The 72,089-nt window shown below is 35.8% G+C and overlaps 1 pseudogene; it reads left to right on the forward strand.

Annotated features, from left to right (window-relative positions):
* Window positions 1-22,542: 22,542 nt before the first annotated feature.
* On the forward strand, window positions 22,543-55,143 carry LOC140514662 (THO complex subunit 3 pseudogene; annotated as a pseudogene).
* Window positions 55,144-72,089: the final 16,946 nt, after the last annotated feature.

The following is a 72,089-nucleotide window of genomic DNA, read 5'->3' on the forward strand; positions in this document are numbered from 1 at the left end:
CAAAACTCAAGTTACGTGCCATTGGCTTAATAAAATCTCTGTGTCTCCCAGTCTCTGTCTCTCTGTCTCTGTCTCTGTCTCTCTGTCTCTCTGTCTGTCTCTCTGTCTCTCTGTCTCTGTCTCTCTGTCTGTCTGTCTCTCTGTCTCTCTGTCTCTGTCTCTCTGTCTCTGTCTCTCTGTCTCTGTCTCTCTGTCTCTGTCTCTCTGTCTCTGTTTCTCTCTCTCTCTCTCTCTCTCTCTCTCTCTCTCTCTCTCTCTCTCTCTCTCTCTCTCTCTCTCTCTCCTTGACTTTTGGGGATGAAACAGTAATCTCATGGAAGGAGAGGGCAAGACTTTCACCTCACATGGACTGCTGCTGTCCAGACCTGGATAACCCTCATTGTGAAGGATAGTGAAAGGCACTGGGAGTGTCCATTGAGTACAACTGTCAATGGATCTGATTTGATATCCCGTATCCTAATCTTCTGTGACTCTCAGTAAAGGTAAAATCGCCATTATTGTCTCTGAGAGTATTCATTTGAAACTGAATCTTGAATCTGAAGCCAATCAAGGCTAATTTCTACTCCAACTACTACTCAAATGTTAAATTTATTTTTATCTATTTATATATGTAATATAATATAAATTTATGTATTTAATTTGATTCAATTCAGAAAATATTTTAAGCACACGCTATGCACAAGGCATATTAAGCACCTACAACATGCCAGTCACTACATGTACAGAGTTGTATATTACATATATTTTGCTCTCACTGAATTTCTAATATAAAAGACAGTAAGAGTTGACCGGCAATTCATGAAGCTGTCAAATAATTAGCACAGTCCACGACACATAGAAGATTGTTGTATTTTTTTAATCTTTGCTGCATTTCAATTAAATTATCATTATTTGGTTACATGACTGAGTAAGCTGACCTAGCAATGGAGTTGGAAGAAAAAAGTTCAGGAAACATGAATTTATTCTTGTAAATAATAAAATTTAAAACAAAACAAACAAACCTCCTAGTGTATTTATATCTGATCCTCAACCTAAGGAAACCTAATGATACAGGTAGAAAAGGTTAAGGTGGGTAGTTTAAAAATGGTCAGAGAGAGATAAAGTGGAATCCGTCAGAGGAAGGACTTTAAAAAAGATTCCTTCAGGCAATAAAACATAATAGATTTTAGAATTGGGTGGAAACTTAGAGTTGATTTATTCTGTCCTCATTTTAAGAATAAAAAAAATGGAATCATTTCATTTCCTAGAAAATGCAGTCTAACCATCAAAGCTAGGATACTGATGGACCATTGATCTGCCACAGCATGGCATTTCTTTTATATTCTAAGTAGAAGATTGAGTTAACGCCTCCATGACTGCTTTCTTCCATCACTTATAAAGATCTATGAGGGTAAGGGTGGCTGGACTCCTCTAGATGTGGAGAATTCAGAGCCAGCAGGAAAACAGGAATAATTATTCTTTGCTGAGCAAAAAAAAAAAACATAATAGTCAATCATTTGAATGGGATAATAATAATTACCATCATATTAACGTCTATAAATCACTTTACATGAATTATCTCATTTGCTCCTCATAATAACTCTTAGGTAGGTGAATTATTATCTGATTTTTGTATGCAAGGAAACTAAGGTAGAAAGGGACTAAATGACTTTCCCATTGTCATATAGTAGATATCCAATGCAGGATTTGAATTCAAGTCTTTCAGGATTCATCAAGTTCCCTGTCAAATGTGAATCTGGGTTCTTTACCTAAGTACCAAAATATTGTAATCTGATACCTTAATTTCAATTATTGGTTTCTGGTGTGATTCCAGGTTTTAATTATGCCTCCTCTTTAGACTCATTTAACTACTTACAACAGACCAACATTCATGGCGAATGATTTTGGCTTTTTTTTAATAACAATGTTGTCCTTCTTCCCCATGGTTTCTTAAAAGATAAATAGATATAATGATACACATATATGTGTATATGTGTGTGTGTATTTATGTGTGCATATATATATGACTTAGCCCTGATATCTATGTATTAAAGTGAGAAAATATTGTCTAGACCTATTACATATGTATATACGGTCATAATAGATATAATTATGAACACGGATACATGTCTTGCTGCTTTTTTTTGTTTTTAATAAATAAATAACAGAGGTAGAGACAAATGATGGCTCAGGTTCATAGTGCAGCAGGTACACCAAGCTATGGGCTTTGGGGATGGCCAAAGCAGTGACAGCAGCTTCAGGAACTTCCACATTAAAGGATCAGAGTGTGGAATATGATAATCTGGGAGTCAAAGGAGGTAGGATTTCAACAAACAGTAACCTAGCCAAAAAAACTGAGTATAATCCTTCCAGGGAGAAAATGGATATTCAATGAAATAGAGGACTTCCAAGTATTCCTAATGAAAAACACAGAGTTGAATAGAAAATCTGACATTCAGACAGAATACTCAAGAGAACTATAAAAAGTCAAACATGAGAAAATAATTATGAGAGACTCAATGGAGTTCAACTGTTTACATTACCATATGGGAAGATTTATCACTATTAAGGCAATTAGAGGGAGTCTGTATCAACAGAGTCTGTGAATCAATTATGTTGGAATGATCTCCAAAACAAAAGAAATGTAGAGATGATAAAGGACATGCACAGGGAGAAAGTGTAAGGGAAGGGTAGAATGGGGTGAATTTTCTCACAAAAAGGAGGTTCACAAGGAAGAACTTTTATAGAGGAGAAGCAAATTAAGGACCTTACTCTCATTAGAATTGGTTCAAAGAGGGAAGAATATGTGTGTGTGTGTGTGTGTGTGTGTGTGTCTGTATACACACACATATACACACTCAGATGGTTACAGATATCTATCTTACTCAAGAGGGAGATAGCAGTCAAAGGGAATAAGAAGTATGGGAGGGTAAAGGGGAGGGTGGACTGGAGGAGGCAGTAGTTGGAAGCAAGCCAAACTTTTGAGGAAAGACAGGATAAAAAGAGAGAGATAAAGAGGAAAATAGGATGGAGAGAAATGCACAGTTAGTCATCATAACTATGAATGTAAATGGGATATGCTAAACCATAGAACAGAAGGGGATAGTAAAATGGATTGGACCAGATTCAAAGAATGTGCTGTGTTCAAGACATACACTTGAGTCAGAAAGTCATAAGTAGAGTTGAAATGAAGGTTTGGAGTAGTCTGTTATGCTTCAGTTGAAGGGAAGAGGGCAGGGGTACCAATCATGATTCCAGACAAAGCAAAAGCAAAAATAGATCTAATTATAAGAGACAATCAGGAAAGATACCATAGACAATGAAGTAATATCAAAAACTTTTACAGCAAGTTTCTCTGATAAAGGCCTCATTTTTCATATTAGGTAACTGAATCAAATTTATTAACTTAAGAGCCATTCCCTAATTGACAAATGGTCAAAAATATGAGCAGGCAACTTTCAGAATAAGAAATCAAAGTCATATGAAAAAAAGTCATATAAAAATGCACTAAATCACTATTGATTAGAGAAAGGCAAATTAACACAATTCAGAGGTATCACCTCATACCTAGAAGAAATGACAAATGTTGGAGGGGATAAGGAAAAACTTGGTCTAGTAGTGAAATGGTCCAACCATTCTGGAGAACAATCTGGAACTATATCCAAAGGGCTATAAAACTGATCCAGCAATACAACTACTAGGTCTACACCCCCAAAGAAGTTCTAAAAGGGGGAAATGGACCCATATATACAAAAATATTAACAGTACCTCTTTTTTATGGTGACAAAGAATTAGAAATTGAGGGATGCCCATAAATTGGGGAATAGCTGAACAAGTTGTGGCATATGATTGTGATGAAATACTATGATAAATGACAAGGTAGGAGGGTGGCTCAGAAAATAACTGGTAAAATCTATATGAACTAAAACACAGTGAAGTGAAAAGAACAAAGAGATCATTGTGCACGAAGAAAAGCAATGTTGTAATGAAGATCAACTGTGCAAGACTTTACTACTCTGATCAATACAGTGATCCAAAGCAATTTCAAAGGATTCATGATGAAAAAACTGGTATCCACCTCCTGAGAGAACTGATGAATTCTGAGTGCAAATTGTATCATATTTTTCTTGCTTACTTTACTTCCTTTTTATAATATGGCTAATACAGAAATATGTTTTATATGATTTCACATGCATAATTGATATTGTTTGCCTTCTCAGTAGATGGGGGGGGGTGAGAGAGGGAGAGAAACTGGACCTCAAAATTTTTAAAAAGAATGTTAATAATAATTTTAAGTGAAAAATAAATAAATAGCACAAGCCATTTAAAATATTCATCCACAATGAATCACTATGCATCCTAAACAAGAGGAGAATAACAAGAATACTGTCAACCAATTTCCTATTTTGATGCAATCAATATCCCATAAACCACGCAGATTCAATTCAACTCAAGTACGTATTTGAGAAAAACCAACTAAATGTTTGCTGTGATTATTGGTGATGATGGGATTAGAGGTTATTGGTGATGGAAGGGAATAAGCATTTATTAAGCACCTACTATTATCCTCACACTAGGCTAGGTGTTTGACATATATTATCCCATTTGATCCTAACAACAAGACTAGGAGGTAGAAATTATCCCCATTTTACAGTTGAAAAGACTGAGACAGACAGAGCTTTACCTATGGTCACACAGCTAGTAAGTAGATAAGGATAAATTTGAACTCAGGTTGAAATACTAACTTTGGGCCCAGTGTTCTATCTACTGCACCCTAAGTTGTCTCAAATGTCATGTGTGTGTGCGCATGTGTGTGTGTGTGTGTGTGTGTGTGTGTGTGTGCGCACGCATAAGAATGAAGGTGGGAATGAAAGGGTTCCACTATCCCCTATGTTTTCAGGTGATGCACTGTCTGATCTGGATCTCTGGCTACCTCCCTGTCATAGAAAATAGTTTCTTCTTCATCATCATCACCATCATCACCACATCTAACATTTAGATAATGTTTTAAAGACCATCAGGGGCCAGGTTGGTGGCTCAGTAGATTGAGTGCCAGCCCTGGAGTCAGAATGACCTGAGTTCAAATCCATCCTCAAACACTTGACATTTACTAGCTGTGTGACCCTGGGCATGTCACTTAACATCAATTGTCTCACAAAAAATAAAGACAATCAAATGCTCAGTGAATTCAATCAAATATTACATAGAATTTATTCAAGGAATTATGAAATTTCATACATGTGTGCATATATGCATATTTATTTATCTGTTGTTTTATGTGTATTATCTCATTTTAGATTTTACACTAATCCTGTTAGGCCTTCTTAGCTCCATTTTACAGATGAGGAAATTGAGGATTAGAAAGGTTAAGTGAATTGTCCAGAGCTAGGAAATGTCTAAGATAAGTCCAACCCTTATCCACTGTGCCTTCTAGCTGCCTGAATTTAGTGGTCATTTAGTCTAACTCCCTCATTGTAGTTGAGGAAAAGGAGACCAAGTGAAATTAAGGTCATGCAGGTAGTAAGTAGTGTGTGTGTTTGTCCTTCATTGCCAAAGAAGACCATGCCACCAGAGAAATGAAGACATGACTTTCACTTGACTTTGTTTTGAGTGAGGGAGGGCTGTGCTGGTCACCAGCCTCACTTCTCCTCCAGAGCCATCTGAATCCAGTGACCAGATATTCATCAGGATGACTGGAGATGACCCAGGATGAGGCAATTGGGATTAGGTGACTTGCCCAAGGTCACACAGCTAGTGAGTGTCAAGTGTCTGAGGTGAGATTTGAACTCAGGTCCTCCTGACCCCTGCACTGGTGCTCTATCCACTGCACCACCTAGCTGCCCTTAGTAAGTAGTAAAGTTATGACTGAAAACCATGTCTAATGATCTCAAATTGAGCATTGTTTTCACTAACATAGACTAGGTCAAGTCAAGGTCAAGCGAAAAGATCTAAAAGATCTATCAGACTGACAACCTGGAAAAAAATCTGAGATCTCTAAGCAAAAAACAATGTGATGTTTAGAGGGCCAGTTTCTGAAAGGAAGGCTCCATCATAGATAAGGCTAGGAGAGGTTCTGGTTCTTTGATTACTGGTAGAATTGGCACATCCTCAAGCTACAGAGTGGCCTGCTAAACACCAAAAGGATTGACAGCTTTGTAGATATCTTTCTGACAGTCTTCTCATGGTTGTTCCCTGATTCTGAATTCTCTGCTGCAGGGCCTGTGACATGATATTGATAGGATGAGATAGACAACAGTAGAGAATTTCAGCCTGTAAAATAAATAGATAAAAGTATATGTGCTCTATGGTCTCTTCGAATTCTATGTTTTTCCATAATATATGATATTTGTAATTGATTTCCTCGGTATGCTATCCAAATTATTTTAAATTTGATTTCTTAGAGGATCACCTATAGTAGAGTGGTTTGTTGAATGTAAGAGTCATAAAACATTGCTGATAATACCATATCACCTCATTATATGCATTCAATTATAAACCATTTAAAATATTTATTAAGCATCTACAATACTAAGTGTTAGGAAAATACACCAGTCACTTTTAGTACAAATACTTTAACACCAAGATCCAACCTTTCTTTTTTTAACCAAAACGGTAGAAAAATCAATTATAGTAATTTGGTCCATAAAAATACTTAAATATTCCCAGAAATTTGTATACAATGTACATCCTGCCCTGTAGTTTCAACAATTGATCTTAGGATATTTTAAGACTTTTAATACCCAGATACTGATTATTGCAAACTATTTTGAGAGGAGGGATTAATATTTAATAACATCATTGGATTCATAGCCTTCGTCAGTACTTTCTAAAAAGGTACAGATGATGACTTATCTATGAAGAATTATGTGGCAAAAAATCAACAACATAATATTGAATTTCCATCTCAAAATTGACTGTAGTGTGTGGGCCCTGTGGATGTTTTATGATAAATTCTATAGGGAGGAGGATATCATCAAATGAGTGTGGTATTTGTCAGGGGAAGCAGGTGTTAATTTTAATTCAATGACATTCCATGCTTCTCAGATAGGCCATTCTACTGGTTATTGAGTCCCATTTCCCATGCTCTCCAAATAAATGTCTTTTTTAGTGTGAGAAGATGGAGATGAAGTCAGTGGAGGAGAAATTTTTTTGAAAGTATTCTAAGAGATGACTGCAAGAAGCAACTTGGAAAGATCACACTAAGCTTGATTTCTTGGTGGACCACTGAAACAGAGAGGTTTATTGGATGTAAGAGGCATAAAAAATTTCAGAGTAACTCCGCATCACCTTATTATAGATTCAGTTATAAACCATTTAACAGTGTTACTCTGAACCAAAGACCAAAGCATTGTTTTCTTCTGTCACTTTGCATGAGTTTTCAAACAGAAGTTGATATGACTCATGAAGGGAATCATTTGGTAGAAAGATGGAAAGGGTTGTATTTCTGCTTTCCCCGACATTTGGGCATTAAGAGCTATTACTTTGTGGCACAGAAAGGGAGAAAGGGGCTCACTAAGCATTGAGTGTGGATCTTGACCCTTTCTTGTCTCTACAATGACCAGCAAATAAACTGGTTCTCCAAGCTGTCGAGCACCTAAAAAACCTACACAGGAGATGCCAAGTAAATTTTTGTCTTACTGATTCCAAATAATAAAAATATGCATACTTCAATTTGAAAATTAAAAAGGAATTTGAAAGACCACTCTACCCTTAGAGCAGCTGTAAATTACCAGCTTAATAAATTACAAAGAATGTGTACAGCTATTTATTCTTCCGTTCAATAAAAAAATATAGTTACTATGGCAACTACCAAATCGTACCCTGTGTATGCTACCTCTGAGATACAAACCACTTTCTATAAGAAAAGACATTTAGTAATATGTCATATGAGCTGAACATTTGTAAATGTTTTGAGATGCGTTTTTTTTTTTTTTTAAAGCAACTGATATACATATGTACCATGTCTTGCTCTCTCAGCTTCCTTAGAAGAATCTTAGCATAGTAGATAAAAGACACCTCGGTTGAGATCTTGTTTTTTGGTACTAAATTGCCTTGTGACCATAAGCCAGTCACTTAACTTTTCTAATGTTCAGTTTCCTTCTGTGTAAAGTGAGGCTCCTAGTATACCTGTAGTGCTCACCTCACAAATTATCCTGAGACACAGATAAGATATGGATAGTACGAAGGAAGTTTTAAAGTGATATACAGCATGGCTCAACACTCTTAATGAAAGTTTAAGCTACTACTACTACTACTACTACTACTACTACTACTACTACTACTACTACTACTACTACTACACACACACACACACACACACACACACACACACATTATTATAGTTATTTTTTTATTATTATTACTAAGGACCAAGTAAGATAGTCTATATAAAGTGCTCTAAAAACCTCAAAGTAATATGTAAAATAAGTATAATTATTGTTAACTTTTAAAATGTTTTTATTTCTGAGAGAAAATAGCCTTAAAGTAATAAAAAAAATCATGTATTAGTGAATGGATCCTATCCCTAATGATTTTAGGAGAAGTCCCAAGGTCCAGTTTTTCAATGTCTTGAATGTATTTCATATGATTAAAATGTATAAAAGTTAACTTGATATGGGATTCCAACAGTTTTAAAAGTATGCTAAGAGTGGACTTAAAGAAAAAAAGTGATACTTGCCACATTTTCCCAAACTCTAGTGTTGTTCAGTACTCAGCCAAGACATTGTGTTTCTAGTGCCCAATGTTCCTGCTACGTTCAGTTCAGACTCTGCCCACAGGACATGAAATGGTACATAGACAAGCAATGCTCACTTGGACTTCTGTTCAGACAAAATGTTATGAACCCCTCAGGTGCACATATGCTTTGGAAAGACTGGGGAACATGGCTCCACACCCAGCCAGCTGATTTAGCTGAAGGTTAGATCAAGCATTGAGACGTGTTTTGTCATGTCTCCTTGGCTTCCTGTGGAAAGACTCAAAGGGTGGTTATTCTCTCAGAATATGTCCTCACTAGGTAAATAAGAGAACTTGGACCACCAGGGTGACTGATGTGGTCCCTTTAATGAAAACTTGAATCATTTCATATAAATTTTGCCAAGTTTCATCCACACTAAATCTCACTTGCTCCTTCACTATATCTATATATGAAATTAGGATTTAAAGAATGGCAGGATCACAGACGTCAAGTGAGAAGGAAACTTGAAAGACATTCCTCATTTTATGGAGGAGGGAACTAAGACTCTAAGATGGAAGTGACTTGTTCAAGGTCACATTGTTAGTCAATAGCAGAGGTGGCTTTGAACAGAAGTAGTCTGACTCCAAATTCAACAAACATTCTTTTATATATTTTTTCAATTAATTTTTCTCCCTTCAACTCCTGCCCATCAGACAAAAAAGAAAAAATATAAAACTCTTGTAAAAAAAAAAAAGTACATAGTTCAGCAAACAAATTCCCACTTTGACTAATTCCTAAAAATGTTTCAGTTTGTATTGTGAGTCCATCAGGAAATAGATACCATGCATCATTATGGTTTCTTTGAAATAAAAGTTGGTTATTTCATTGATCACAGTTCTGAAGTCTTTCAGAATTGTTTGTCTTTGCGACTTGTTATTATTTTATAAATTGTTTTCAACATTCTGTTTACTTGACCCTGCATCAGTTTATACATCTTCCCAAGTTTCTCTGAAGCTGTCACATTCATCATTTCTTACAACACAGTAGTATTCCATTATGTTGATTTACCATAATTTGTTGAATCATTCCGTTATTTTTGAACACTCCTCTTAGTTCTTAGTTTCTTCATAATAAAGAAGAAATGGCTTAAATATTTTGTATATATGGATACTTTCTTCTTTCTTTAATCTCTTTGGGGTGTAGGCCTAGTTAGTGGTAATACCAGATAAAAAGGTGCGGTGTTCTTTCTGTCACACAGCATTACCTCTTGATTTTCTAGTGACTTCAGCAATATCAAAACAGCGACTCCTAAAGCTTTCGTACATGAGAAATCCTTGTGTTGGATTAGTTGGCTTTCCTCTTTCCTTTCTGCACCTAGCCTATGTAAAGAGGTCCTAGAAGCCATATATCTTCTTTAAATGGAAAGAAGGTAATTAGAATAATGTTCTGATAATTTACTGGTACACTTTGTAACATTGGGATGTGTCCTCCCATGTAACAAAATCAAACTCAGGATTCATTTTTCTTATTAAATTAGTTTTTTTCACCTCAATTTAAAAACATTTTCTCTCTTTCCCAAATATCCCTCCATTGGAAAAAGAAAAAAAATCTTTCTCTCAAATATGTTTTGTTGGTATTATCCAGAAATGTCTGTTGGATGATGGAAATTTGGATTTCAGGCTCACACCTCCATTAATTTTTTTTTCAAAAACTAGTGAATTATTTTGCTTGTTTGCTTTTGGTCAGTCAATCCACAAGTGTTCATTATCATCTAATATATCTCAGACACTTTGGAGATAAAAAGAAGCACATACTCTAATGGGGAAGACAGAAAGCAAGCAACTTCTGTATGCAATCAAGCTATATACAGGATTAATGAGACAATTTCTGAAGGAAAGCAGTAGAGAAATGGGAGCAGGGTGAGGCAGGAAAGGCCTCTTGTCAAAGGTGGGATTTTAACTGGATCTTGAAGGAAGCTAGGGAAGCCATGAGGCAAAATTATTATAAGTATTGGAAACAACCAGGGAAAATGTAGAGTCAAGAAAAGGACAGTGTGCAAATAATAGCAGAAAGACCAGTGTCAATGTGTCATATACTGGGTAGAAGGGGTATTGAGGTGGTCACATATGTGCTTTAGGAAGATCACTTTGGTAGCTTAGTGGAAGACCGATGGGAGTTGGGAGATACTTGAGGAAGGGAGACCAGTTAGAAGGGTACAGGAATAATCTAGGCAATGGGTAATAAGGGCCTGCATCCAAGTATTGGCTATAGCAGAGGATATAGAATAGGGCCAATGTAAGTTATATTATGAAAGTCTAAATAACAGGTTTTATCACAATGTGAAATAAAGAATGTCACCTAGACTAAGAGCCTCGGGAAGTTTAAAAGAGGTGAGAGTTTTAGTAAAAAGACAATAAGTTCTATTTTGGACATGTGTTTAAAAAGCCTATGGGGCAGTCCATTCAAGAGGTCCAGTTAGCAGTTGGTGATGTGACTGGATTTCAGAAAGGAGGTTAAGGCTAGATAAACCTAAGAACAATCTGCATAAAAATAAGCAAACCCAGGGAAGCTTATGAGATCAAGCAAAATATTAGAGAGAGAAAAGAAGGACCATGAACTCATATGGGTTGCCTAGTGCTAGGGAGTGACCTGGATGAAAATCAGGCAAAAGATACTGAATGAAAACAGTCAGGAGGAAAAACAGCAGCAAATAGTGTCACAAAAGCCTACGGAGAAGAGAATATTGAGAAGATAAGTGTGTTCAACAGTGTCAAAAGCTGCAGAAAGATAAAAAATGATGAGGATTGACAAAAAGGTCATTAGATTTGTTGACTAATAAATCATTGATGCTATCAGATGAATGAGGAGATTGGAAAGAACACAGTGCTTAGAAGACAGTGAGAGGAGATGAAGTCAGGACACCTATTGTGAATGGTTTTATCAAGGAATTTAGCCATGAAAGGAAAGAGAGACATAGCTAATGAGGATGGTTGGTTCAAGAAAGGACTTTTTAAGGATAAAGGGGACAGGAGCATGTTTGTAGGCAGGGTAGAAGTAGTAATCAGAGATTGAAGATTAGTGAGAGAGTGGAGAAGAGGGAGGGAAAAATCTGTTTGAGAAAATGGGATAGAAGGTAAACAAGGATACATGTAGGAGGAATTTTTACATGAATTTCATATATGTACACATGCATTTACTATAATCACTCACTTTCACTTTTGTGTATATATATATATGTGTGGGTGCATATTTATATATATGTATATCGAATATATATTCACATCACATGTATTCAAAACTATTTTCTTGTCCCAATAGGCCACAGAAATTAAAGATAAGGATATTGTCTTTCAATTTTGAACTTGCTTTTTGAAGATGGTATTTCCTAAACTTCCAAAAGTTTAGCAATGAAAAGCATGCTTTGTAATAAAATACAAAGACAGGGTCACTAAATTCTATATTTGGAACATTGGGAAAAGAAAGGAATAAGCATTTATAGTGTTCTGCTATGTGCTAGACACTGTGCTGAGTACTTTTGCAAATATCTCATTTGATCAATTAAAAATACTTGATAAGTAGACATAAAAATAATAGAAGGGAACTGTACATCATTGACATTTTTAGCATAATTAATTGAAAATATAGACCTGGTTGGATTTGAGAAGCAGCCTTGATTTCAAAATGGAGATAGAAATTGTACCTGTGATTTCATTAGTGTAGGAGACTCTCAGATGTCAAAACTTCTATTAGTGGAGGCTGGAACTTTCTCTACAACAGTCTTAGAGAGTTGCCCAGGGCACTGAGAGATTAAGTGACTTGCCTAGGTTCAGGCTGTCAGGATGCTTCCAATTCAGGACTTAAACCCAGACCTCCTTCTCCCTCTCCTCCTCTCTAAAGGAAGGTAAATTTTGATGACTGGAAGTTGCCCAGTTAACTAGGGTTTTAGTTCCTTCCTTCCTTCCTTCCTCCCTTCCTTCCCTTCTGCCTCTTTTCTCAATGATCAAACTTTAAGCCCACTTCACTCTAGAACTCATAGACTGGAGCACTGTAGGTCCCTACCCAAGCACCACTTAATGGCTATATTTTGGGCCCTCCTGGCTCAGAGTGAGTATCAATAGTGGCTGTTTCTCTTTTAATCAACAACCCTGAGTTTCTTCCCCTCCCAAACTGATTATTTTTTAAATTTAAAAGTGCCATCCATTGATTCACTTCTTAAAGAGGCCTATTCACTGAATGGACATTACTCCAGTCAAAGTGAGAACCTGAAAAGACCTTAGCCTAAAAGGACCAGGGTCTCCCACTGCATCCTGGACCATCTCCAGTTGACCTGATCCATATCTGGCCACTGGACCCAGGTGGTTCTGGATGACTGGTGACCTCATTCAAATCAAAGTCAACTGAAAGTCATGTTATCATCTCCCTAATGTCATCCTCTTCAAGAATGAAGGACAAACACAATTCAGGACTTAAACTCAGAGCGCCTTGGCTTTGTGATAAGCATATTCTTCACTATGCAATACTGCCCCTGCAATTTGGTAAAACGATCACAATAACTTTGTTGGCAAGAAAGAGAGATGGAGGGGGAATCTGGATCATCGGAATAACTTACTGCTTCCTTCCCTAGCTTCCAGTCTTTGATCTCCAGTTCATTCTCTACATAGCTGCTAAATTTATATTCCTCAAATATAGATTTGACAATTTCTCCCTCCTACTCTAAGATCTTCAGTGACTCACTATTACCCCCAAGATAAAAATATAAAATCATCTAACATTTAAAACCCATTATAACCTTGCTTCCACTACCTTCATCATCTTATTTAGTATTACCTTCCTTCATAATTCTCTCTTCAACTAAGTTGACCTAATAACTGATTCCCATACAAAATATTTTATCACCTACTTCTGTTTCCTTGTACATGAGGTGTCCCATGCCTGGAATGCATTCTCTCCTAGCTAATGCCTTTTAAAATTCCTAGATTCCTTCATTTTTCAGTAAACTATTCATTTTCTAATTCACCAGGTGTTAGCTCTCTTGCCTTCCCAGAATTATCTGTCTACATCTTGTATGCACCCTAGTCCAGTAAAATGAAAGCTACATGAGGGCATAGGCTATTTTATTTTTGCTTTAATATGTGCAATACCTAGTACAGCACTTGAACAAAGAAGAAAATTACCAGATATTTGTAGAATGAAATTAAATGATAAGTCTGTAACGCTAATTTTGTACTTCTAGTTCCACCCCTTGGGGGAAAAGTAGAACAATTCAAATCATTTTCCTATATGACAGCCCTTCTTGAAGACAGTCATCAAATTTCCTCTAAAATTTACTTTCTCTGAGCTAAAAATCTCAAGGTCCTTCATCAAGCCTTCTAATTGCATCAATGCCTTCTGTCCTGGCAATTGCTTTATGGGTTCCATCAGTGTTCTTCTGAAAATATGCTTAGAACTGGATGCAATATTCCATATGTGATCTCATCCTGGCAACAAGACATTAATCTCCTGGTTTGGAACAACATTTCTCTCTTAGTGTAGCCTAAGATAGTATTGGATTTTTAAACTACATTGTTACACTATGGAGTCATCCTGGTATTGAAGGCCACCAAAATTCCTCCTTCATTTTCACATGAACTTTGGTCTTAGTGGTGCCTCCCCAATTCTGTTATTATATATTTGCATTCAGGAAATCAAATGTCACTTTTCAAATTTATTCCTATAAATTCTATCTTATTATTATCAACTCATTATTTAACCCTGACTTTGTCATCCAACATATCAGGTATACTTCTTAGCTGAATGATCTGTAAAAATTGATAAGCACATCCACTATGACTGTTACCAAGTCATTGGTATAAATGTGAACACTACAGTGCCCGTGCCAAATCTCTGGGCCTCTTCCAGAAGATATTGATCCATTAATGATTATTTCACTTTGGGTCTAGTGATTTGATCAGTTTCAAACCACCCATACTATCTAACTTACAACATCCAATTTCTCTGTAAGGATAAGGAGATATTTTTTTTATTTTACCAAAATATAGGTAACTATAGTCTATAATATTCTCATATTTCTACTGTTTAGTGGCCATATCAAAAAAGAAAGAGTTTAGTTTGGCAATATTTGCTCTTGATGAAGCCATTCAGGTTTTTAGTGGTGACCACTTCCTTTATGTAGTCTCATAAACTATTCTTTTAATATATTCTAGTGTTATGTCAGGATTTGAAGGCAAGGTCATTGGCTCATTTTCTGGTTCTTCTTTCTTGCCTTTATTTGTTTGTTTTTTTAAACAGGACATTTGATACTATTTTTGATGATTTTTCAAAGGTCACTGACAACTGTCAGCACTCATACCCACCTTTTTTTTCAGTACACTGAGATGCAGTTCATTGCTGATGACTTCAACTCATTTAGGGCATCTATGAATTCTCAGCATCTCCTCACTTAACTTTAATCTACCTATTATTCATTATTTTTTATCTCTTCTTCCTATCATTCTGATCACTCACCTTGGAAGTGGAAACCTAAGCAAAATAAATGTAATACTTTTGCTTAATCCATTTTCATCATCTTGTCTAACAAGTTTTTCCTATACTTTCTTTCATATTTCCCTCTACCCCTTCCCCGTAGCTAAAAAGCCCTTTCGACTGCCCTTGGCAGTCATCACATGCCTCAGCCCAATCTGAGCTGTAACAATCTTGGGAGTATTCTTGAATGACAGTGACACTCTTTTGTATTCATTTTGTGTTATGTGCCCTGGTGTACATCCTTAATGTGTGTCTTTTAAGAAATCTAAATTTGGCAATGAATTTCCTGTGCATTTACTTCAGCCTCTTTAAATAGGTCTTCTTTCTCTTTCTCTACAATCATTTGTGGGTTTTGTCCTTTTATCTATCATTAAGAGCTTCCTATCCCTTGTGAATACCTTTCTCTGAATAATTTTCATTTATTGAGTCCCGCTTATCCATTCTTCAGACCATTTGAAATTCACCTTCCCCAATGATAGGGTACCTTTTACGCCATTCCTACATTTCCTTCTGCTATCATGAATTTGGGACAGAGCTCGTTCCCATATGCCCATTATTTCTTCTAAGCAGTGAGTTCTTCTTTATCAGCCTGTGATGGCAAGCCAAATAGGATCTTTCGATGTTTTAGTTTTAGTATAATCAAGTACCTCTGATTGAATCTTGCCTTTATCAACCAAGAGTCTTTACTAGGAGTAAAGTACAAAAACAAGAGTTTCTTTAACTCTCAAAACAGTATATGTATTTGTATTGTTAATTATTTAAATATGATTAAAGATCATCCCCACCCATTAATGGACCTAGGAAGATTTGTAGGAGGGTCTACACTTTTTGTTAATGAGGCACTGGTTCTCAAGGGTTGTGATGCCCTCTGGCTCTAAAAGATGTATAAATACTCTGACAGTGAGGTTTTATTTTGGGGCTTACTGACTGGAAAAGTTTGTTTGGCCAGATGAGACTCTGGGAAGCTGCTAAGGAATCCCCTGGCTTTGAAAATCCAAATGTTGGTGCTTCCCTCTCTGGTAACTATGGTCAGTTGGATCTTTCTGTTGATCTGTCAGACATTTGGAAGCATGTCTGTTGATCTTTGATTTCTCTGTATTTTCTCTGAATTTCATGGTGCTGACTTTTCCCCCTGAATTAAGTGATTGGTACATGCACTTGATTGTTGACTTCTCATAAGTTACCTTTCCTTTTATAAGTGCAGATCTAAGAAACTGTGATAGCAGGCCCCTGTATATTTTGGGGTATTTGCTCTTATATGGTCAGAGACAGATCTAGACTTTTCAGTTCGTCAACTTTTTGAAGAATAAAACTATATTGAGACAAGTCAAACATTTATGAGCTGTTCTTTTTTGAGGAGACAGAGAGAGAAAGAGAGAGAGAGGGGGAAGGAGAGACATCCAGCTAACTGAAAGTCTTCATCAGTAATATTTCATGCCTTTATGGCAGATTTGGGCTGTATATATCAACTTTCTTGTCTGTAGGCAGCTAAGTGGTGTTGAGAACAGGAAGTCCTGAGTTCAAATGCTGCCTCAGATATTTACTTGGTCACTATGCGATACTGGACAAATCACTTAACTTCTGTGTGCCTCAGTTTCCCCATGTGTAAAATGGGAATACTAGTGGGGCTATTGTGAAGATAAAAATCAGATAATGCTTGTAAAGTGTTTTACAGACATTGAAGTGCTAAATGAATACTAGTTATTCTCATTGTAATTAATTTCTATTTTCTAATCATTTTATCATGAGCTTCTATATCATCTTTTGCAAAGCCACCTCTTTCAATCAGCATCAACAATTAAAATACCTGTATCCCTAAGGTCTTCAGTTCCTTGTCTTGATTTTAATAATTCCTGGTCATAATTTCTAGATTTCTTTAACAATGCTCACATGAATCACCAAAACTGTCAGCTTTCATATTTGAGTGGTCTAGAGAGTTGATATTCTTAGCCTGCAGCTCACAGACCCCCCAAAGCATTGCTGGATAGACTTCAGAGTGTCCCTGGCATTTTATAATAAAAAAAATAAAATTTGTATCCATCAAGTGTTAAGGGTTTTACTCCTCATGGCTAGGAATTTCTATGCTCTGAGTCCATGTGAAAGCCACATGAAGATATTAATGGCACAGGGCTCAAGTTTTAGCTCCATAAACTTAAAAGTCTTAGGGACAGATTCCTTTGCTTTTAGGAAGCAAACTAGTATAACTAACATAGGGAAGAGGGTGGGAGAAGTGTCCTGCTATATACTGATCTTATAGCAATTTCACCGACATTAACGTACTATAGAAATGTATGATTGTCATTGTTATTTTTTAGTGAAACCACTGCCTATTTAATGACAGTCACCTGAATTATAAATATGGTGTCTCAGATGATACGAACTGTCTCATATCTGCTAAACTTCACAATTCAAACATAATACCATGACAAATTGTAATATGCCTCAATAGTTCATAAGCTTGATTTGTAGAGGAGTAAGTAATAGTGTATTATAACTATGCCTAGACAGAAGCATAGTATAAAAAAAATTGCTTCCTCAAGAATGTCCTAATTATCCATTTTTCAGACCATTTGAAATTTGCCTCCCCCAAAGGTAGGGTATCTTAAAGAAAGCATACATGGAAGTCGGTGACCTTGGTTTCTCTCAAGCATACCACTCAGGACTTTGAGAAACTCCTATTGTAATAGAATTTGATGAAAAGAATGAATACAAATCCTTATTCCCATACATATTACATACATAACAGCTTTTCAAGGGAATTTTCAAATCAATATGTGTCTTTCCCTATTGCAGGGAAAAACACACAGTCTATGATGGGTTAAGAATTTTAACTAAGGCACTCCATATGATGTTAGCTACATCTCTAAAAAAAAGCAAAGGCAAAACAAAATAATTTTATGGGGGCACCTAAAGACATAGACATACCAAGACTCTCTTCTTAGGAGAAATTACATCGTCATACGTGAAATTTAAATTGAATATTTCTTTATCGTCTCTTTTTCTGTCTCTTGATGAAATGTTTTTCGTAACAAATATTTAAGTAGTAAAGATACAGGCCTTGTTGGCTTGTCTCTCTGTTTAGGAAAGAGAACTTGGGGGGAAAAGAACATGATCAGCTATATATAAGACCTTTTCACAAGTGCTCTGAATAAAGCATGGGATTCTTAGGCATTAGTCCACCCTAGGGGAAAAAAATGTGAACACATGAGCTTACTATACTAGACGAGTTTTACCCTTAACAATTCTTTCTTCTTAATATTGCTAACTTCTCTAAGACCTGTCTATGTTAGTTTATATCTATATCTATGTCTATATATACACACATATATACATACATATGTATACATATATATACATTCATATCTTCTCTTGAGCTACCAAATTTCAAATGCCTTGCAAATAATTTGCAAATCACTGGTTTTTCTTTAAAATAAAACACTGATACCTCTAGTGGTGCATCATCATTAGGTAAGGACTATTACAAACATTGGTATAAAATTCAGACACTCAGAACATAAAACTCTTGCTTCTCATTATTTTCTTTCCATTTAATATAATTGTTCATTCAAGAAAGCTTCTCATCTGTTATTTTTATCTGTGCGATCTATTGCTTCAAATGTTTTTGCCCTTCTGTTTTGCCAAAAATAATTGTAGTTAACTAGCTACACAGTGAAGTCATTGTGCATTTTACCACATTGGTTTCGTACATGAAATTGGCTACTGTTCTCAATTCTTTTGTTTTATTATCAAACCACAAAAGAAACACTGATCTCGCCTTCTCCGCCATTCATAGCACAGGTGCTCTTTTTCACATTTCAGGTGTGAAAAATTATTACAATAATCTCAGATAATATTATAACAAGAAAGAAAATTAGATACTTTAAAAACATTAATGGCTTCACTGCATTGTTGCAGAGCAATATATTCAAAAATAAAGTAATTCCAAACTGGTTACAGAGTTTTTTTTCTTCCTTTGGGGGAAAAAAAAGAATGAACCGCACACAAGAAATATGCATTATCCTGAGATGATCTCCATGGTAATGGAACCTCATCTTTAATGGCATGGGGTGGGCGAAATTTCAGTTTTCATTTCTCCAAATTTCATATGCAAAGTCGGTTAATTTTGTAACAAAAATATCAAAGCTCGATTCTTCCTCTCAAAAAATAATGTGGTATCCTTAGGTGTGTTTGAATTTTGCAGCTTTCCTTAACATACATTTTCTCTTTCTTTCTAATTAGAAATACTCAAAACTGTTCATAAATTCTGTGATTGAAAAACTTCCCTAACATAAGCTGAAAGTAAATGCAGAAGCTATATCTTGCATTCCTATTGCTTTAGTTATAAATATTATTAACTTTTTGGCAGACAGCATGAATTGAACAACTGACCTTGTGAGAAGAACTAGGCAACTAGTAAATAATGGAGCTGTTTATTTTGTTACCCCCTGCTGAAAGAGCTCATTTATTCATCCATTTAAAGTTTCTTCCTTGGTTAATTATTTACACTTATTTGAAAAAAACTGGTTCAGATTTTCAGATAGCTTTGAGTTTGTAACTCGGACTCTATCAACAACTGAGTATCCTTGGACAAATGACTTCGTCTCTTTAGCTGAGAAAAAAAAAAGAAGAAATATTGCCAAATATTGGACCTCTGACTATACATTTTGAATGGAGATTTCAAATGGGCTTCTTGCCCAACTCACACTAGGTAAGTGGACATATGGGTTGTTGAGAGGAGGGTGATAGGGAGAGTGGTCTTAGAAAGAAATTGTTCAACAAACACTTGGAAGTTGGTATTCAGCTCAGGAGTTTTTTTTAATTAAAAATAAATAGAAAAATAGAGATAGATAGATAGAGAGACAGAGAGATAGATAGAGATAGATAGAGAGATACAGAGAGAGAGAGAGAGAGAGAGAGAGAGAGAGAGAGAGAGAGAGAGAGAGAGAGAGAGAGAGAGAGAGAGAGATGAATGGATATAAGGGAAGTGAGGTGATATTGTGGATAGAGTGCTGGGCCTGGGGTCAAAAAGATCTGAGCTCAAATCTGACCTCAGATTCTTACTAACTGTGTGACTTGAGAAAGTTATTTAACCTTGTTTGCCTCAGTTTCCTCATCTGTAGTTCCACAAGCTGCAGAAGAAAATTGTAAATCACTCTAGTATCTTTGCCAAGAAAGTCCCAAAATGGATTACAAAGAGTCAAACACAACTAAAATGACTAAACCACAATATAATAGATGGATAAATATCAGATATACATATATTATTATGTGACATATATTACAGATATGTGTATACCATATATTATTAGTATATGCAATTTCGGGAATATTTTCTGTTTGCAATAATGGAGAACAATTATGAATAAGCTGGAAAGGATTTTGGAATCCATCTAGGGCAGTTCCCTCATTTTACCAATAAGAAAACTGAGAGCTGGAGAAGATGAGTGACTCCCAAGACCATACAGGTAGTAAGTGGCAGAATCAGTATTTGAACACATCTCTTTCTATTCAAATTCAGTATTATTCACCCTTACAAACCAACTTCTAAAATCTTTATTTTATGTGATCTTGACTTTTGAGCCATTTTGAATGGATCTATATTAATATCTATAAAAATCATCCCTCTTCTTTTTCCTTTGAATAACATTTTAAATGGCACATCTTCATGTATACTTTGGAGTTATTTTAAGAGGACCAGAGTTCTCAAAAAAACCACATTTCTGTGAGGAAAACACTTTCATGGATATGCCTCACAGTAGTCAACCAGTATCATTGAAATATTTTTTAAGAAAAAATAAAACAGTAGTCCATATGAAGAAAACCACATTCTCTGTGAGATACTTTTAATGTTTGAAATGCATCATACTCTATCTGCCTTTTCTAGAATGCCAACTACATGCTTATCAGTTTGACAATTTCCTCTTTAAGAAATAGTAATTAAGAACATAGCATATTCACAGCATGCAAAGATTAAATTGGACAGTGTTCCTGCCCTCACAGAATTCTCATTCTAGTAGAGAAGTAATACAAAATGATAGATGGAAAGAACATAAAGTCAGCGTAAAGAGGGAGAGGAACATAGCAGACTCAATGTTGACAGACGTCTTCATGGAGGAGGGCATTTGAACTTGGCAATGGGTAGGTGGGAATGTAGAGGATGGCTTTAGAGATGGAGGGAGCAGTGTGAGCAAAGGCACAGTAGAAGGAACCTGCAGAATGTATACAAAACAGCAAAATATTGTACTTGGCTGGGTCATTTTACTGATGGAGAGGAAAAACATAAGGCTAGTGTTAAAAACTAGGGATTTGTCAGATTGTAGACTTGTCCACTAGTGTCAAGGAATATGAACATTACTTGGGATGAAACAGAAAGTCATCAAAAGATTTTGAACAGAGAAGGGACATGATAGGATCCATGAATAAAGAAAGGTTGATTAATAAGAGTATGAAGGCTTGATGGGGAATGGGGGGATTAGAAATGGGAAAAATACTGAGGAAGCTATTCTAATATACAAATAGATTACTGATGGCCATAGTAAGATGACAGCAAAGGAAACAGAAAGGAGACAAGTGTGAAAGATATTCATGCACAAGAAACTGAGACCCAGAGAAATTTAAAGACTCACTCAAAGTTTTTCAGGTAGAAACTAGCTATCAGGGAAGGGGGAAAGGAAACAAGTATTTATGTGGTGCTTGCTATATGCCAAGCACTGCAGGTGATTTACAAATATTATCTCCTTTGATTTTCACAGAAACACTGGGCAGTAGGTGTTGTTACTACACGCATTTTGTAGTTAAGGAAACTAAGGCATAGAAGCCAAGTGACTTACTCAAGTTCACATTACTAGATAGTGTCTGAGGCCAGATTTGAACTCAGATTTTCCTAATTCCAGGTCAGATGCTCTATCCACTGCAACTTCCAACTGCCTCTGACAGAATTAATAAGACATGCTACATCCAGGAGTCAAGATGGTGGAGTAAGTAGGAAATATGCATAATTCTCCCATATTCACCTCCAAACAAACATAAAACAGTGCACCAAAACAAATCCTGGGACAGCAGAACCTACGAAAGGATGAAGTGAAACAATCTTTTAGCCCAAGAAACTTGAGAGGTCAACAGGAACGGTCTATCTCATTCTAGTAAAAGGAAATTATACTCCAGAACAGGAAGCATCCCAGCATGGCTCACCTCAGCAAATCAGCAAGAGATCCTGAGCCCCAGTGTGGTAGAGCAGGCAATGTCAACACCAGGACTGGCATACACCAGTCCTTAGACCTACCACGTGTTTCAGAATAGCCTCAGCAAATATCCAAACACCCACATTGGGATTGTACAGGTATCTAAGCCAATGAGCAGATACCAGCATGGGTCTCCAGCTCAGCACAGGTAAACTGACAGACCTCTATGGCCTCCAGCAGCACCAGCCACCTCACCTGTACACACACTCCTTCAAAGCAGCACCAGATATGAGGGTCCTCTTTGGGCCTCAGGGCAACATCAGTGCAGCACCAGGTAAATTGCCAGGGCCTACAGCCCCTGGAACAAAAAGTCTAAGACAGTGCCCTTCCACCCCTAGAGCAGACCACAAATTTTAAAGTAAGGAAAAAGGCTGAAAAAGATGAGCAAAAAACAACAAAAAAGAATCTGACTATAGAAAGTTATGGTGATAGAGATCAAGACATAAATTCAGAAGAGGGCAACAATGTCAAAATACCTATAAATAAAGCCCCAAAGAAAAATGGGAAGTGGCTTCAAGCCCAAAAAGAACTCATGGAAGAGCTCAAAAAGGAACTTAAAAATCAAATACAAGAGGTAGAAGAGAAATTGGGAAAAGAAATGAGAATGCTGCAAGAGAACTATTTTTAAAAAAGAGTCAACATCTTGGAAAAAGAAAACACCTCCTTAAAAAGTACAATTAGCCAAATGGAAAGGGAAGTACAAAAGCTAACTGAAGAAAACAACTCCTTAAAAGTTAAAATTGGGCAAGTGGAAGTTAATGACTATCAAAAATTAATCAAACAAATCGAAGGAATGAATAAATAGAAGAAAATGTAAAATACTTCATTGGAAAGACAACTGACATGAAAAGTAGATCCAAGAAAGATAATGTCAGAATCATTGGACTACCTGAATGGCATAATCAAAAGGAGGATCTGGATAGCATCTTGCAGAATTATTAAGATATGACAACTGATTATCTATGAGGTGGAGATGAGGTGAGGAATGAGAAGTGGATAACAACACTAAGGATTCAAATTGTGGTACCTCTGACAAAACTAAGAAAGTCAGATGAGGTTGATCAATTTGGGGAAAATAGGTGACCAATTATTTTGGGCGCATGTTGAAATCACGATGTTGTTCAGATATGCAAGTAAAGATGAACATATGTGGTGTACTGGATGGATTACTGTATCAGTAGTCAGGAAAACCTAAATACAAAATCTACCTCAGATACTTATTAACTATAAGCTCCAGGACAAATCATTTGGCCTCTATCTGCCTCAGTTTTCTTATCAATGGAGAATTTTATCATCTACCTCTCAGGGCTTTGTGATGGCAAATAAGATCATATTTGTAAGGTACTTTGCAAACCTTAAAGCACTATATAGTTATTCTTTCCACATCATGACTTTTCCCATTGCAGTTTCTCTATATTATAGGTTGGCATAAAAATCATATTGAAATTTGGGGGTTGTTTTGCTGAAGACACAGATGACACAGAAAAAGTTTAGAAAGTCAGAAATGCATAAAATAGATGTATGGTATTGTATAATATTAACATATTCTATCTTTTAATGCCATAATAATTCAGACTTCTTCTCTGATATGAAGGGAGGGCAAAAAAATTTTATGCAGATTTTTATAGATCACAGGATGCGAGGGGTAGGGACGGTGCCACACCCCTAACCCTCATGATGTGGAAGGGCTAACTGTACAAATGTTGGCTATTATTGTGTTAATGATGATGAGGATGATGATAATGATGAAATGTGAGTATTTTGAGATATACATTTGAAAAAATAGCATAATGTTTAGAGCTAGACAAATAGATTGGGAGTCACCTGTACAGAAATAAGGGTTAAAGGCATAAGGGTGAGAAAAAATTGACAAGGGAGAGAGTATAGTGAGAGAAAATATAAATGCATGCCCATATAATGTGCCAGAAAGAAAAGAATTATGAACAATTAGAACTGTTCAAATAAATGAGACAGTAAATTCTCCCCTTTGCCCCTTTTGGAGATGTTTAGCTATAAGCTACATGATTGCTTACTCTGTAAATTGTACAGTGCATTCTTGTACAAGAATAACTAGGTGTTTCCTAAAGTGTTTTTAACTAGGTGTTTTCTAAGGCATCTACCAATTCTGAAATGATTTATGATTATGTGACCCAAAGAAAAGAATTTTGATTAAAAAAAACCAATATTAAGGAGTCAGGTAGTGAAATCAATGAAGAAAACAGAGCCAAGAGAGGTGTGTGTGTGTGTGTGTGTGTGTGTGTGTATACATATATATAGGAGGGCAGAATCATATCAGTGGTGGAATGATCTGCACAGAAATCAAGGATGCTGACAACTGAGAAGCAGTCTTTGGAGTTGATAACAACGAAGGAAATAAGCTACATTTGAGAAAATCATTTTCAAAGAATGGTGGTAGTAGAAGCTAGATTGACAGGAGTTGAGGAATAACAAGGTGGTCATGAAGGAGAAGTAATAGGTGTAGAATATTTTAAGAAATACAGCTAGGTCTTGATAAGTATGAATACTAAATGCCCTGAGGTATTTGCAAATCTTATTTGAATTATTACAATATTTGAATTTGCACTGCATGTTTCCATTAGGTTGGAACCAATTACGATAATTTACATAATTATAACTTCAAATAGTGTGAATTCAAATACGTGAGACCATTTCAGGAGAACCATTATTCTCACTAATCAAGAGCAAGCTGAATATTGACCTAGTATCTTTTGTTTTCACATCCCTCTCATTTCCAAATACACACTCACCGGAGAATAATGAACCTTACATTCTAATGATTACAAAGTGTTACAAATAATAAACTGATGTAAAGCCTCCAACATTCTCTATCTATAATCTCCAACATCTCTATCAAGAGAAAGGAAGCACTTTCTGTCTCTATGTACATGACTGAACATGAAATCTAAAGGTGTCTGAATGTAGAGATAAACATCTGACTTGTGAATATTTCATAGTGCAAACATATTTTTCTATTGTTTTCTTTCCTTTCCTCTCCTTTCTCAGTCATTCTCTCTCCCTTCCCTTTCCTCTTCAAACTCCAGGGAGAAAGGGACAGAGCCAACATGATGGAGTAGAAACAGAGACCTGCCTGAGTTCTCCACCCAAACCCCTCAAAATACTTGTGAAAAGTGATTCTGAGCAAATTCTAGAGCAGCAGAAGCTACAAGATGACAGAGTGAAACAGATTTCTATCCCAAGACAATCTGAAAGGCAACAGGAGGGGTCTATGGCACTAGACTCAGAGCATAGTGCAGCCCAGATTGTACCACACTGGCACAGATGGGACTGAAGCAGACTTCAGAGCACTGAATCACTGCACTGCAGTTTCCAGATATCTCAACCCACAAGACAGCTTGAAAGGTCAGTGGGAAAGCTCTCTCACCCGGGGGAGAGAGGAATGTGCTCCAGTCCCAGTCCCAGTCCCTGCCCCAGGGCAGCAGCAGCTTCTGTTCCAGCTGTGGGCTGCTTCTGGAGCTCTCAGCATAAAGACAGTGGAAACTGATCTGGATCCCAGTCCTGGGTGGTGGCTCTGCAGAAAGGAGTGCTGATTAAGCAGAGCTGGTGGCAGCTATGGAGAGGGAATCTTAGCTACAGATCCAGGATAAAAAAGAGGGCTTGTGGTTGCTCACAGACAAGAGTGCAGGCCCAGGGAGGAGTAAACACCTCTACTTTTATCATACCATTTTGGAGAAGCTGAGAATTGACAGGTTCCTGGAGATATCTCTGAAAGCAACTGCACAAAGCCCCTGAAACTTGGGACAATGCACTCTCCACTTAAAAAGAAGCAAGACGTCAGGTGATTGGCTGGGAAAATGATCAAAAGGAGAGGGTGGAGAGTGGAAATAAGACTAAAGAAAGTTACTTTCTTGGTCAAAAGATATTTTCTTTCAATGAAGAAGGTCAAAGCATATAACTGGAGGAAGATCAAAGCATTCTACCAGAGGAAGACAGCAAGGTCAAAGCTCAAAAAGGATTTTGAAAATCAAGTGAGAGAAATAGAGGAAAAATTGAGAAAAGAAATAAAATACTGAAGAAAATAGCACTTTTAAAAATAGACTAATCCAAATGGCAAAGAGGTCCAAAAAATCAATGAAGAGAAGAATATCTTAAAAAGTATAATTGGTCAAATGGAAAAGTAGGTCCAAAAGCTCAATGAAAAAAATAATTCCTAAAAAAAATTCCTTCAAAATTAGAATGGAGCAAATGAAAGCTAATGATTTTATGAGAAATCAAAAAATTATAAAAATGAATGAAAAAATAGAAGACAGTGTGAAATATCTCATTGGAAAAACAACTGACCTAGAAAATAGATCCAGAAAAGATAATTTTAAAATTATTGGTCTACCTGAAAACCTTGATAAGAAATGAGTCTACATATCATCTTTCAAGGAATTATCAAGGAAAACTTCCCTGATATTCTAGAACCAGAGGGTAAAATAGAAATGGAAAGAATCCACTAATTGCCTCCTGAAATAGATCCCAAAAGGAAAAATCCTAGAAATGTTGTAGTGAAATTCCAAAGTTCCCAGGTCAAGGAAAAAATATTACAAGCAGCCAGAAAGAAACAATTCAGAAACAACACAATCAGGATAACACAGGATTTAGCAACTTCTACATTAAGGGATCAGAGGGCTTGGAATATAATATTCCAGAGGTCAAAGGAGCTAGGATTAAAACCTGTGCAGCAAATCACCTATCCAGCAAAACTGAGTAGAATACTTCAGGGGAAAAAATGGAATTTCAATGAAGTAGAAGGCTTCCAGGCATTTCTGTTGAAAAGACCAGAGTTGAATAGAAAATCTGAATTTCAAATACAAGAATCAAGAGAAACATGAAAAAGTAAATAGGAAAGAGAAGCCATAAGGGTCTTGTTAAAGTTGAACTTTTTACATTTCTATGTGGAAAGATAATATTTATAACTCATGAGACCTTTCTCAGTATTAAGGTAGTTAAAGGTAACATATATATGTGTATATATATATATATATACACACACACACACACACACACAAACACTCACATATACACACATATACATATATATTTATATGTGTATATTATATATGTGTAGGCATATGTATGTATTTATCTATATGTGTGTGTATGTATGCATGTATGTATAGAGAGAGAGAGACAGAGGATACAGGGTGAGCTGAATATGAAGGGAAGATACCTAAAAAAATAAAATTAAGTTTTGAGAGGAATGTAATGGGAGAAAGAGAAAGAGAGGTAGAATGTAATAAAACATCTCACATAAAAGAGGCAAGAAAGAGCTTTCACAATGGAGGGGAAGAGGGGGAATGTGAAAAGGAATAAGTGAGCCTTACTCTCATCAGATTTGGCTTAAGGAGGAAATAACACACATTCAATTGGGTATGGAAATCTATGTTACCCTGCAGGAAGGCAGGGGGGAAAGGGATAGGAGAGGGAGGAAAATAGAAGGGACAGAAGATTGAGAGGAATGGTAATCAGAAGCAAACACCATTGTGGGGAGACAGGTCAAGGGAGAGAACAGAATAAGTGGAGGGTAGGACAGGATGGAGGGAAATGTGGTTAGTCTTTTGCAACATGACTGTTATGGAAGTGTTTTGCATGGCCACACATGCATGACCTATATCAAATCGTTTGCTTTCTCAATGAGGGTGGGTGGGGAGGGAGAAAGGGAGAAAAAGTGGAACTCAAAGCTTTAAAAATGAATGGTAAAAATTGTTTTTGCATGAAACTGAGAAATAAGTGGTACAAGCAATGGGGTATAGAAATCTATCTTACCCTACAGGAAAATGGAGGGGAGGGGAAGGGAAGAAGAAGAGTGGGGTGATAGAAGGGAGGACAGACTAGGTTAAGGGGTGGATGGGGTACACACTGTCCTGAGGAGGGGAGGGAGAGAGATGGGAAAAAAATTTGGAATTTAAAATCTTGTGGAAGTGAATGTTGAAAACTGAAAATGAATAAATTATATTAAAAAAAAAACTCCAGAAAGAAGCCAATCTAACTCGATACCACTTAGGTACTATCCTAAGAAAATATCTGATTTCATAGCTCTTCCCCTATCTTCCCCTTTCTTCTCCCTCAGCAAGATCATTCAAACAATGTGTACCCCATGTGCCTTTGTCTTTCACTCCTCAGTGCTTAAATAATTGGACCCCTACACAATCTCTACACATGTGCATATATCTTTTTAAACTCCTATTTTTTTCCCTTTCTCATCCAACTCTTGGGCAGTTACCACAGAAAAATCTTCCTCAGTCTTCTTTATCCTCTCCTGTATTTCTTCCTCTTTCTCTTTATATTATTTATGAACCCCAAACAACTCCAATAATTGTAAGAGTTGTATACATAATACACAAGATATTAGGATAAAAGAAAGACATGTCTCAAAAGGAAATGAGGCATCATAAAGAAGTGACATTGGTCTGCAAAGATCTTGAAAATGCCCAGAAACTCCCTTAGGTGGTTCATAAAAGTCTTCATCTACCTTCCTTTCCTCTTTCAATTAACCCCACTTTCCCTCATGCATGAGCATTCCAGGCAGGTTTAAAGATAAACTACTCTCTAGGTAATTTTGTGGGTTTTCTGTTTTCATTCCTAGCATTGCAACTACACAGTTTTCTATTATTTTTCATTTCAAATGTATTTTATTTCAGCTACATCATGGGCTATTGTGAACTAGTCAGGGATCTGAACTGCAATGTATAATATTATTTCTGTGGGAAAATGCATTCCATATTCCAAACAACAGATTTGTGAATGAACTTGTAGAACACAACTCATTTGTAAGTTGAGAACTGCCTATAACCATACCTTGAACTCTAGATGATACCTTTCTTCTCTATAGAACAAAATGATTTTATATATAAAATATGCCACTGAGTCTTCAACATTCCAGTGAGGTAGATAGAGGAAAAATTATTATCTTCCTATTGGAGGTGGAGAAATTTGGGTAATAAAATATGAACACAAAGCATTGAAGAAATTGAAAAAGCCTTTGATCCAGTACCAAAAACCCAAAGTTCAAATCTAGCTGCTACCTACGTTGGTTTCTTTATCAAGTCACTACCCTTCTCTGGTACTCAGTTTCTCATTTGTAATATGAGATGATTGAATTAGATGAAATCTAAGAATATTTTTAAATTTCATATTCTAAGTCAATGACAGAGCTAGTAAAAAACTAATTATTCATATGGTTGCTTGTTTATCTAATCTTCTTACACTTGGAATACATTTAAAAGGAATACAGAATTACTAGAAGGTTTAGGCCCCTGAATCCAATGTTGTGAATAAAATTCTGATACCAAATAAAACTACTTAAAAATTAAATAAAACTCAAAAGTTCTAGTCTCTGTCATTCAAGCAACTTTCTTTTTTTTTTCTTCATTTTTTTTTTTATTTAGCTTTTAACATTCATTTTCACAAAATTTTGGGTTACAAATTTTCTCCCCTTTTCTCCCCTCCCCCCCCAAACGCCAAGCATTCTAATTGCCCCTATGACCAATCTGCTCTCTCTTCTATCATCCCTCTCTGCCCTTATCTCTGTCTTCTCTTTTGTCCTGTAGGGCCAGATAGCTTTCTATACCCCTTTACCTGTATTTCTTATTTCCTAGTGGTAAGAACATTACAGTTGATCCTAACACTTTGAGTTCCAACTTCTTTAGCTCCCTCCCTCTCCACCCCTTCCCTTTGGAACGCAAGCAATTCAATATAGGCCAAATCTGTGTAGTTTTGCAAATGACTTCCATAATAGTTGTGTTGTACAGGACTAACTATATTTCCTTCCATCCTATCCTGTCCCCCATTACTTCTATTCTCTTTTGATCCTATCCCTCCCCATGAGTGTTGACCTCAAATTGCACTCTCCTCCCCATGCCCTCCCTTCTATCATCCTCCCCCACTCTGCTTATCCCCTTATCCTCCACTTTCCTGTATTGTAAGATAGGTTTTCATACCAAAATGAGTAGGCATTTTATTCTTTCCTTTAGTGGAATGTGATGAGAGTAGACTTCATGTTTTTCTCTCACCTCCCCTCTTTATCCCTCCACTAATGAGTCTTTTGCTTGCCTCTTTTATGAGAGATAATTTGCCCCATTCAATTCTCCCTTTCTCCTCCCAATATCTTTCTCTCTCACTGCTTGATTTCATTTTTTTTTTAAGATATGATCCCATCCTCTTCAATTCACTCTGTGCACTCTGTCTCTGTGTGTGTGTACGTGTGTGCATGTGTGTGTGTATAATCCCACCCAGTACCCAGATACTGAAATGTTTCAAGAGTTACAAATATTGTCTTTCCATGTAGGAATGTAAACAGTTCAACTTTAGTAAGTCCCTTATGACTTCTCTTTGCTGTTCACCTTTTCATGGTTCTCTTCATTCTTGTGTTTGGAAGTCAAATTTTCTTTTCAGCTCTGGTCTTTTCATCAAGAATGCTTGAAAATCCTGTATTTCATTGAAAGACCAATTTTTCCCCTTAAGTATTATACTCAGTTTTGCTGGGTAGGTGATTCTTGGTTTTAGTCCTAGTTCCTTTGACTTCTGGAATATCCTATTCCATGCCCTTTGATCCCTTAATGTAGAAGCTGCTAGATCTTGTGTTATCCTGATTGTATTTCCACAATACTTGAATTGTTTCTTTCTAGCTGCTTGCAATATTTTCTCTTTCACCTGGGAGTACTGGAATTTGGCCACAATGTTCCTAGGAGTTTCTCTTTTTGGATCTCTTTCATGCGGTGTTCTGTGGATTCCTTGAATATTTATTTTGCCCTCTGGTTCTAGAATCTCAGGGCAGTTTTCCTTGATAATTTCATGAAAGATGATGTCTAGGCTCTTCTTTTGATCATGGCTTTCAGGTAGTCCCATAATTTTTAAATTGTCTCTCCTGGATCTATTTTCAAGGTCAGTTGTTTTTCCAATGAGATATTTCACATTATCTTCCATTTTTCCATTCCTCTGGCTTTGTTCTGTGATTTCTTGCTTTCTCATAAAGTCCTTAGCCTCCATCTGTGCCATTCTAATTTTGAAAGAACTATTTTCTTCAGTGAGCTTTTGAATCTCCTTTTCCATTTGGCTAATTCTGCTTTTGAAAGCATTCTTCTCCTCATTGGCTTTTTGAACCTCTTTTGCCAATTGAGTTAGGCTAGTTTTCAAGGTGTTATTTTCTTCAACATTTTTTTGGGTCTACTTTAGCAGGGAGCTGATTTGCTGTTCATGCTTTGACTTCATGTCTCTCATTTCTCTTCCCAGCTTTTCCTCCACCTCTCTAACTTGATTTTCAAAATTCTTTTTGAGGTCTTCCATGGCCTGAGCCCATTGAGTGGGCTGGGACACAGAAGCCTTGATTTCTGTGTCTTTGCCTGATGGTAAGCATTGTTCTTCCTCATCAGAAAGGAAGGGAGGAAATGCCTGTTCACCAAGAAAGTAACCTTCTATAGTCTTATTTCTTTTCCCTTTTCTGGGCATTCTCCCAGCCAGTGACTTGACCTCTGAATATTTTCCTCACACCCACCTCACCTCCTGATCCTCCCAGCCAGTGTTTGGGGTCTGAGATTCAAATGCTGCTTCCAGCCTCAGGGCTTTGGGCGGGGGCAGGGCTGCTATTCAGTGTGAGATTAAATTCAGATGCTCAGGTAAGGGCAGGGCTGCCTCTCAGGCTCAGTTCCCTCAGGGAGTTTATGCACAGACCTTCAACAATGGATCCAGGCTCCTGCCTGCTTGGAGAGCCCTTGTCTGCCACTGCCCCTCAGCTTCTGTCTCCTGAGGGGGCCCGAGCCATGGGGGCACCCCACTCCCCCCTCAACCCGCCAAAGGGACTCTCTCACCGACCCCCGTCACCTGGGGGTGGAGGTACTTGTGCGGCCGCTGGAGATCCCGTCCCTGAAGCCCGCTCGGATCTGTTCCTCTCGGTGCCGCGGCCACGGCAGGGCTGTACTCAGCTCCCAGTCCCGGCGCCCAGTCCGCAGCACGAAGGACCTTTTACGAGAGGTTTGCAGGTCTCTCCGGAACAGAAATCTCCCTCGCTCCAATGTTCTGTGGCCTCTGGGTGCAGAATTCGCCGTGAGTTACTTCTTTGTAGTTGTTCTATGGGTTGTGGGTTCGGAGCTATGTGTATGTGCGTCTTTCTACTACGCCATCTTCTCAAGCAACTTTCTTAACAGTCACTATTTCATTCAAACATATGCCAATCAAGAAGAACCATGTGACCAAGCATACCAAACTGGCATCATATATGCAAATGTCATCTTACCCACTTTTTCTTTAGGCCAGATCATGCTATTTATCAAATGGTAGGTACCTATTAGTAGGGAGTGGTATGCTGATAACTGTTTAACAATTGAGTCTTTCCACAGCATACCACAGACTCTTAAATTCAATTTATATTATCAACATTTTCTTCATCCCTTTCTTAAATCCAGACAGTCAACACAACAATGAACTATGACCTGATTTGTAGTTTGCCAAATTCTGACATGTAAAAGCTCACAGCAAAATTTAACCATTGGTTTTCTGGGGTATGAGTTGGCTCTAGCACACTCTTGCCACGAGAATCATAAAACCCTAGGGTTAGAGGTATAAGGAATCTTGAAGGTAACCTAATTTAACTCCCTCACTGTGCAGATAAGGAAACCAAGGCCTGGAAGGAACAAGTGACCTACCCAAAGGTGACACAGGTAGGATTTAAACCTGGGTCCTTTGATTCAGTGCTTTTTTCACTATACTAAGCTATCTGCATTTTCCTAGGGATAATTAGATTATTATATACTATATATATATATATATATATAAAATTCCCTAAGAACTCTGAGTTATTGAATACAAAGTCAAGCAACCACAAAACTCTTCTTTGAAGGACATTCTTTATAGTCTAGTATGTTTTATTTCTTCTGCCTGCTATACAACTGAGACCATTATAAATATGAATTTTGTCAAAAATGTTGAATTCTTAAGGATTTGTTTTGAATCCACTTAGTTTTAACTCCTTGGCTATGGAAAGAATGTCGCATCTGGAGTTAAAGGACTTTCAAATCCTGGTTCTATTACTTGTTATTTGTATGTCAAAAGTATTTAAATTTTGATATGACCACACTGCTAATGAGGATATCACTTACCCTCAGTTTTTGTTGTAAGTCAGTTCACAACATGTAAGGGCAGTTAGGTGGCTCACTGGGTAGATTGCTAGGCCTGAAGTCAGAAAGACTCATCTTCCTTAGTTCAAATCCAGCCTCAGACACTTACTGGGGAAGTCACTTAAGTCTTTTTGCCTCAGTTTCCTCATGTATAAAATTGGCTGGACAAGGAAATGGCAAATCACTCCAGTATCTTTGCCAAGAAAACCCCAAATAGGGTCATGAAGAGTCAGACATGACTGAAAACAACTGAACATCAACAATCATAATATGCATGGAATGTACAAATTATCTCCATAATCCTATAGTATGCTAAGATGTTCCCTCACTCTGTCCCCTAATTTTTTATTCTTCAGTTGAAGACCTGGTCTTTATCAAAACCTAATTTCATAGCACTGAGTCCTAGTTTATATGAATATGAAAACTGATTATAAGTATAGACACTATGCCTATATGTTTATAAGTGGCAGTCAAGAAGTCAGGAGTCAGGAAGATCTGAGTTCAAACACTTACTAGCTGTGTGACCCTGGGCAAGTCACTTAACCCTGTTTGTCTGTTTCCTATCTGTAAAATGAGCTGGAAAAGAAAATGACAAAATATCCAGTATCATGACCAAGAAAACCCCAAATAGGGTCATGAAGAGTCAGTCACACCTGAAAGACTGAACAACAACACATGCCTACATGTTGCATAATTAGAATTATGGAGTCACACAATTTCAGAATTGGAAGAGAACTCAGTGAGTTGATCTGTGAGACGCTGGGTAAATCCCTTCAAGAATCCATAGTTCAGGTTCTTCTCATAGGGATTGGCTGTTAGCAGTGTTGTGGCTCAGCTCATGGGCAGGGCCTGTGGTGACTATAGCAGCAGAGCTCAGCATAATGTTACAAGAGATGATTTGTTGAGTCATAAATGGAGGGAGGAATTTACATTTTTAAATGAAGTCTCATACCATTTTGTTGGTACAACCTACTACGAGGCTAGAAGGCCAAACTTATGCTGGTAATGAATCAGTGAATGAATGCGTGGAAGGAATTTGTAAAATGTATGAAGCGCATCTGAAGAAAATGAATCCCAGCAGTCCCTCCATCACATACGACATCAGTCAGTTGTTTGATTTCATTGACGATCTGGCAGATCTTAGCTGTCTTGTGTAGTAAGCAGACACTCAGACATAACAACCCACAACAAAGATTGGATCAAAGAGAAGATCTAGGTGTTCTCCATTGGGAGGCCCAACAAGCTACAAATAATCCAAGTGCAGTCTTAGGGAGGATGGGCAGAGGGTTTGGAAAATAGGTGTGTACAGTATTCTGTAGTAGGAGCTTCGTATTATAGAAGTCCTGTTTCCAGTGTGTTATAATCTAGCCAAGGTGAAATGTATTAGGAGATTTTTGTCTCATTCAATCTGAAGCCCCTGCTCCTCCCTATTTTCTTTTACTTTTTCTTTTCTTTTTTTCTTTTTTTACTAAGAAACAGCTAAAAATATGTCTTTGGTCAGTTAGCATTTGGTTACAGTTCTTCCAGCTGTTCATATATGCTTATCCTTCTGTCTGAGGGTTTTAGAGAATTTAGTACATCCACTAAACTCAAAGGCTTAGTAGAAAATACAATAAATGCTCTTGAGTTAAAAAGAAAGAATCTATAGTCTCACCTGAAATATTGGGAGGTTGGATGAACTGACTTCTATGGTTGTAGTGGTAAGGGAATTTAAAGATCTTCCCTGCCCCTTAATATTCCAATGTGACCTGTTTTGAGCTTTGGCTCAGCCCACAGCTTTAGTTACATGAAGCCCATGATGGGAGGAGCTTGCTGAATGCATGGAGCAGGGAGGATGCAGCAGGAAAAAGAGTGAGGTGGAGCTGAGAGAGGAGACAGAACAAAACAGAGCAGCTAGTGTGAGTGAGAGAGGGAGCGATTTTGCTTAAGGGAGCTTGTTTGTGGGGAGTCCTAACAAGAAAGGCTTGAGGATGGCTATGCTCCCTTTATTGGCAATGTGTACAAACTTTGTTGTTACCATGGTGGAATTGGCTTTCTGGTACCTGAATAAATACCTTGGTTTTTTCTTGGAGGAAGAAAGCTTATTTTTTTGCAAATTTACATTGGAAATATACGTGTATATCCATACTGGCTATCGTGGATATCATGTTGGTATTACAAAATGGTGATGACGATGGTATCGAGAAATGGAAAACCTCTACTTGGAGACAGGAAGGCTCTAGAGGAAGGAAATTGGTATTCTGGGATGGAAGGATTTATCTTATTTCTCCCTGGTGAGAAAATGGACTAAAAAGCACAGGACTTTGTGAAATCTGGAAACCAAAGCTATAGAAGGAAGAACCCAGAGACTTAGAAAGATGTTTTCAAGGAATACCAATAGTATTGGAGAAAGAAATGGCAGGGATATGTAGAAGAGGACAAAAGTAGAGACAAATTGCCAGAGGAAAAGTTTCAGCTGAAAAAGGAGTTAGCTGATTTGCATGAGAAACTTTCTATGGTATAGCGTCCAAACTTTCCTTTAGAAGAGCAAGTTAGAAAGAGTCATTAAGATGGCAGAGTAACAGCATGAACTTTCTAGAGTGCTGCTCCCAAGCCCAGTCAAATACCTGTAAAAAATGGCTCTAAACAAATTCTGGAGCTGCAGAACCCACAGAATGACAAAGTGAAGCAAATACCCAGCCCAAGAAAACTTGAAAGATCACCAGGAAGTGTCTATCATGCTGTGCTGAGAGGAGAGCTCAGAGCAGTGTGAGCCACACTGGCACAGAGGGAACCTGAGCAGGCATTAGACGGACTGAAACTCTCATGACCCCAAAACACTGAGGACACATTGGAAGGTCAGTAAAAATAACCTGTGGGACCCATTGTGAGAGAGTAGAGTAGTCTGGCCCCATTCCCATGGTGGTAGAGGGGGAAAGAGGGCAGAGGAACCCTTGGCAGCCACAGCAGTAGCAGGGGCAGCTGCAACCACTGTTTCTTGAGTTCTAGGCACACAGATTGTGGGGGAATCAAGTGGTTGACAGTACACTCACACTTCCACTGGAAGCAGAGAACTACCTTGACAAAGAATTCAAAAGTCAAGTAAATGGCTGGAGAAATGAACAAAAACCAGAAAAAGAAACACTCTATTGAACCTTACTTTGGTGACAAGGAAGACTAAAAAGATGCAAATAGAAGACAACAAAGTCAAAGCTCCTCCATCCAAAGCCTCCAAAAACATAAGAATTGATCTCAGGCCTTGGAAGAGCTCAAAAAGGATTTTGAAAATCAAGCAAGAGAGCAAAAATTGGGAAGAGAAATGAGAGTGATGCAAGAAAATCATGAAGAATGAGTCAACTGCTTGCTAAAGAAGATAAAAAAAGCTGAAGATAATAACACTAAAAAATAGACTAAGTCAAATGACAAAAGAGATCCAAAAAGCCAAAGAGAAGAAAAATGCCCTAAAAAGCAGAATTTGCCAGTTGGAAAAGGAGGTCCAAAAGCTTACTGAAGAAAATAATTCCTTAAAAATTAAAATGGAGCAGATTGAAGCTGATGACTTTATGAAAAATAAAAAAATAAATAAAACAAAATCAAAGGAATGAAAAATAGCAGACAGTGTGAAATATCTCATTGGAAAAACAACTGACCTGGAAATAGATCCAGGAGAGACAACTTGATCAAAAGAAGAGCCTAGACATCATCTCTCAGGAAATTATCAAGGAAAATTGCCCTAGTATTCTAGAGCCAGGGGTTAAGGTAGAAATGGAAAGAATCCACCCATCACCTCCTGTAAAAGATCCCGAAAGGAAAACTCCCAGGAATATTGTAGCCAAATTCCAGCACTCCCAGGTCAAGGAGAAAATATTCTAAGCAGCCAGAAAGGAACAATTTGAATATTGTGGAAATGCAATCAAGACAACACAAGATCTACCAGCTTCTACATTAAGGGCTCAGAGGGCTTGGAATATGATATTCCAGAGGTCAAAGGAGCTAAGATTAAAACCAAGAATCACCTACCCCGAAAAACTGAGTATAATTCTTCAGGGAACAACATTGTCATTCAATAAAATAGAGGACTTTCAAGCATTCTTGATGAAAAGACCAGAGCTGAATATAAAATGTGACTTTGTGCACTTAACTCATATATTTTAGAGTGAATAAGGCTATGATAGTGCATTCATGGACTCCAGAATCACAGCTGATGTTATATTCACCTTGCTTCTAGTTATTGTCTCCTTATTTTTTCTGGCCTTGGTTTGTTTCTTTAACTTGTTTGTTAGACTTGTCTTCTGCAGGCCTTAGTGTCCTCCAATTGTAGATGACTGACTGCTTAAGATGGAAGTCACCTTCTGTCCAAGACTATAATATGTCACTCTTGGACCTGGCATTAAACAAGGTCTGGATATGGGCTAAGGAACTCTGCCCCTCAAATGGGACCTCTTGAGGCAGGGACAGTTCTACATCCAATCTCAGCAGGAAGTGGTTATAGTAGTTATTGAAGAAGAGACCTTTTACCCCTCATTGCAAGGGATTTTGTGTCCCATTCACTTCAGGATGAGTTGCAATTGAGAAACAGAGCAGGAAAAACAGCTAGCATTAGTGACAGAGGGAGTGATTTTCCTTAAGGGAGCTTGTTTATGGGGAAGCCTGACAGAGAGAAGGCTTGGGGATGACCATCCTCCCTGTATTAATAATGTGTATGGGATTCTTTGTTACTATGATGGATTTGGCTTTCTGTTGTTTGAATTAATGTCTTGATTTCACTTTGAGGAAGAAAGTTTACATTTTATGAATTTACCCTGGAAATTCACATGCATATCCATAGCAGCTGCTGTGGGTATCACATTGGCATTACAAGGGTCCCTTCCAATTTTAACTCTCTGATCTTCTTTTTCCTCAATAGAATTGTAAAAATTCTATGACTCCTTATTCTAAATGTCATCAGAGGATAAGAGCTTAAAGAAAGATTATTTTCAAGGCAATTCCTTTTCATATTCTGAAAATAGGTGAACTCCACATAAAATCAATAGGTAGGTAGGCAGGTAGGTAAAATCAATAGGAATAGGTAGGTACCAGGTAAGCAAGTAGATCTAATTTTAATCAAAATGAAAGCAATTTGGTGATATTTTCTAGCAGTCTATCAAACTAAAGGTTTTGTTAGGTTGAAAAGACAATTTAGATCAAACTACAAAAAAAAAAAAAAACCCTAAACTTGGATTTTTTTTAAAAGAACATTTCCATATTCAACTTTTTGTCTGACTAAAAGTGCAAATTCTTGTTGTTTTTCCATTATGTCTGAGTTCTTGATCTCATTTGAGATTTTCTTGGCAAAGATACTGGAGTAGTTTGCCATTTCCTTCTCCAGCTCATTTTACAGATGAGGAAGCAGAGGCAAACAGGGTTAAGTGGACTTGTCCAAAGCCACACAGTTAGTATATGTCTGAGGCCGGGTTTGAACACTTGAAGAGGAATCTTCCTGATTCCCAGCCCAGTGCTCTATCTACTGCATCATCTAGCTTAGTTTGTACAAAAAGCGAACATGTCAAGTATTGACTACCAAATACCAATTTGTGTCCCAAGAAGAGCAATTTAATTCTAGATTATGGACTTGAATTGTTCTTGATATAGTCATTCAAGCAATCAATAAATATTTAAGTGCCTCTTATATTCCCAATTCAGTGTAGTTAGGAGCCAGGAATGAAGAAGTATAGACTTACTCCTTTCACTTAAAGGAACTGGGACTGAATCAGCCTGAAGAGAAGACATAATAATAAGAAAAGACATAATAACAAGAAAGCATTAATCAAGCATTAGATGGGTTGCCAGATGAAATGGGAGCTGGTCTTCTGTTTGGCACCCAGAGGGCAGAGCATGGAGCAAGAGTTGGAAGTTAAGGAGAGATTTAGGATCCTTGAAGGGAAAAACACTCTCAGGGCTATCAAAAACTTGAACAGACAGCCTAGGGAAGTAGTAGAGGTCTTTATTATGGGATGTCTTCATAGAAAGACTGGATGGCAACATCATGAGGGAAATGTTTCAGAGATGATTAAGCCTGGAAGACCAGCCATTGGATTCGTCTATATCTTAAATTATGTGACTCAATAATGTTGATTATATATATATATATATATATATATATATATATATATATATATGTATATATGTGTATGTATATATGTGTGTATGCATATACATATATGTGTGCATATATGTATTTATATAGAAATATGTATTACATATGCATCTCTATATATGTATGTATGTATATGTATACATATATAGAGATGTATATGTAATATATACATATAGAGAGAGATGTATATGTATATATTACAGATACATCTATATGTATGTATGTGAATATATTATACATATACACACATATATTCACATACATACACACACATTTAGGTATGGTCTCCATTCAAGAAACCTTGTATATTTACATAAAATGGGACTTAATAATAATAGCATTTAGTAACTCGGCTAGGTAAACAAGGTACCTTACAAATATTACTTTATTTTCTCCTCACAACAACCCTGAAAGTTGGGTGCTACTGTTGTTCTCATTTTACGTAGGAGGAAATTAAGGAAAACAGAATTAACTGACATATCAAGTGTCACGCAGCTAGTGTCTGAGTACTTAAATTCAGATCTTCCAGACTCCAGGTCCACACTTCATTTATTGTTCCACCTATTTTGCTTTGAAAATAGTCTACACATGTTATGAGCCGACTTAAAATTAGAACCAAGAGTAGGTGGTGGACATATTGGGAGTATGTCAGTTTCACAATTTACAAATACCCACTTCTGATGTACAAGGAACAACAAAAAGTCGGTTTTTTTCCCCTTTGAAACCCATTCCTAATAAGCAAAAAGGGATCATTCTGGTTTGAGATGGTTATACTAAATATTTCCTATAGCACTAGAAGCACAGTCCCAGTTTGCATTTATTTCTTGGAAGGAGGTGAAAATCTGACAGCTCACAATGAAGTAGAAACTCAAGCTAAAACAGACACCATTTTGTGCCCACTCAGTCTTCATCTTTCCAGGGTCATACATGTGTAAGTAGCTGTTTGTTTATAGTTGAGACCTTCTGTGGGTAAATCTGGCAGGATACCAAAGACATTTAGCATAGATATTTCCTTTTCAATGCATGTGTTTGAATTTTCTTTTTTCCTGTTGATGAACTAAGTATAGCAAATGCAAAGTGATTTTCAGGAATTTATTTTAAACCATAAATGCTTCCCCTCCCTTCCTTATGGGAAGGATTCATATTTGGTAGAAAACTGCTTCCTTCCCTCTTATGCATCCAACCCTCATTTCATTCAGTGGTTTAGCAGAATAGAATATTAAATTAAACTAATATTCAACCTCTCTGATTACCATTATAACAGTGGTTGGTAATGAGGAAACAGATCTTAACACTGGCGTAGCAATTTAAATTCATATGTCACAAATTCATTATTTTTTCCTTTCATATTTTTAATTTTTATAAAAAATTTTGTGTGATTCTTTTTGTTTTTGTATCACCTTCATTTTTCATTAGATGTCTTTCAGTGAGACAGACAGGTGTCACAGAAGATAGAGAGCTATGAAATCAGGAAGACCCAAGTTCAAATTATGCCTTAGACACGTACCAAGTGTGTGACCACAGACAAGTCACTTAACTTTTCTTGGTCTCTAAATACAGTTATTCAAGTGAGCAACCAGTAAGTATCCAAAGGCCCAATGCAATGCTAATAGCTGTCTGGGGGAAGGAATGAAGAGGTATGGGAAAGTCTTCTTCACTTGAAGCAAAATGGTATTGTCCAACATGGAGAAGACTTGAGGAACTTTAAAGCTGCTCTCAAGTATTAGAAAGGTTATCAAAACTTTGCATGGCCCACACAACGAGGACATCTGTAAAATGAGAGGGTTACATTGAATGGCTTTTAATGTCCCTTTCGGCTCTAACTTTATAGTCCTATGGTTTTCTCCTTCCTCCACCTAGCAAGCCAGCCTTTATAAAAAGGAAGAAAAAGTATGTTTTTTTCATATTCATCATTTATAATAGAGAGGGAGGAAAGGAGGAAGGAAGGAAGGAAGGAAGGAAGGAAGGAAGGAAGGAAGGAAGGAAGGAAGGAAGGAAGGAAGGAAGGAAGGAAGGAAGAAAGGAAGGAAGGAAGGAAGGGGAAGGAAGGAAGGAAAGAAAGAAGGAAAGAAGGAAGGAAAGAAGGGAAGAAGGAGGGAGGGAGGCAAGGGAGAAAGGAAGAGAAAGAAAAAGAGAGGGAGATATATTCTTTTATCTCTTCTGAGTTAATCTTGGTCATTATAATTACATAGCATCAAGTTTTTTTTATTATTATTCTTTCTATTTGCCTTTTTTATTCTTTAATTAATCTATTTTTAGTTTTCAACATTCATTTCCACATGATTTTGAATTCCAGATTTTCTCCCCATCTCTACCTTCCCCTCCCCCCAATATGACATGCATTCTGATTACCCCTTCCCCCAGTTCCATTTCCCTTTTTTTAGTCATTGTGGATATGTTTTTTTCCCCGATTTTACTTTGTATCACTTCCTGTAAGTTTTCCCATGTCTCCCTGATTCCTTATACATGTAGCTTTTAGAGCATGATATATCCTAGTACACAGCATTTCTTACTCTTGTCAAAAAATAACATAAAACCTCACAAACTCTTTCCAAAATAGTCCTCAAACTCTTTCAGAATCAGCCCTATGATAATTTGTGAAAGCTTGGAATTCTGTCTTGGCATCTTTGAGCTTTGCTTCTTAGTACCATTTTTACCTCTGTAGTATATCCATTCCAATTCCATTCTCCTTCCAATACTGTTCCAGGAGCTGAATGAGACTTTCTCATTTATGTGATCAAAACCTGCTCCCAGAACATGGGATGATATTCGTCATTAACAACTTGGTGGGCATTCAAGTCTAGGCGATTCCTCTCCTGTCATCAGAGGCAGAACAAAAAGTCATATGATTTGTTTGAAAGAAATTTTCCCTTAGGAAGTAGGCATGACCCTAAGCCCTTCCTTTCTCAATGGCCCTAACATCACATCACAGGTAATCCATAGCTAAGGCTTGACACATTAAAATCTGGACCTACATGCTCCTCACAAAAACCAGGTCTATTCAACAACAAACAGTTCAGTGAAGGGCTGACAACATCATCTTAAACTTAGATAATGTCAAAGGCTAAGCCAGATAATTCAGGAGTAAATTTAACTGTTCTGTTTTATCTGGAACAGTCGTTTATATGACCCAAATTTAGAGGCTGTCTGCTAGTGCATTTTATATAATATATATATGGCCAGAAAGAGAGAAAATAGTCCAGAAGAAGTAAAACTCAGAGATATACCCCGACCTTGATCCAAGCAGACTAAATGGTATTAAAAGGATTATATGAATCATTCAGCAGTTATGGGATGGGGGGAGTGTTATTTTCATGGAAATACTTTCAGATTAGTATTCCATATACATGCCAATATATATATATATACATACACAAACACCTCAAAAGGCTATGAAGGAAATCTGGAGAATGAACCAATAATTATAAAGAATGAGTAGAAAAATAATGGAAGCAAATTTAATATTTTGCTCTTAATAAAATGTCATCCTCTTATGAATTTTCTTCTTCCCACACAGTTTAAATAGCAATGAGTACATTTCATCTGGCCTTCCAGATCTCTCAGCACATGAAAAAAAATATATTATTTAAGGCCAATCCTACAACTGTATTTTCTTGGAGAGAGAGTCGGGGGTAGGGAGAAGGATGGGGGAGAGAAATTCATCATAGACACATTTGCTGAAAAAGTCTGGCAGATGAACAAAACATGAGTTTTTGAGAGGTTCTGTAATGGATAGTTCTTTTTTCTCACTTATGTACTTATGTGAAACTAGGAAAGATAGTAAAGTGCAAAAAAAACCTTACCAACTTAAAAAAATACAAAATCTTAGCAGTTTCCACTGTAGCTACTTTTAGATAAGTTATCCAAATGCTCTTAAAGCTGCCTTTTTATTTCCTTGAATTTTGACACCATAATATAATGTTTCATTTTTCAGAATTAGAATCAGAATTAGATAGAGATGGTGAATTGATAAATACCACAGCTTTGGCTTCTTTTTCTGTAGGAATAATGATGTTTCATATCTAAAGGTCAAAAACCATTAGCCATAAAATATTAAAACTATTAACTCTTAACATTTCTTGTATGCCTCTCTGCCTTTTCCCTCCATGAACTATTTGAAATATTATGTATTTCCCTCACATATTAGTGACAGGCTCTTATTTTTGAGAAATTTAAGACAAATATTCCTCCTTCAAGTGGATTTTACATAATTGAATCAAAATGTAGTTGAGCCAAAGGACATTGGAAAGATGAATAGTAGGTTGATGTAGGCTGTAGCATATTAGCAATTCTGATTTCCACATTAAAAATGGTGTAAATGAAATCGTAACAGGTATGCATGCCTTCAAATGGAGGAGAGCTAGATAGATTCAATAGACAGATGGACGGATGGATACATAGAACTGTCAGACAAGTATTTACCGTGTACCAGTACTATGCTCAGTTCTAAGTATAGAAATATAAGAAAGATGCATAGCACATGCCCTCAAGAAACATTCTAATGAAGGAAGACAGTACATAAAAGGGTAGAGATGAAGCATGTGGAGAAGTGACATGGGAAATGTTCATAATCCCCAGACTCGGCATGATGTGGAGATGGCCAGGCAGAATGAAGCAAAACTGAAGGGCAACATGGTGACCACTAATTATTATAAGAACTAGAGGAGGAGCTCCAGTGCAATAGGTAGTTGCAGTGCAACATTGATGAAAGGAAAAGAAAAAGGAGAGGGTTATGTTCTGCTCTCAGTGGAATGAATAATCACATGCATGAAATCTCTGGTCTATAAAAATACAAAGCACAATATTTTATCATGAAAATTAAATACATATCAAAATATATTTTAAAATATGTAGATGAAAATTATCTAATATGGTTGTATCATATTTAATAATCCTTCAACACCACTTTTTTTCTTATTCATCTTTTTGATGAACTTAATATCATTGTGTACAAATACTATAACACTCTGAGGGACACATGATCTCATCAGTATGGGTATTCTTTCCACTGGGACAGACAGCAGTATTTAATTTACAAAATATAGGACAAATCTTCACATAATACCCTAAAATTCAAACTACTTACATCTTAATTAAATATCCAAAAAAGTGATATGCATTTCAGCCAGTTAAGAATGATTTGGTTTTTTTCTTTGCCCTTATTTTGAATATATCTGTGTACTAAAGATCTGGAGGTTTCGCCTTTTCGTATTTTCTGAGTGAACAAAAAATTACTAATTGTTTTAGATGTGAATAAATTGAGTCAATTTCTCTCTTATACAAGTAAGATGGCAATAAAAATAATGCCTTCCCAGATAAAAGGGGGAAGCTTCACTTCAAGATATTGCTTCTTTCTTCTCCCTGCTCTGCCTCTTCTATTTCTCTGTTGCTGAAAGTCTGTGAACCTGCCAGTGAGAAGTATCATAAAACTGCTAGTAAAAGAGAGAGGTTGTCAGTAATTATGTAAATGTTGAAGGTACCATATGTATGGAGGTGGGAGATTGGGAACAGAATTATAGACCAAATGAGTGACTGTTGAGTCAGTCATGAATTTTGATATGTGTGCAGTCAGTGAAAGAACTTGGTACAGGACATCTTGATAGGCTAGAGCCTTGAACTGAATCTGCTCTCATGAAATTTAATTGGGTCTTTTACCTGGGTCCAAAATGAATCAGCTTCAGAAGTACTAGGTGAGAGAGGCATGGCTGGACAACAGTTTGTATCAGAAATATGGAGGAGTTTTACAGGACTGCCAACTCAAAACAAGTCAATAGTGTTATGACAATAAAAACAAATAATGCACTCTTGGGCTGCATTAGAGAAGCGTAAGGAAGTGATAGTTCCTCTCTACTCTACCCTAAATATATCATATCCGGAATCTTTTATTCAGTTCTAGCCAACAAAAAAGAATGGATAAGATGGAGAATGGTTTAGGCTGCTGAATTTTTAAGTACCTTGAGTGTATGTCATATAATAATGATGATAAAATAATAATAACTGGCATTTCTATTATAGCTTGTTTGCAAGACACTTTACATATGTTCATTCATTTAATTCTCACAATAATGCTATGAAGTAACTGCTATTATTTTGCTCATTTTACAGATGAGGAAACTAAGGCACAGACACATGAAGTGATTTGCCTTGGGTCATAAAGCTACCAAGTGTCTGAGGAATTTGATTTTAACTTGGGCCTTCCTGAGTCCCAGTACAGCACGCTCTCTACTGCACCATCTAGTTGCCTCCTGTGAAGATTTACTGAAGGAACTTGGAATGTTTAGCATGTACAAGAGAAGACTTAACCATCTCCATGTATGAGTGGAGGTGTCACACAGAGAGAGATTACTTTAGCTTTTCTTTGTCCAAGAAGCAAAAACCAATAGCTGGAAACTAAAAAAGAAACAAAATGTAGTTTAATGTCAGAGATAAAGAATAAATGAAATAGGTGGCCACAGGAATTGGTGAGGTACCTCTCATTGTGGCTCTTCAAGCGGAGACTGGATGACTACTTATCAAATATTTTGTACTGCATATTCCTTTGGGGTGGTGAATTTGGCTAGATAGCTGCTGATGTATCATTCAACTTTAATACCCTGGATGATTTTGAAATCTCGGTTAAAGCCAGAAATATTTGCATGAGATAGCACAAATTATATATGTATATATGCATGTATACACACACAAATGCATTCAAATGTGTCCACATGCATGCATACACATGTGTGAGCACATGTCTACTTCAGAATTATATAGCAGAGGGATAGTTTCCATGGTGGGAAGACAGGTTCAAGTCCTTTCTAGAATACATGCTATGGATTAATCTCTTAAACTTTTATTATCATTAGATTATAAATTACAGAACAATTACCTATCTACACAATTGGATGGATTTTTCTCACCAGAGAATTCCCCACATCAATGAAATCATAGATCCAGACAAAAATAGCTAGCTAGATATTTCTTTGGGAAAGCAGTATGGTGCAATGAGAAGAGCATTAGCTTTAGAGTCCAAGGTTCAGATCCTTATTACGCTTACTATGTATGGAATCTTGGACAAATCACTTCATCTCTATAGGACTCAGTCTCTCTCCCCTACATATTTGTGCTGTGTGTGTTGTAACTAAGAAGGCTAACCAAAAGTCAGATCTTTTCACCTCTCCTCCAGGTTGTGACATTCAGGCTCCAAGGCATTGATCTTGAAGTGAAAACAGAGCCTTCAGAAGCAGACCTCTTTCCATATAAAATGTCAGATTCTCTATCCAAAGGTACTTTGCATTGGCATTAGGTGACAAAGGCCTCAGAGATGAGTCCCCTTAAAACCTAGAACAAGCACACATGTGGGTACAAGATGAATCCTAGACAGAATTGACTGGCTGTAGATGTTTCCTCTTACCGGTAACATAGCAGTGGAACCAAGGACGTGTGAGCACATGCATTGTCATTTCCATGCAGAGGGGACTACTTTGTTATCACAAAAGAGGTTTTAGATTTGCAAACTTTGGAGGCAAGAGGGCATGGACTTGTGCCACGTAGGCAAAATCTGAGTATTGTATTCCCTCTTGCCACCCCAAACACCACATGGAGGTTCTGGCCACAGCAAAGTATTCAATTATATATCAGATCTCTTTATAGTGAATACCAAAAGACTGTCCAAAATAATTTCTTGTCTTGGAAATTTAGTATATGCCCTGTAGATGGTGCCAACAAGAGGTCTTCTGATTAGGGTTAGGGAATCTTTTAAGGTTGCATTGAAATTTTGGTGGTAATGATATTTGTTCTAATAAAGTTTTATCTAAGATAGGACCGTGATTATGTTTATAAATTTGCAGAGCACATTCATGTAAAGTGCTTCGTGTCCATGAAAGAAAGATTATTTTTACCTTACTAAACGTGTGGAGGGCTAAAATTATCCTTTAGTTAGATTTTGATAACAAGCCAATCTCCTTTCCTGGCTATATCAAGTAAGATAAACTGAGAGAAAGAGGTTTACTTTTTGAACATAATTATGCCTGAAAGTTCCATACATCAGATCCAGCCTATGAATCTTGGGTCAAGGCACAGACTTGAAGAATTTTGTTCCACCTCAAATTAGGTTTTGTTGTAATTAAAAAATCAATGTGTCCCCAAAATGTGACGGTCTCAGAAAAAAAAATCCTAGATGCAACACTGACTTACAAGTGAAAACATTTATTAATTATTATCATGCAGTAGGCAATGCAATAAGTACCAAGGTGAAAAAGACAAAGGAAATCATATTATTTTATTCTTCCACAATTCAGAAGAATTGTGTGCTGTAAGCATGTGTGTGGATATGTGTGTGTGTAGAATTTGGATTTGGGGTTTGGGAGACCTTGGGTTCAAGGTTTTTCTAGAAATATGCAAATAACTACTATTGTAGGCAACTCTCTAAGATCACAATTGACAAAAAAGTTACTTCAATAATGAAAGGATTTTCTGTGCTTCATAGCTTGGAAATTTATATGTATGTGTGCATATATATATATATATATATATATAAACCATATGAATTCTTAGAAGTCCTGGAAGCTCTCAGGATAACATGGTTGAGATTTATAATTTCATTTTTTGCCCTCCCTAAATTGGTAAGAAATATATTATCTTGTTAGCTAGTAACCAGGTCTGAGAACAGATGAATATCTATATTCAACTGAATTCAATTCAGTTCAGTGAATACCTGTAAAGTACATATACTTTATAAGGTATTATGTTAATTCCTATCAAAACAGATATAGGATACAGCTTCTGCTCCTAAGTAGCTTGTGAGTCTAATGACAGAGAATGACATGTATACAAATCACTATGCTACAAAGGAGAGTGAGAGGCTTGCCTCACAACCATCCTGTGAGTAAAGTATTATAAATAATATTTTCTCCTTTTTTTGAAGATTATGAAGCTAAATCTATGAAGGGTAAAATGACTTGTCCAAGGTTAGCTATGAAAGTTATCAAAGTCAGCTTGACTCCAAGTTTGATGTTTGTTTTTTTTTAATGGTGTATCATGTGGTCTCTCATAAAAATAAGTGAAAAGAAAAATTTTCAAGAAGGAGCAATCATTTCCACCCGGGGTTCAATTGTGCCCTTGGAAGGCGAGACTGTAACAGAAGGGAAATCTTAATGGAGGAAGCAGCACTTAAGTTGAGTCTTGAGGAAAGTAGGACCTTTAACGTACAAAGAAGGGAATGGAATACATTCCAGGCATTTGTAAAGCTATAAAGACAGTAGAGGGTAGAGTTGATGCCTCATATACCCTCCAAGTGTGTTCTAAGACCACATGATTCCCTTGGCTATGCATGCCCACTGTGTGTGCTACTCTAAACATGTTCCCTGGTCACATATTTTCCTGACATATCTCATCTCCTATAATACCCTTTGAAAAGTATAATGTATATATGGATAGGATGAAATCTTTATCAGAGTGCATTTTATTAGGCTGTTTAATTGTCATTTGCTTTGAATTAACACCTCCTCTGGTTGGCTGGTAAAAGAAACACACTGGTGAGGTCTTCTGGGCTATAGTTTTGCTGACCTGTGACATGTCTTCAAGTTGAAGTAGGTTTCAGGCTATTCACATGTAAAGTTAACCCTAGGTGTTATGAACATAGTCACAAGGAGTTATACATTTGAAGGGAAAAAATTTGTCAGCTTTTTTAGTCATTCATTCATTAGGGTTTTACTGTCAGCATGACTTTCAGGTAGATGAGAATGTAATTCTAGCTATGTATGCTTAATGGAGATACTAAATTCATTTTCATTTTACCTGCAAATTAAAGGAAGAAACATACAAATTAACAGGGGCACTTTAAGGAGATCCATGCTCTTGCATGGTATGCCATGGAAATGTTACACAATAGTAACAAGAGTAGTATTAATGCCTATGATTTTTTTTTCTTTTGCCAATTAATTTAATGTCAGTATTGAATCATTTCAAATACTCACGTAACACAACTCTACTAATCACTGACAAGTGTGGCCCAGTTCAGGGAAATCCATATGTCTCTTCAAATCCCAGTTCTGAAATGCACAGCTTTATGAAAAGTACATTCTCCTAATGTCCATATGTAGGAATATAATAATTGGATAATGTGATTGGTTTCATATTCTTTACCTATTTTGCCAATACATGTAACTAACTTTGTGGAAATGAAATGCAGTATTTGATGATTTAAATTAGTTCAAGAATATGAATGTATATATGCATGTGTGTTTTGCTCAGTAATGGTATAAAGTTTTTAAATATATATGTGTATATATGTATATATGCAGAAGCACACACTCACCACTGGACCTATGGTATCATTGATATAAGGAACCTTTAAAGAGAATTTCCATCTACCAATATGAATTGTGACCTACTCCTCAATTTATAATCTTCAATAGTTGACTAGGGCATTAAGATTTTAAGTGACTCACCAAGGGTCACATAGCCAGCATATATCTGAGACAGTCAGCCAGTCCATCTATTGGTGAAAAATATTTATTAAGCACTGGCTAAATGACAAAGAAAGACTTGAACTCCTATCTTCCTAACTTCCAAGATTGGCTGTCTATACACAATGCCGTCTTGCCTCTCTAACACATAGATTCAATATGGATATAGTGCTTCTTTTTTTAAGTGTTTCTGACATTCTCTGCTCTGAATCATGAAACCTGGATTCTCTTGACTGCTTTGTAACTGAATAAGTAGACTACTATTGATAAAGTTACTTAAGTGCTTGACTCTCCCAACCTCAAATGAATATAAGATGCAAAACTTTTCCAAAGGAACTCTACCATATTAACTGGGGATGCCATTTGTTTTTAGATTTCTAACTAGGCATGAGCAGTTCATTTTGTAATTTCTTAGCAACCATACAAAACATAGAGTATCTTTCTGATAGAAAATTGTGTCCATGGCACCTCATTTTTGACAAAGCATTGAGAAGCTGGAGATGATCCAAAGGAGGGTTATCAGAGTAGAGAGAGAACTTGAGACTTCATTCCAAATGAAATATGGCTGAAAATATTTATGATGCTTAACCTGGAGAATGGAAGACATATGCAGAGGTAGGGGAGGGAATGATAGCCTTTTCAAGTATTCAGAGGGTTTTTATATGGAATCAATACTAGATTTGTTCAATTTTGCCCTATATGTAGAACTGATTGGAAGTGGAAAATGGTCAAATTAAAGCTTTATGTGAGGAAAAGTTTTCCACCAATTAGAGTTGTTCAAAAGAAGAATGGATACCTCAAGAGATGGTACACTCCCTTCAATGGAGGTCTTTAAAAAAGGATCATAGAGAGAATGATTTCTTATTCAAGTATGTTTTGGCCCAGCTATTTAAATTGCTGAGATTCTGGGGTCCTTCTCATTCCTAAGTGCCCTATGGGCCAAGCCAATCTGAAGTTTATTTTATTTTTAATCTTGGGTCTAGGAAACCATTGATGTTTTCCATCCAACTGTATTTAAAAATAACTGAGATGGTTTGAAAAGATGTGTTGGGTATTTCCTATTAAATAAGATACTTTTTAAAATTTCTCTCATCATAAAAGAAAAAAGGCACAATATTCAAAGGACTACAAAGATGTAGTTGTGAAAAATAAGGTAAAAACAAGATGTTCATAGCTGTTAACTTTTTCCTTGTACGCCAACAGTGATTTCCTTTTGTTATACTGAGAAAACAGAAAAATCAGAAAGTTTTGCGGTATTTTCTGACTGCCAAATGCCAATAAAACCAGACTGCACAGTGAGACAAGTGTATTTATTTGGCAGCATATTACACACTATTGATAATGACTTTTCAATTGAAGCTGGTACATTTGCGTTTTGCTCAGTAATGGTATAAAGTTTTTAATTTATCTTTGGGTTTGTCCTTCATTCTTGAAGAGGATCATGACATCAAGATAATGACATGACTTGCCTTGCCTTTGATTTGAGTGAGGTAGGACTGTGCAAGTCACCAGTCTCATTTTCTCCTCCAGGGCCATCTGGGTCCAGTAGCCAGTTTGACTGAAGACAGCCCAGGATGCAGTGAGGGACCTTGGCCATTTTAGGCTGAGGTCTTATCAGATTCTTCTTATCAGATTCTCACTTTGAATGAGATACCCCCATTCAATGAATAGGTCTCTTTAAGTAGTTAGTCAAGGGATGGGCCCTTTAAAGAAAAGAAACAAAATAACCAAAATATCAAACTGGGAGGGGAAGACCCTCAGGGTTCCTGGGTAAAAGACAAACATTAAATTATCTTTAATTATAAATTAAGAGTAGTGGTTAGTGTACTCAGTCTATCTGTGAACTGTGCATAACTATAATAGGAAATAAAGCAGTTACAGAAATGTAGAGTTTGAGACTGCACTGATTTATCTAATCAAATTTGTACCCTCAATAAATCTCTACTAAATGATCCCTAAAAAGTGGCCATTTGGTCCATCTTAAAGACCTCCAATAAATGGGAATCTTTCACTCCAACCCTAAGGAAACAAATTATTATATTATGGATAGTACTAATTGTTAGAAGTATGTTTTTTTCCGTATTTCAATTCTTTTTTTACCTCCATTTTTTTTTTTTCAGATAAATTACTCTCTAACTATGTCTGGTAGAAAAATGTCTCTTTGGGTCCTCCTTCCTTAGGTTTTCCTTAGGTACGCCTTGGGTACTCCTAGAGCTAGTCTAGTTCATTTCCTTAAAAAGAAATTGAAACTTGGTTTCAGGAGACTAGTTTTCTGGGTTCACGAATATAAAAAAGTCAGAGTACTAAATATTTCAGTTCTTCCCTCAGACTTCTGATCATAGACCCTTAGCAACATGATGTACACAAGAAATCCATCCTAGCTAAATCAAATCTTTATGCTAACAAAATATCCTCCTGATCTGAATATCTTTCTCCTGATGTGGTGAAATAGATCTTCTTTTCTTAACTGCTAAACATTCTTTGTCTCATATAACTGCAATCTCAAAACTGAAGTACCAGATTGGTCTTGTCAGGTCTATTTTTCCACATCATCTCCAGCCCCATCTTGTACTCATAAAGTTGGCGTTTAAAGCCAAGTAAGACTTGACATTTGTCCCTATTGAAATTCATTGTCTGAGATTCAGTCCAAGGCCATGGCATGTCAAGAGCTTATCAGAGTTTGACTCTCATATGCAGGTATCATTTCAAACCTTGAGTCACATGCAGATTTTATGAACATTCAATGATATACCTTCATCCAAGTTCTTGAAAAAAAAGTTAAACAAGGAGCAAACATAGATCTCTCAGGTACTATACTGAACACTTTGGCAAATGATTACTCTTTGACTCTGACTATTCAATGAATGCAGAATTCATCTATTTGAATTTCATAATTTCACACACACACACACACACACACACACACACAGAGTTGATCTGGCCAGGGTAACTTGACTTTTTCAAGGATAAATACAAGTTATCTCTTTACTTATCTCAGGTATCAGTGGGTTAGCTATTTTTTTCTGTCATTTTTAGTACAAAGGTAATTTTCCTGGACAAAGAAAACAGTAGTAGAGTAAGAATTAAGCAACTTTGTTTTCTCCCTTTTGTCACTAAAAGCAATCACACAGTGCACCCCAATTAATAGTCCTACCCCATTTTCCTTTTTAATTTTATTTTCATTTTGAGTTCCAAATTCTGTCCCTCCCTCCCTCAGTCTCCTCCTCAAAGGCAAGAAATATGATACTTATTATACATATGAAGTCATGCAAAACATTTTTCCTCATTAGCCATATTCCAAAAGAAAAAGGTGGTAGGAAGAAAAAATATATATAAAGAAAGGAAAAAAAAACATGCTTCTATCTGTATTGAGACCATAAATTCTCTCTCGCGCTCACTCTCTGTCTCTGTCTCTGTCTCTCTCTGTCTCTGTGTCTCTCTCTCTCTCTCTCTCTCTCTCTCTCTCTCTCTCTCTCTCTCTCTCTCTCTCTGTCTCTCTCTCTCTCCCTCTCGAAGTGGATAGCATTTCATCGTGAGTCCTTTGGATGATGAATCATTGCGCTGATCAGAATTATTAAGCATTTTAAAGATAATTATCTTAACAATATTACTGTTACTTTGTAGATTGCTGTGGTTCTGTTCACTTCACTTTTTATCAGTTCATATAAGTCTTCCTATGTTTTTCTGAAGCAATCCCCTTCATTTCTTACAGTACAGTAGTATTCTATCACATTTATTTACCATCACTTGTACAACCATTCCCCAAATGATGGGCATTCCTTCAGTTTCCAATTGTTTGCCACTTCCAAAAGAAAAACTTGTAAATATTTTTCTACATATAGGTTCTTTTCTTTTTTCTTTGATATGTTTGAGGTGTAGACATAGTAGAAGTATCCTATCTCATTTTCAATCCCATCTTTATACAGTATAACTGACTCTACCCTCATTTTGTTAACCTTAGCTTTCTTTTTCAGCTTTACCTCCCTCTCAGCTTAATGTTTTAGGTTTTAGTCTCCTGAACACTTAAAAGTAAATTATCCTAGATTGTAACACAGCTGTCTGTGTGTGGAATAGATAGCACCTGAGCCCTTGGGAGCAGCTGTGTGCTGGAGCTGTGTGCTGTGGCAGGGACCAGGCCTTGTTGTAGTGTGGCTGGCAGTCCATTCTGCTATGTGGCCAAGATGCAGAAGTTGTTTCCTCTGCTTCCTTTGATGAGGTGACCAGCATGTTCTTTTTCAAGAAGGATCATTTGGTAAAAGAAAATAACTACCAAGGGCATGGCGACAGTGTGGATCTACTTTGTTGGCATCAGAGCAATCCAGACCTCTTTGTCATTGCATCTGGGGGACAGAACTATTTGAATCTCAGATGTTAGAACTACAAAATGCATCACCACTGTGAATATAAAAGAGGACAATATTAACATTTTCTGGAGTCCTGATGGGCAAACCATTGGTGTGGGCAGCAAAGATGATGTGGTAATTTTCATTGATGCTAAAACTCACCCTTCAAAAGCAGAGGAGCAGTTTACATTTGAAGTCTCTGAAATCTCCTGGAATATTATTAACGATTTGTTCTTCCTGACTAATGGCACAGGTTGTATCAACATTCTAAGATATCCTCAGATGAAATCTGTTCAGTCCTTTAATGCCTATCTTTCTAATTGCATCAGTATCAAACTTGAAGGCACAGGGAAGCAATTTGCTACAGGAAATGCTGATGTTCTGGTTAGTCTTTGGGGTGTTGAGGAGCAGTTGTGTGTGAGATGTTTGTCCAGATTGATTTAGCTAATGAGACCCTCAGTTTTAGACATGATAGAAGGATGTTTGTGTTAGCATCTGACATTGCTGAAATAACAACAGGTGATAAGCTCTAGGAGGTGCAGAGTGAGTTCTGGAGGAGGTTCACAATGGTCTGACATCTCAAAAGACCTCTGTTGGCATTTGCTTATGTTGATAAAGATGGCAAATATGACAGCAGCAGAGAAGCAGAAAATGTGAAGCTGTTTGGGTTTCCTAATGACCCTTAAAAGAAGATTGCAAGATCCAGTGCATATTGACTCCACAAGAGGCTGGCATAAAGTCAGGCATCATTGTCTAATTATCTAACTTATTTAGTCTATTTCTCTGAGTACATTCTCTCTAATCTCCAAATATCCCAGTATAAAAAGACAATTACTTTGTTGTCCATTCATCTGAATACAATACCCCTTCTATTTGCCATATGAGGGGGAAAGGAGAAGTGGTAGAGTTTCTCTTAGAGTAGAAATCTATTAATGGAAAGTTTACTGAATTTAGAGTCAGAGCATCAGAAGGAAGACTGCACTTGAGATTGTAGGCCTCTGTTCAAAACTTAGCTCTGCTACTACCTAGAACTTTGCTCTGGGGACTTAGTTTTCTCATTTTTAAAATGAGTGTTTTGAATGGTGTAAATCTTATTCCCTCAGAGAATTGTCCTATGCACTTCAAGAATCCTAGGAATTTCTAGCCAGTTTCCTTCTTTTTTTCCTTATTGCCTTTAATTTTGAGAAAATATTGTGAAGGTACATTTGGTAACTTTTGCTGACGCTAAAATTTGTTGCTCTTAGGAGGTGACAACCTCACTTCTTGATCAAAGATGGCATGGCCCATACTAGTCAGTAACTGCATCTTGAACAGAGATGAAAAAGAAAGACTGGTGCCTTAGTACCACACTCCTGAAAGTAATAGTTTCCTCCTCTGTAAAGAGAAAGGGTTGGATTTGATGACTTCTAAATTCCTGTGATCCATTTTTTTTATAACACTTGATTTACAAAATAATTTTCTCACAATGACCTTAAGAGGAAGGAGAGGAAAGAGGTCATCTATCCCCGTTTTATATGTAATGAAACTGTGGCATAGAGAGGCTAAGTAATTTACCCAGGGGTCACATAGCTAAGCAGAGTAGGTATTTCTAGCTGAGCAATTGTAGATGGTAGAGAATGGTTTCAAGATTCAAGGTACTACACCTCAGTTGGATGTATCCCCATGTGTGATATGTGTCTTGACAGCTCTCCTCTGTTCATACTATTTTTACCTACGGGATCAGGTAGTAAAGAGGAATATAACATTTTGGGGAAAGTATCTTTTAAGAATAATTTTGATATTTCAGCTATTAATGAAAGTAAAGTTTATGGCTATTCTTAATTTTTTTAAAAGGTAAATTTTCCAGGGTAAAATGTTTCTCAAGGTGCTTGAGAAGATTGCCTTCATGCAATAAAGGATATCCCATCTCCCCCTTTTTTTACTGAATGGAATTGGAGTCACACAGTTTATTTTCCCTCCTGACCTTACAGTTTACTTATTTTTCACCATATTTTACTGTGTCATCATAGCCTAATGAAGAGACCACTGGACAGATGCAACCCCCATGCTGATATAACATTTAAATAATTTGTCCCTTGGATTTTCAATTGAGAAAACAGGGACATTGGATAATTGGAAGGGTGGGGGTGTGACAGTTCATATTTTATGAGATGAAGTTCCGAGTCATCATTATCTCTCCAATATGTTAATTTACCAACATTATGCAAATATCAGGGTCTAGTAACAAATCATTTTCATTTTGATCTCTACAAATTTTTTTTGTAGATTAAATGAATTGTATTTTTCTACTATCTTAAGCCAACCGTTAGAATCAAACAAATGACTTAAGGGCAGATATGGAAAAGACAATAGTGAAGAATGAAACACTTTGCAGTGACTCTCTTATGTATTTCACTCCTTGGGTATAAATTGGATTAAGCTGCCTCTAAATACAGGGGGAAATGTCATAGTGCAGAATGATTAATTGGGAGTCAAATTGGGAGTTTTAGTCAAAAAGTCACAAAATTTCAGAGTTGGAAGGAATCAACCAAAGCCCCCCCCCCAAAAAAAAAAAATTCTCTCTACAAGATATTCCAAAAATGACCATATAGCTAATTCTTGATGGGAGAATCAATACTTCTTGATACTGCCAACTGAAATTTTGGATAGGTCTAATCATCTCAGTTTTTGGGGACGGCACCATTAATCCATGCAACTCAAAGATTCTTATAAAAAAATTACAGTGAGATGCCAATAGAAACCTTGAGGGGAAATTGTCATTAATGGCCTTACAAGAACAAGGAAAGAACAACCTCATATTAACAAGGGTTGGTCTTAGAAAGCTATTAGTTATCTTACCAAGAGATTCTACTTTTAACTTTTTTACTATTTTCCTTATCTATCAAAGAAATTTTTAAAAATACAGGCTGTCTGTCTACTTTGAATGCATGTTTAGCTGAGAAAAATATGTACCTAGTGCTTTGAAATGTTTTTTGTAAAAGGCTTTTCTAATAAGCTCATATTTGTAAGAGGTTGTTGTATAAGAGTAACTAGATATCAATGCCCAGTTTATTAAAAGAATATAAAGTGCCTTAATTTTTCTTTGTTATAAAGGGATGGGAAATAACTGGGAAACCATTAGGATGTACAGAAGCAAAAAATATGATTCTGGAGAGAAAGCAGTGCTACAGAAATAATTCTGGCTTAGAATCAGAGGAGCTGGCAAATCCAGATCTCCCAGTTACTACCTGTGTGACCTTTGAGAAGACACAACCTCTTGAAACCTCCTTCTACTCTGTAAAATGGGTCTAAGGCAGGCTAGGTGATTTATAAGGTCCCCTTCAGCTCTAGGTCTATGTTATACCTGTATCTCTTTAGATATATAAGAATACTTGGAATAAATTTTGAGCTTTGTTCATTAATGTGTTCCTAGACAGATTACCATTTTTATTTCTTCCCATGAACTTTTTTTTTTTTAAGGTAGAGAATTTCCTAATGAAATAACTTCTGTCCTGAATTTAAAAAAAAAAAAAAAAAAAAAAAGAGGGAGTGACCTTTGGCCATAGTCCTTTTGCAAAGCAAAAAGGTATTTTTTTAATCTATCAAACAGAAATGGGAACCAGAAAATTCTCACAGAACAGATGCCCTTGCAATTGTAAATCATTTCCTCTAATAATGCTTGGCATCATTTTTGTTAGGTTTGTATCTCTGGTATAATTACATGATGATTTTAATGGAAATTATAAAGAAGTATTTTACAAAGGAATGGCATATTTTATGTGCAGTTATATGTAAATTTGCAGTTATAAATATGCAAGTTTTCTTTCTCACATGGGTATTTGCTTAAGGATCACTCTGATAAATGCAAACAAGACTCATATTATTTATTAAAAGATTGCTGAGATATATAACAGTAATTGTTATGCCTCTCAGTAGAATTCACTTCTGGAATCGACTGTAATTCCTATTGACTGATAGCACATAACAAAGATGTAACATTTGAGAGCTGTTGAAATATTAAAATCTGAAAGTTATTTTTTCCCTTTTCCTAGGATGCACAAAGCATTTTCTTTGAAAGTCAACCTAACTGGAAAAGAAGGTAATCACTTGAATTTTTGCAGTTAGATTCTGAAGTTCATGTCCATTTAAATACAATAATAGCTAAAAGAAAAAGAAAATGTTTCTATTCATCCTGGGAATATTGTCCTTTATGGAATGGAAGGAGTGCAAGGAACACTACATGACTTAATTTCTTCTCCAAAAAATAAGTTTGGAATTGTGAAAAAAAATTCATTTCACAACAAAGTTATGCAAGACATTTTTTTCTTCTTGTACATGAAATAGCCTACTAGCCCCTAAGACACTCCTTATTCAATTCATTTCATCTCAATTCACCCAATATTTATTGCACTCTGATCATGTGTCTACCATTGTGCTAAGCATTGTCAGAGATTCAAACAGAGTAGAAAACATCTTTTTCATTTCTTGAGAAGCTTATGATTTCAACGGAAATATAGCAAAGTGAAAGATCCATCAAATTAAAGTCTTTGGAAATCACTTGATTTGTTTGGAGTCTCAGGCTAGTTCCTGGCAGTGACTATACAACTTTGATATTTCTTAAGTAGTTGTAGCAATGGCATATGGCATCTGCTTCCATCCTAATTATTTGGCTCTTAGGAAACCAGGATTTAAACCTGCAGAATTCTACACAAAACTCTCCTAATGATGGAGAGAATGATGACTCAAAGCTACATGCATATGTGAGGGGCAGAGATGGTGAAATATTTGGAGAGGAGAAATGGTCTCTATTTTTTTTCTTTGAGAGAGACATACATGGTTCCAGAATCTATTTAGAGATAGAACCTTGGAAAGAAACCAGTTCTGGAAAGCGGACAGGTCGGGGAAGATGTCATTGATTTACGGCTTGTTTCTTAAGTGATTTGGGGGATTTATCTTTGCGTAAAGTCAAAATCAAAATAAAATTGATCCCAGTCTGCTTCAAACTAAAGAGTTCATTCCGCTCTGTGTATTTTTGGGTTTATTCTAATCTATAGAACTTCACCAACTTCTGTTTGCTACCTGCTTGAATAAATAGAATTACTTGATATTCACTAATTGTGAGGGATGTATAAAGCTACGGATCCTTTTATTCTCCAGGTTATCCTCAGTTTTGCAGGTTCTCCAGCAGCAGAGGTAAAGGCAAAGGATGAAATGCTTGCAGTAGGTCTCTTCATTTCAGTGGGTTTTTTCTGCTCCATCATGCTGACTCTCGTTTCAGAGAATTCTACCTTCAGTATATTTAGTTAAAAGAATTTGTATTTCTAGCAGCCAATCCCATGCTACTTGTTGTCATACCTCTCTGATATTCATTTCTTATCCATTGTTCTTCAGCATCCTACAAAAGGCACCTCCCACTTTACTAACTTCTTCATTTCTTGTGAGCCCATCCCATGAGTTTCCTGTAGCTTAATTCTAAGAATTCCCCTAACCCCCTGCCCTGCTTATCTGGATAGATCTAATGCTAAAGCAATTCTATTTAAGAGAACATTTGCTTAAAAAAAAAATTAGCAAATAGTACCAATTCATTATGTAGAATAAACACAAATACAAAAATACAATGACCATAATAGACCAAAGGGCAAACAGGACAAAAATTAACCATTATAAACAGGAAAATGCATTGTATATAGTACTGTACTATTATACTTAATAAGATGCAATAATAATTTTAAATGATCTCTTACTTAAACTAATTACTTGAGTATTTAGTCAACAACTTTTAATAACTGGTAGCCAATAGAAACCTTAAGAAAGTCTATAAAGATTTCAAGAACCTGTCTAAGATTTAAAAAAAAAATCACCATAATCACTTTACATAGTGTTAGTGGGAGGTTGCATGTGTCAGGAATGTCCTCAGGATTCCAAGGGAGCACAGGCAACTTGAATGACCACCTAGTCTCCTGACTTTCAGTGGGGAAAGGGAAGGGCATGGAGAAGTAGTGGAGATAAATCATACCCTCTACTTCCCTTCCTTCTCTAAGATTTTTAATAAATTTCATTTTTTTAATCTTCTAGCATTAAATACTTGACATTTTAAAAGGATATTTCAGTACTATATTTATTTTCCTACATGATTAGTATAGTTAGAATTGTTAAATACTAGAATGGAATATTTACCAGCAAAGACATTTTAAAATACAGGTCCTGATTGCTAACAGTCGTGAGGAGTTACCCCCTCCCACATCAACCTAATCCGGAGTCCACAGGAATCCTGACTGTAAGGTAGTTTAACAATTAAATGAGCAAGGAACCATATAACTCTCATGTGAGAAACTCCTCTCCTAATTGGTAGAGACAATGATGACTCAAAACCTTCATACCTTCATATAGGGCAGAGATGGTGAAAGTAGTAGTTATGGTAGAATGTTATTAAACATTGTCTCCAAAACAACTTTATTAAGAATATACCAATCATAACCAGCTCCTTATTTGGATGTATGTGCCTCTTCAAGTTCCAGGTACCATGTGTCTGTAGTTTGATGAAATAACCACTAGATGATGCTACTAAAATGGTAACAAATTCATAGGTTTACTCATAAAGTAGCTAGGTGGCACAGTGAATAAAGTAGGAGGATTGGAATGAGGAATACTGATCTTCTTGAGTTCAAATCTGGCCTCAGATACTTTCTAGTTGTGTGACCTTGGACAAGTCAATTAATTCTGTTTACCTCAGTTTTCTCATCTGTAAAATGAACTGGAGAAGGAAATAGCAAACCAATTCAGTATCTTTACTGAGAAAACTTCAAATGAGATAACAGAGTTGAACATGATTAAAAAACAACTGAACACCATAGGTTTCTATGTTAATGCAACAGAATAACTCAGTCATAAATCATCAAGAAATCAGTGTGATACAGTGGAAAGTATGGTAATGTCAGACAACATGTATTCAAAGTCTGTCTTCCTGTGTGACTTTGGTCAAGTCACCTAACTGTCCTGAGACTCTGTTTTCTTACCTGTAGAATAAAGGGATTGAAGGGGACCAATGCTTTTTGGTCAGTAAACCCTTTTCAATATAAAAATGTGTTGTGCATCTCTATGGTAATTTAACATCTTACTCATACCATAATTTTAGATTTATTCATTAAGTACTTTCAGTAATTACAATGACATTTTTTTGCTCAAAAAAGCTTCAAATTAAAATTTACCATATCATTATAATTATAAAATATAAAATTTTATTCTACCTATAATTATGAAAACTCTAAATATCAAATTATAAAACTCTAATTATAAAATAACTGTGAATATTTTGTGTGGGACATTCTGTAAGTATTAAAAGAAGTAATAGAGCAAGACCTCATATGCTTGCTATTATATTCAAGACACTTTATTAAAATTCTTTATTTTACAAATTGTATTGAATATAAATAACATTTTAATGAAATTAGTTACCATCTGGAAGATTTTAATATAATATAATAATCTTATATAAACTGAACTTCAGTGTTGGACTTTTCTATTTGAACAAATATTTTCAATATTTGACTTAACACCAGAAATATACTATCTCAAATCTTGTTCCACACTGAGTTTATTTCCATATGTTTTATTTAAAATAAGATAAAATGAAAATGCTCACATGCAAATATGTGGTTCAAAAATAGAAAGAGGACTTTATAAATGCTCTGGTTGAAAGGCAAAATGTTTTTTAGACACCTAAGCAATCAATGAAAATGAATAGCTAGCTGCAATATAAAATATTTACTTTTTTTCTGGCTAATGACAGATGTCATTAAATAATAAATGTACTTAGGTTTCATTTGTACATATTGCTTTGTTTTTAACCATTCTTTTACATAAACTCACTCTCTTAAGGAAAAAAAATTTTCAGCAGTAGCTTTCTTCTCTTCTACCATAGTACATGGGCTACACTTTAAAAAAAAAAGTCTATTAAATGACTGGCTAGAGTCAACAAGTTTATTTGAAAATAGATAGAATAGTAATATAAGTGGAGAGTAAGTATAAATCAGAAAAAAGTTTTAATCATACAATAAGAGGCATTATAAGGTTTGTTTCTTCAGAATGTTTGATCTATCACGGTTTCAAAATATCTTACAAATTACCTACTGAAAGTTTCCTTTTTCTTTCCTTTTGTTTTTGATTAATTTAATTTTAAATTTTATTCTGAAAAATTTTGATTTCCGAGTTTTCTTCCTCTGTTCCACCCCTTCCCTGCTGATTGAGAAGGCAAGTACTGTGTTATCAATTATGTATGTGTAGTGATGCAAAACATATTTTGATATCAACCATGTTAAGAAAATAAATAAATAAGCAAGAAGAACAAAGAAAAGGGAATAAAAGATGTGCTTCACCCTGTACTCAGAGCACATCAGATCTCTCTCTAAAGGTGAATAACCTTTTTCATCACAGCTCCTTTGGATATGTTTCAGATCATTGTATTGATCAAAGTAGCTAAGTCTTTTACATTGTTTCAATATTACTGTTACTATGTACAATATTCTCCTGGTTCTGCTCACTTCACTTTGTATCAGTTCAGGGTAGAGACAAAGGAGGTGGAGGGAGTTCACCTCAAAAGAAACCTTGGATTGGACTGATGTGTTTTGGCCACTAAGTAGTGTCATAGGTCTAGGCCACCTTGGTTAATATACAGAGTAAGCAGCAGTAAGAGAACACAACTGAACAATCTGTCTTCGTAAAAGGTGGAGGGGACAAATTTGACAATTATATTTATGAGACTTTCATAAATCTAATGTTTTATAGCCCATAGGAATTTTCTTGTGCAACGCCTTGAAGTTAATTTGACATACTACACAGAATTCTCCAACTAAAAAGAACCTTAGAGATCATCTAGTAGCAGAGCTAAATCTAAAATCTTGACTTGTTGCAGTTCACCAACAATTCAGAGTTAAATATATGGAATTAACTTAGCTTAAGTTTGCCAGCCAGTTTCAATAGTTTTCATAATACAAAATATACAGGGTACAGGAAAAAATATTTTTACTTATTAAGTGAAGCTATATAAAGCATTCTAGGCCATCACAGACAAACTGAATTGAGTCTAACTTGGTTATGTATCAATATAGAAAGCGATAGCTACATTTTTATATATGTAGATTTCTGCATCTATATCTATTTATATTTATATCTACTTACATATAAATATCTCTTTCTAAGTCTATTACTATGTCTATATCTATTATCTGTAACTATAAGCTATAGATTTTCCTATTTGGGATATCCAAAGATTGGAATCATATTGTTTGGTTAGGAAATACTAGTTTTGATTAGTGGTTTTTCTCTTTACCTCCTTAATAGTGTTTTTTTTTTACATCTATATATATATGGTTAAGTTTTCATATTCATATCTACTTACATATTAAAATATTAAGTTATATATGCATATATGTCAATATCTATGTCCATCTGTGTCTATCTATATCTATGTCTATATCCATTTCTATGATTATAAATATACCCATCAATACCTGTGGGGCAACTAAGTGGCAAAGTGGATAGAGGGCCAGGCCTGGAGTCAGGAAGATTCATATCCCTGAGTACAAATCTGACCTCAGGCACTTACTGACTATGTAACCATGAATGAGTCACTTAACCTTGTTTGACTAAGTTTCCTTATCCATAGAATGAGAAGGAAATGACAAACCACTTCAGGAGGATATGAAGAGTCATAAATGACTAAAAAACAGCTTAAATCAATACCTGTGTCTATGTATATATGTAAATTTCTATGTCTTCTTATACCTATTTCTATCTTTTTATCTATATATCTCTATGTCTATTTATCTACATCTATACACATACATTCATATGTATACATTTATAAGTTTATAGTGCAGTGATTCCCCAGCTGCATATTAACCACAGAATCTTCATTATTGAAAACAGTTAAAAAGACTCAAAAAAATGTGCAGCTAGGACTTTCACTGTGAGATCAAAGATCTAACTATTTAAAAAAAACATCTATTTTTACTATGTAAACAAAGAAAATCTGATATGGATGAGAGAATAAATACAGTAGGATTTTGTAAAGGAGTTACTGTTTTATCAAAGCCATACACAGGCATTACTAAAAAAGGTTTAGCGTAGAAAATGAATCCCTCTTATTGCCATCTTAACCTCACACACAATTATTTAAAGTGAAAGAAATATATACTTAGCAAACAAGGAAGATCGATTGCTAATTGTTCACCAAGTATTCAGTTGCCAGTTAGAGTAGCCACTTCTGTAAACTCTGTCAAACATGCCGACCCAAACGCTTCTCTAGCGATTTTCAACATCTGGCTTAAAAGCTTCCCTGTAATTATTTTCATTTTGAATAAGCAAGACTCAGTAAACCCTGCATCTGTGGTGGTGATGCACAAAACATATATGTTTGGAGGAATTCATTAGATGTTGCTGAAGCAAACAGACCAGGGCTCCCAAGCCCTTTAGCTGCTACACCCTTTGGCTGATTAGCCGGCAGGCCAGTCCTTTTTGTTTTATTTTAATGTCTTCAAAAGAACACCCTCTGAAAATGTTGTCTTCCCAATTTTTCCCCCTGGAATTTTGCCAGTGCATTTAACATATGGAAATTAACAGTGCAACAAAGTTGCAAAGATGTAATTTTCATAGATGCCTTAGTATTCTTTATTATTCAAAGAGGAAAAAATCAGTGCTATCTGAAATTCAAGAGTTGACATTACGGTTAGTATATAGCAATGATTTTTATTACTATTATCTCAGAACTTTGATGAAATGGTTTATTCTTTTTCCTGTCATTCCCAAATATAAACAGTGAGAACATCCTGAAAGATCCTTTGAAAAATTAGAAAATATTGTTCATATTATTTTATGACTGGATAAATTCAGACACAGAGCAATGATATGAATTTCTTCAGATGAAGAAAAAAAAATTTCCCCATTGGATAGTTAACTTGTTCTACAAAGCACCATGCCCTATGTATACATCAGAATGTCTCAGAGAAATACAAATTGCTATTCATTTTATTAGCCTCACCCCATGAAGTCCTTAGGGTACTAATTCTCAGACTTGTTTTGAATATATTTTTATTTTTGAAGCTCAATTTTTGGAGGAAAGATATTTCTCACAACCTGTTTTAGGGAAACTGGAGCAGACTAGGTTGGATGATGTATGTTTATTAGCTTCAAAACCACATCTGTGTGATCAGATTGGAGGAAAGGTCATAAACACAACGAATGTTGCTAGGAAACCATGCCTTTTAGTCAATTTAGTTGTGAAGATGAAAGGGTTTTCTTTGCTTTTTTTCTTTCTTTTTTTTTTTGTACAAAGATGGGCTATTTGGATAGTACAATGAATAATCATTTTATTTTGATCTTTAGATTTATCATTTTAAAATAATATTTTTCATTAGCAGTTCTCTCCCGCATTTTACTGTGTGCTTTCTTTTCAAATGTTTGAAATTAGGGAAATGAATATCATTTTCTTTGAAAGGAAAGGTTTGTTATAATTTAATTTTCAGGAAACAATTCTATTAGGGAATTTTAGGGGTGTCTTTAGTGTTTCAGGCGAGGCAGATGAGTCACCAAAGACTAATATACAAATAATAAATGTCAAGGAACAAGTAGCTAAGTCCCTTGATATATCTATTAGAAGGATCTTTGAGAACATAAGTGCTATAAACAACCTTGGCATATCTTTGTATATTTCAAGAACTACAGGACTGTGCTCTTTACAACTTTTCATAAAGATTAACTGAAAAGAAAACAGACACATGTTTTACTGGCCCTCTGGGATTAGAAGATGTTTTGACAAAACTGAATAGCCTACTTTAGCAAGACTATATCTACCCATTTAAACATCTAATTAGAAGCTTTTGTTAGGCATAGATATGTTTATTGATTGTGATTCAAATTGTGATTTCAATTAGGGAATTTATTTTTAGTTTATAGGATCATAGATTTATGCAAAAGTCCAGGTCATCTAGTCCAATCATCTTATTCTGCAGAAAAAGAAACTGAGGTGCAAAGATGTTAGATGGCATGTCCAAAGTCTAATAGATAGGAAGTGTTTGAGCTGGGAACTGAACCCAGTCCCCCCAATGCTGAATCTAGTATTCTGTTCATTACCCTATAATGCCATATGAGGACTTAAATATTACTTGTTGGTGATGAGTATAATAAATTGAGCAGCCTGAAATTATGCAAAAATGAGATTCACTTGAAAGGAGCAATGTGCAGTGGATTTATATTTCAGTGTTTTAAATTTAGGAATGGTGTTTTTTAGACTTTTCTTTTTCACCATCTGGGCCACTTCAGTCTTTCTCCTTCATTGACAGCTGAATAGCAGCCATAAGATGTGTGCCTATATTGTATCTTAATGACTTCAGATCCTAGACAGTATGCTGTAATATTAATGGATGATGGGCATGAATGGATGATAATCTTTCCGATCAGGTTTTTGACAAGACATCTTGATGAGTTCTTTAGCAGTCTGACATCATAAATAAGGATCAATACTTCACTATGTGCTGTACAATCAGTTTCTTAATTTCAATTTCATAGCTCACTACTTCAAAAAGCTCCATTAGTTCATTATTATGCACTTATCCTCCATTGACACTAATTATGACTCAACTTTCCTGAGTTATTGTGATTTTTAAAAATACATTTAATGACCTATATTTGGATGAAAGACTTCTCTGAATTTTCTTTGAAACTTTCAGCGTTGTGGTATAGTGGATAGCACCAGATGACTTAGAATCAGGAAGACCTGAATTCTAATCCTATATTAGTCACTTACCAGTTGTGTGACCCTGAGCAAGTAATCACCACTGCCTGCCTATGTTTCCTCCTCAGGTTGTTGTGAGGATAAAATGAGATATTTTTATAAAGTGATTTGAAAAGAGATAGGGATTAAGAAGGAACAGTACTTCCACACTTCAAACTATATTATAAAACAGAATCCAGCAAAAATATTGGTCAAGAATACTGGGACAGACTAGACAAGGTAGAATTAGGAGGAAAAATGAAATTGAAAAACCCAAACCAAAAACCAACCAGAAAACTTAATTTACTTAGAAACAATTCCCATTTTATAAAAACTGACAGGAAAATTGGAAAGAGATTAGACAGAAATTGGATGTAGAACAATACCTTTTACTATGTTTCACGATATATCTAGATAATTTTAATATGATACTTATTATTATAAAAAAAACTTTCATGTAGCTCACATGCCCCTCCTAGCTATGTGTAGGAAATACATTCTTAACCAAACAAGAGATAGAAGCTGTTGAAGATGAAATAGACTGTTTTGATTATATGTACCCAAAAATCTTCTGGACAAACCAACACATATAGCATAAAAAGGGAAGGCCTTGATTGGGAAAAACACTTTTGTATTAAATTTAATAATAAGGTGTCCAAGATGTATAAACAAAAATAGATGTGGAACTAAAAGCCATTCCTTAATCTATAAGTGACAAAAGGATATGTACAAAGAGTTCTGGAAAGAACTATTTCAATTAACAACCCAAATCTTAATCTATTAACAACCCAAAGAAAAAATGTTCCAAGTCACTAAAATGAGAAATACAAATCAAAACAAACATGAAGTTTCACCTCACATCCTATAAATTATCAATGAGGAAAAGTGTGAATAGTCAGTGTTGGAGGAGTTATGGTATTATATGCATCCCAGTGCATTGGTTAGTGAAATTGTGAATCAACACAACCATTTTGGAAAGCAGTGTGAAATTATTCAATTAAAATTAATAAATGTCCATTCTCTTTGACCCAATGATTCTACTATTGGGCTCATTTACCAAGTAAGTCATTGAGAAGGAGAAAGTTCTATATATACCAAAATATTTATGGCAATATTTTTGTAATGGTTAGAATTTCTAAACAAAAGAGATGCCTATTGATTGGAGAATGGCTAAATTTGTGCTCCATGAATATAATGAAATATCACTGTGCTATGAGAAATGATGAATGTGATTATTATAGAGCAACATGCAAAGATCTACATGAACTGATGCAAAGGAAACAGATATAAGAGAACAATATTCATAATTACTTTAACAATGTGAGTGGAAATAATGACAAAAGTGAAAGTTGCAATATTATGAAGAACAAGTATGGCTTGAAAGAAGAGATTTCAGAACACAAATCCCCCCCCCACACACACACACACACACCTCTCCCTTTGCCAAAGATTACACATATTTTCAGTCTTTCTTTATGTTTTGATTAGTTATGCTCATTTGAATTTTCTTTTCTCTTTTTAATTTTTTTGTCTTTAAAAATGTTATTTGTTATATGGGATGGTTTTCCAGAAAAAAGGAAGGAGCAAGATATGGGGAGAAATCATTGCAATTTTTTAAAGATGTCAGTAAAAACAGACAAAAATATGATTAGTCCTGATATTGAAAAATCTTTATACAAAGCACTCTACCATGTTCATGCAACCAGCAAGGACATGTGAGTTTTTTCATAAAATTTATGTTGCAATTAGTGAAACAGTTCTTTCATATTAAAACAACCTGGCAAAGTTGAGTTTTAGTCCACATCAGTCTATATGATGATCTTTTTTGATATTAGACAGAGATTTCTCTTCCTATATTATTTCTATTCTTGACTTTCCGATAAATTTAAAGACTCCCTACAAATTTAATAAGTACAAAGTTCATCTTGACATTTAACCTGTTTCTGGACTTTCCATTGCCCCCTTTTGGAGGGAGAAGTTTACAGTATAGTTACTCATTTTGCTGCTCTTTTAAATAAGCATACAATAAAAGTTTTGCACTTTACTGTTCCATCAAAATAATTCTAACAACTGAGATATTTCATCTATCTAAATTACTTGTTTATAAAAAACTTTGTTTTCTTTCCTCTTAGAGGTAGCTTTTGCCTTCATGATTAATCAAGAGAGGAAAATTTGTCTGTTGATCAAGATATTAATCTGAGATGAGAAACTAATTGTAAGCTCTTCCGCCAGGTCACCTGGCCCCATTATTTTACATTTTAGGGAAGTGAGGCCCAGGAAAGATAAGTGACTTGTTAGAAATAACACAGGTGATAATACTGATGATGATGACAAGATTTATATAGGACTTTAAGGTTTAGAAAATTATTTACAAATTTTATTTCATTTCATCCTCAAAACAATCTTAGGAAGAGGCTATTATTATAATATCCCCATGTGAAAAATGAGGAAAATGAGGCAGGGAGAGATTAAGGGACTTACCTGGGGTCACATAACTAGCAAATGTCTGAGATCAGACTTAAAATCAGGTCTTTCTGATACCAGATCCATAACTCTATTATGTCAACTTGATACCTCTAATATAACATTTAAGATGTGAAATCAGACCTCTTGGCTTCCAGTCCAGCAGGCGTTCCACCATACTATATGGCCTCTCAGAAGTGCTGAGTTGGTTTCAATAGTATATGTAATTGACCAGTGAAGTAATTGTAATAATTTATGTTTTTATAGTACTTTAAGATGTTCCTCAGTTTCTCCTGAGCAATGTAGTTGATAGATAATCCACACCCACTGGGGAAAAGGTCATGGGTTGACAATTTGTTTAATATTTAGTCGATTCTGTCAATTTTGCAAGAAGGAAGACTTCATGGTTAATCTATCTTCTTAAGCGTTTGATTGGAAGTGAATCACAGAGTCTTAAATCTGGAAAAGAGTTTAGATATTACCTAATTAAAAACTCACTTTTACCAAATGAGCCAACTGTGCACAACTGAACAAAAAAAAATTTAGAGTAGCACTTTTTGCATGAAGCAAAGAATTAGAAACAAAGCAGATGCCCATCTGCTGGGGAATAACTAACCAAACTGTGTATAATAGAATATTAATGAGTTAAAAAAAAGTGATGACCCATCAATTGGGGAAAGGCTGAACATGTGTATATGAATGGAATGGAATACTACTATATTATAAGAAATGATGAACAGGTGGACTTCAGAAAATCTGGAAAAGACTTATATGAACTGATGTTGAGTGAAGCGAGCAGAACGAGTAGAATATTGTTCACAGAAAGAGTCACAGTGTTCAAAGACTGATTTTGATAGACTTAGCCCTTCTCAGCAACGTAAGAATCTAAAGCAATTCCAAAGAACTCATGATGGAAAATGCCATCCACAGCCAGAGAAAGAACTATGGAGTCAGAAGTCAGAGCAAAGCAGACTATTTTCCTTCTGTTTTGTTTTCTTTCTCATGGTTCCTCCCATTCTTTATAATCTTTCTCTGTAACATGACTAATGTGAAAATGTGTTTAATGGGAATGTCCATATCATCTTGGGGAGGAAAGGGTAAGAGAGAGGGAGAAAATTTAAAACTTATGGAAATGAATGCTGAAAACTAAAAGTAAATTAATAAATTGGGAGACAAAGAAAAAAGTGATAAATAAAAAGAAGTATGAAGAGATCTATATGAACTGATACAGAATAAATAAGCACAGTCTAAAAACAATAAACACAATATCTACAAAAATGTATACAGAAAGAACAACCACACACAAAAAAATCAGAAGTGAATATTGTAAATTATCAAAAGCAATTGTAGCTAGACAAGGGAAAATGTAAAAAAAAAAAAATAATGAAATACAGTACTTCAGTATTTCCTAAAGTGGAAAAACATAAATTAGCTAGGAGAAAAAACTCCTTATTTTACAAAAAAGGCTAGGAAAATTGAAAAGCAGTCTGGTAGCAATTAAGTTTAAACCAAAATCTTAAACCATATTTTGAAATTATTCTAAATAAATTAAAAAATTCTAAATCAATGTGCAACCTTGATATTTAAAAAAAATCACACCATGAGAGATTAAAAGAGAAATAATGTAGCTTTCAAAACTATTAGTATGAGATGTATTTATAAAACAAATAAGAGAGATAATTACAAAAGATAAAATTTAAAACTTTTCATGAAACTGAAAACCCCAATGCACCAATGATAGGAAAGCAATTAAATTTAGAAAAGTCTTAAGCACAGAAAAAGTACTTTGTACTTGTACTTTGTAGCAAAAGTATAAATCTGATAAGGATGTTGTATCATGTATGAACAGTAGGACACACATACGCACACGCACGCATAGCCATTTTTCAATTCAAAAGTAATCAAAATATGTGAAAAAAACAGTTCTCAGAAGAATTTCAGAGTTTTCACAACCATATGGAGGAATTCTCCAGCACAGCAAAGTAGCCCTGAATTGCCACACCCTACAAGTTGGAAAAAGATGATTTAGTGTGACAATGGTCAGTTTTGGAGAAGATGACTAGCCCTACCTTCTCCCCATTACCATTACTAATGTGTTTCTTCTCTAAACTAAATATACTCCGTATTCCTTTAAGCAATAGCCATAAGAAATTGCTTCAGTTTCCCTCAAAATCCTGCATGTCTATGTCTGAATATAGATTAAAAACTGAAAGATGACTTAGATATGCTCCATTCAAATTTCTCTTTTTACAGATGGGGAAACTGAAGACTAGAGAAGTTAAATAATTTGCCAAAAGTCACACAAAAATAAACAGAGTAATCAGAATTTGAACTCAGGACATCAGACACTTTAATGACTAATACACTTTCCTCCATTTACAACAATTTGCTAGTGCCCTTCCTACCAATGCCAAGAACAGA

This window comes from Notamacropus eugenii, chromosome 7, assembly GCF_028372415.1.
Source record: "Notamacropus eugenii isolate mMacEug1 chromosome 7, mMacEug1.pri_v2, whole genome shotgun sequence".
Classification (NCBI taxonomy): domain Eukaryota; kingdom Metazoa; phylum Chordata; class Mammalia; order Diprotodontia; family Macropodidae; genus Notamacropus; species Notamacropus eugenii.